We start from the raw sequence: 71,206 nt of genomic DNA, 5'->3' as shown, positions 1-71,206 counted from the left end.
CAGGAAAATAAAGATTTTTATTGACACTTTTAGCAGCACACACTTTGTGCTATTTTATATTTATAAAATGTTATCATTCTCAAAAAAAAAAGAAGATTTTTATTGTAAAAGATAGAAATTTGCATTATGCTGCTTCTAGGATCCTCCCCCTCCTTCTCGTTATTGCATTTCCTTGAAAACTTGCATCTTTATGAGCTTCCTTCTTTAATCCCTCTATTAAAGCTGTTCATGAAAGTGTAATGAAAATTTATATCCAAGTGAGTGGGTACTTACTTTTGAATACATGTTCGAGCAGATACCTTGAAGGATGTGTAAGAATATAGTTTTGTTAATCCGAATATTTTGGGACACGAAAGCATAAAAACTAGCTTGAAATTTTGGTCATATTAGAGAAGGAATTGTTAAGTTTTTTTTTCTCCTTTTGAATTTATAAAACAAAAAAAAGAGTATCATTATGTTAAATAGTTATAATGTGACAAATTGAGAAAGTTTATACGTAAATTTTGTTCTGCAGCCGGTAAGGAATTCGTGTCTATTAACTTTGAAACAAGAAAAGTATTGTGTAATTATTGGTATTCTTGTCATGATATCCCTTTATGCGCAATTTTTTTGTGTGATTATTAACAAAATTATTTACTAACTCAAAAAAAGTGCACCATGTAAAGTAGGTCAGGTGTTTGGTTTATACTATAGGAAATATCACCGAAAAAAATAGAGATATGCCAATGCCTGATATATTCTCATATTTTAGAATTTGCCTAATGTGAAGTTGCAGAAAGAATCATTTATTCTCTATATCAAAAGTTAAATTTTATAGTATAAGATCATGCTATTACCTTTTGATAAAGAGCAATCTTGGTGCATAATCTCCAGCTATGCGTAGGGTTCGGGGAACCATTGGGTTTTATGCATGCAAAGTTATCTTGCATTTCTACAAGAGGATGTTTCCTCTACAGGCACTTATTTAAACCTTCTAAAACTAAAGATTGACAAACTCTTCTATTCTACTCTCTCTGGGAATATGGCTTGAATCCGTGATCTCTGGCCACATGGCAACAATTTTAGCCATTACACTGAGGTTCGCCTTCTCTATCTTCCATTAATAAAAGGGCAGCCGCTATGCGCGGGGTCTGGGAAGGGCTGGACCACAAGGGTCTATTGTACACAGCCTTACCCGGCATTTCTGCAACAAGCTATTTCCACGGCTTGAACCCATGACCTCCTGGTCACATGGCAACAATTTTACCAGTTACGCCAAGACTCCCCTTCTCTATCTTCCATTAATGCAACTAAAAAATTGTCAATGTCATACTGCATTAGATCTAGTAGGACACATGTGGGTATATGTTCCATATAGGTGATTCTAAGACAAATCTTTGAGTCTTGCAATAAAAAACGGGTCCAACGGAGCATAATGGATGTTAGGGATTTATATAGCAGACCCTTGTTTGGGATGGAGACATAGCTGTTGATGTATACTACCTTAGGTCTATTGTGGATGGGTGCTTTTGAATTTAAAAGCAATTTTGACCTTGTCTTTCGACCCACTTATCTGTGTAAATTCTTTATTCTTCTTGCCAAATCATCTTGCCTGGTCAAATTACCCAAGGAAGCCTAGACAGGGAGTGAGTGAGGAACCAATACGCTGATAATTGTTCGTGCTATTTTATTTATTTTTTTTGCATTTTTTTCTCAGGTGTTTTTTTTTCTTGCAATCAAATGTATTAAGCAAGAGTATTTGGCTGTTACAGGGTACCGAATGCCAAAGCCGGCAGAGAGTCAACAGATATTGAAGTATATGGAATGCAAGGAATCCCACCTGATGTCTTAGCAGCTCACTATGGAGAGGAAGGTATGAGCATCATAGTGATGTGCTTGAATTTGGCATTTGAGTGACACGGAGGAGTCTTATGGTTTGCTGAATTGTGACAAGTAGAGAAGTTACTTTTGCGGTCTTGTCTTGCTTGCTATACCATTGTATTGTTACTATTGAATAGCAACTAATGTGGCAAGAATGTTCCCTTAACTTGGTTTTAGGAACTTAAATTCAGGGTGTTGAAAACTTGAAATAGTGCTACTGAAGTTCAGGGCATTAGTTTGAATATGGTTAAAGAAGTAGCTATCTGGAGCTTGTATCATATTAATGTCTTATTTCTATTGGGTGTTAAGTCTGTGTTTCAGTATGGGCTCCTGACTAGTTCTACTTCTGTATAAGCGTGGAACTTGCAGAAATCGGAAGCTTGTTTTTAAGTTTCCAACCTTGCATCTATTAAACTAAAAGCAGTTGATGTTCCGATTTCTCTACTTGCTGTCCTCTGGTTTTTATGTGTTTAAGCTTTTAGTACCTTTGTGTTTGAGCTTTTATTGACTTCCGTTATCTCATCTTTGAGTTAATATGAGCGTATTACCTTGTCAGCTTTCTGCAGATCTTTCCCATAGATTCTGCTAGAGTTGTCTGTTCTAGCTTCTCTACTTACATGACTACATAAACCCAAGTTTGTTCTCTCAATGGCTTTTATTTTCCTGCAGATGATGAGGCCCCAGCAAAAACTGCCAAAGTGGACATTCCATCATCCCAGTATGTTGGTGGTGCAATTCCAGGATACCCTCCCCGGGCACCTTTTGGTGCAATGCCACCACTGTATGTTAGTCGTGGAAATGCTTTTTTTATGCGTTCAGATTTCCTTGTGCTTGAATAAATTAGGATACTTACTTTTTCATTTTACTTATCACAAAGAAAAAACTTCCGATATTTGGGATTTGAGAGAAAATATACCCCCATAAGTTGCGAGACACGATCTCTTCATTTTGTTCTTGAAGTCCGGAGTCAATTCATTTTTATCTTTTCTATCAAAGCATATGTTCTCCTTGAATAAGTTTTGTTTAAGATGGAATCTGTCATTCGTGTCGGTTTATCAGTATCAAGGAGTATATTCCTTGAATAAGTTTGTGTGTAAGAGAGAATAAATGCAAAGAAAAATTCGTACTTCTTGAAAAAGAAAAACTTTTACAATTTTGACTAGTAACACAGCTATCAATTTTAGCAGAAGTCTCTTGTACTAAAGTTTAGTTCTTTTATAGTTGATTCTGGTCTTTTTGAGGACTACAAACTGCTTTTACATCTGACCATTACCTAATGTTTCTTGATTTCTTCTGAAAGATTCCTATGTTAGGATCTGTATTACTTGGTCAAACGAGCAGAATAATGAATATATGAGATTAGGAATCTAGCTCTTTAATATAGTATATCCCAGATCTGACTTTGTTATAGTTATGACTGATGGTGTGGCATACCTAAATAAATTTTGTCAACAATTGGTCTGTAAAGAATTCTAGCGCTAGTTTTTCAGGTGTCCAGCAGCTTGGGTTTCAGTATTGAAGTTGACCCATTTCTTCCTTGTTATAGTTAGCCTTCTGGCATATAGATAAAATAGAATTATGTCTCCAAGGGAGGGCTGAGTAGTTGAGGGATAGCAGTAACAATCTTGAAATTCCATGTTTGAATCCCAACTACAACACTGATATGAACTGGCACGGCAGCACTTATGCTTGTGGGCTCTAACTGGCTACTCGGTGGACTAGTCGAGGAGACCATCGTCACAAAATAAAAAAGATAATAGGGGAAATTTTATCCTTGGCATTTTTATCTTTTTGTTAACCTTTTCTTCTACATTCTGTTGTTTATTGGCATGCTTTGAATTTATTAACTTTGAATCAGCACCTCCAATAGGTATATAAATTCTTACATGGATCAGATTTTTTTTTTAAAAAAAATCTTACATGGATCTGGCCTGTTTGTGCAGCTATAATCCTGCTGTGCCAATGCCTCCCGCTGGTTGGCCAGTCCCCCCTCGGCCCCAACCTTGGTATCCGCAATATCCTGCTGTCTCGGTTCCACCTCCTGCACCAATGGGTCTGCCGCAACAACCATTATTTCCTGTGCAAAATGTGAGGCCTCCAATGCCAGCTATTGCACCACCAACGCTTGTCGGTCCTCCAGGCCTCCCAGCATCTAACACACCTGTTCCCGTGTCTCAGCCCTTGTTTCCTGTTGTTCCTAATAACAACAACCTTGCCCAAAGTTCACCATTTTCAGCGCCAATGCTGTCAACAAGTGTGCCATTGAGCTCTGCAGCTGATGCAAAGAGCTTAATTGACCCAAACATGGGCAACAACACTCCTGCCACCATTGGTTATCAGATTTCAGGTATTCAAGGTCTTCTGTTGTAATATCTTATCCATTCTGTTAAAGGGCTGACACTTTCGACATGGTTCTTGTTGGGGATTTACTTATTGCCAATTTACTGTTGTGACACCAGGTAGGATAAGCAACTCTGTTCTGATCCATTAGTAAGAAGTAGTATTCCTTGATTGTTTTTGGAATTGAAATGCAAAGCCTGTTTGTTGTCCTTGATTCTATCAAAACTCTGTAGCACTGTGCCATTGTTACTGCTTATTGTTATTGCTTTTCCTTCTGCTTTCTGGTTATCACGTTGTTGGTGTTATCTATCTGACTTCCTTTGATGTTACTGCTCTACTGTCCTTTACCATTGTCGTGAGCCGAGAGTCTATCGGAAACAACATTTTTAGTCCTCCGGAGTAGAGGTAAGGTCTGCGTACACACTACCCTCCCCAAACCCCACTTGTGGGATTCAACTGGGTCGTCGTCGTTGTTGTTGTTGTTGTTGTTCTTAGATGAGGTGATAGTGTGAATTTTATTTGATGCACATGCACGTATATTTCGGTGAGAAATCAGAATATAGTGGAAAGTCCATGGTGTCAGATTATTTTGTTGGTTTTAACCTTGTAATACAATATTTAGTATTGATAGTGGGAATTAATTTAGGTGTCATAAAACACTACTATGGATCCATGGGTGAAAAAATGGGACAAAAGGGTTCTTAGGTGCAATTTTTTTTATATTGATGAATTTTGACTTTTGAAGCTGTTGGCCTTACAGTATTTGTACAGCATGCATTTTTCTCTTATTTCTGACTTGAATCCTTGTGTAAGACTAGAAAAGAACATCCTATTTCTTCCTCAGATAATATTTTCCGTTAAATATTATGCAAGTTATCTTGCCTGAATCTCTGCTCTGATAGAGTTTTTGTTGGGTGGTAGAGTTTGATTTATGCTTTTTATCGGTCAATTTTGGCTATATGAGTTATACTTTTGTAAGAATGAAGGCTCATATAGAACGTGGAAAAGCTCTCTTCTTCATTTCTCATTTCATTCTCTCTTTTCTGCAGCCCCAGCACCAATTAATTCACATTCTTATGCCTCTGGCCCAAATACCGGTGGGCCCTCATATGGTCCACCACCTGTTATTGCAAACAAAGTTCCAGCTAATCAACCAGCAACAAATGAGGTCTATTTAGTTTGGGATGATGAGGCCATGTCCATGGTCAGTAGTCTTTCCGTTTTAATTAATATACTAGTTAATATCTTACAGTTAATTTGTCATACTAAGTGTTGATGTGAAATATTTGCAGGAGGAAAGAAGAATGTCCTTACCAAAGTATCAGGTGCATGATGAGACTAGCCAGGTAAGTTATAATTACCTAATACTTGTATTCCTTCCTATGGCTATGGATATGGCCTTGAGTTATACATGTCCAGATGGTTGGTGTTAGTTTCATTTCTCAGATTCAGTTGTTTACTATTGTTTCATATTCGTAAAGCAAATTTGTAAGTCTTTCCTTTCTCCTTCATCTTGTTGAGAATAGCTAGTACTCTTGCATGAGTATCTGATAATCCATTAATTATACTGTGTGTTTCAACCCCATTAATTGATGGGCTTCTTTATCTTCTCTTGGCCATTCTCCGGTTGGCAAGCAATCCCAACAGTTTTATGGTCATCAAAGATTCAAGTATGTATCTTCATCATCTTTTGCTGGTAGTTAAAGTAATGACATTTCTGACTACTATGCTGCCACCCACTCAAGGAATCTCCAACTAGCATCACACAAGAATAAGAACAGCGTGTATGTGTTAGTTCTTGGAAATTTCCTTTTCTGCTGTAGTTACATGTTCTCCTTGAGCTTTACTTTGACCTTAAAATGAGTTGGGTTTGGGGTGAGCAAGCATAGACTCTACAGATATTTGCAAATTACTTTGATTATTTTATAGATATTTATGGTCGAACAGTGGTTCAAATTTGGCCCAGGTCAGATTCTTTTGCCAAATTCAGAAAAAGCAGGCTATGTTTTTGACTCATACATCGTCTTAATAACCTTTGAGTTTCTATCCTAAAATCTCATGTCTGTGGTTCCTTCTTTCAGATGACTTCAATAGATGCGGCAATAGACAGAAGAATATCAGAAAGCAGACTTGCAGGGCGCATGGCTTTTTAGACCTGGTCATTTTGCTCTGGTTGACTGGGTGCTCGTGCAACTGTAGGAAAATGTTCTAACTTTAAAGAAGTTTTAATTTGAGAAGATTTGCCTTTCGTCTGTATTCATAGGATGGTTTAGATGTTGTATTTTTTGTGGAAAAAACATATTGACAAGAGCATTCAATTTTACATGAGTTGGAAAGGAATTCGAAATGGAGCACACATATGGCAGAGTGGTTTATCTGGGATATATAACCTGTACTGCATTTGGCTTTCAAGACATGTTAATTGCCTTTTTCAATTCATTTGTGTAATATCATTTTTAAAAAGTAGTAAATAACATGAACAAAGTTCCTCATGCATGCTCGATTTTCTAAAGGTTTAGTGCCCAAAGGGAAGTGACCCATCCAACCACTTTTTCATGAATTTGTCGGAACACAATTTGTTTCGATGTGGAAACCTGTATAAATGTACGAAAAATAATTCATAACCTTTAAACCTGTATTTGACACTGTCAGACGGTTAGATTCTTGCCACTGCAATCAACTATCTGATATTTTCTTGCTGCATTTGGCATGTTAATGGTGTTAATTTATTACTGGATTTGCTTCCCTTTTTGCTTGCTTGTCAGATATCTTCTTTATACCAAGACTCTACTAAAGATTCACAATAATGGTAGTGGGGTAGATGATTTATTGAATAGTAATTCTGCAATGGTGTAAAATATCATTATTAGGTGTCAGAAATTTTTGCAAGTTCTGATGGTCTTTACACAGAGAATGCAATAGAAGAGTTCTATTACATTCTCGAAATTAAGTAAATTGCCTTTTTCATGTGTATGAGTCTCAAAATTTGTTCTTTCCTTCTAATCCCTCAAATACATGAGACGACACATTTTTTTGAGGTCTTGAAGCTAAATTTTGTATCTTTTCTTCCAATCTAATGTATAAAATATAAACACATCTCTAATTTCATGAAGGTCTAACAAGGCACATTTTGTAGATAAATGGGTATACAAAAACAAATATTACTACTATATTGACAATGCCTCAATACCTAGCAATTTGATTGTATATAGGAATCTTTAATGTCCATGTGGCACAAAAAGGTACATAGCAAAATAAATAAATAAACAAAAGAGCACAAAAATGAAAAAGTATATTCCTAGTATAGTCGAATTTTTTTCACATTAATAAATTTATTTAACTTAACAAAAGAAATAAGTTATACAGTATCTACAAGTCTTCTCTTTTATCTTAGACCGCATTTTTTTAGTTCTTCACTCGTTGTTCGTTAATCGGTTTGGGTTTAACTAATTCGAATTTGCGCCGAAAAGTCCTACTTTGGGGGTAAATCGCTTTACCAAAAATGAAATACTATACTTATGGCTCAAACTCAAGACATCTGGCTAATGATGGATACCACTCCACCACAACCTTTTAATTGTAAGGCCGTATTAAAATAACCACTCCATGACTTGTTTGGTTTGAATTATTATTTTTATATTAAAGTAGTAATTGGTCTATTGTATTTGATTAATTTTAAATTAAAAGATCATCTCTTTTTCTTTTATCATATTGTTAATTCGTTATTATTTATCATTGGAAAAAAATAATTCAACTATCACACACTTCTCCAACTAAAGTAAAAAAATCTGATTGATAATTTGTAATTACTAAATAATCAAATTCAAATCTTATAACAAAATTATACCTGACAAGCAGAAATACATAATTGGAAAAAATAACTATTACACCTAAAAAGAAATATATAAAGAAGAAGGGAGAAGAAACAAATAAAGCATCAATCTAATTGTACAGTTCACCTTATTGGGTGCTATTTGGACATCATGTCCCTTTACAATTTATAATTTAAGAAAATAATTTTTTTTATTTTTTTAGATCTTTTATGTGTAACAACTTGTTTGGATGATTGTTTTCAATTGTATTGTATCGTATTGTTACTTTAAATGCAATGTATGTTTTGATTGTTACTATTACACCCCATGTTTTCGTACGTAAGCGTACGTCGTAAGTTAATTGATGTAAGCTCAGAAATGAGATTATATTTGAAAGTACATAAACTAAGTTAATCATGTTACCTTGGAGGTTATAAATATTTAAGAACATGAATAACAAGTACCAACAGGGCTAGAAAGCTTAGAAGCTGAACGAATTGACGAAAAATAAGTTTCGTCGAAAGTCGACAAGTTTGAAATGTTATAACATGTACTTTTGAGGTGAAACTAGGGTCCTAAATATGATAAGGAGGTTATGTTATGAGTTATTTTAGTCGTATGATAGTTGTGTGTTACATTTTGAAGTCAAGCGAGTTGTGGAACAAAAGTTGGCAAAGGTATCACAAGTTACATTCGTAATGTGCCGAATATTAGGTCAAATGTAGCTGAGCTTTTCTCCCAATATACTTGGAATTAAGGGATGATCCGCCTACCAAATTAAAGGTATACGAGTCTAGTTTCTAATGCATTAAACCGTTCATCGATACGACATCGAAGTAGAAAGATATTTCTATTTTTGCGAGACTGCGCAAGCAGCTCCCATGGGACTCACTTAGGCGGTGGGTGATTCTCCAACCTTTAAAGATCGGGTCAAGGCTCATTTGGGGTTATTTTTCAACCCAACCAGACCCTATATTCTCACAAAATACTCTCAAAGCAGTCTCCATAATTCTAGAGTAAAAATCAAAGATAAAAACATGAATCCAACTCTAGAAATCTCGCGGTGCTTCCTAGATCGTAGTTCTTCATCTTGTGGCTATTCTAGAGGATCCTTCAAAGTGATGTAGCCTCAAATTTTGTGTTGTTCTTATTGATTAAGGTAAGAATCAGTCCCTCCCTCATATATATTATAGTTTGAAGGAGAAGTACAAGTGTTTACACACCAACTTGAACACAAAAGTTGATTCAAGAAGAGAATACAACTCCTATAGTGTTGTGGTGTGATTGAGGGTTGTTGTGAGCTATACTAGCTGGGGATTTCAAGTTTTATCTACTGCCTAAGGTAAGTAAATCATGTTCTTGGTTGTGCTTAAGGTTAATCATGTGTTAGTTGAGTTGTTTGAGTGAATATCTACAAGAAAGTAATTGACATGGCATAAGGAATCGTTATCTTTTTTTTTTGTGGGTTGTGTTGAAGCTATATAAATAGTTTGTTGTGGCTGAAAATTGTTATAAATAATTTAATTATATTATGGATGATATTGTTAAGATTATCCATGTGCTAATTCAGTTGATTGAAGAAGATAATATGAAAAACAAGAGGTTGACGATAAAGGTTAAGGTGTTAGGCGTGTGGACTATTTCTGAAGATTATTCTTATGATATTTTGAGCTGAAAATGATATGGCAAGCATAATTATGATGCTATAGATATTGTAGGAAGATTCATGGAAAATTAATTGGATTAAATTATATTTTGTTAATTGTAAATCGAGTTTGCCGCTCAAAATGGTTGTTGAAGTAATCAGAGAGCTTATTGTGAATTATATTATTGTTGTTTGGGCTCTTTGATGACTTTTAGTCATTTATATGATGTAGTAAAAAACAGGGGAGGTGTTGTCCATTTTCTTGTAGAATATTGGTTTTGAAATATGAGAGTTACAACGCTTATATGATGACGACGAAGTCGGTTTACTCATTGTAGACGTAAGAAGATCATATTGAGCTTGGTTGACGATTGGAGAGAAGATTGCAAAGGTATGTTAAGTCACTTCCTTCTTTCTTTTGGTATGATCTAAAGTGAAATGAACATAGACGATACGATATTTCATAACGGTTCTACTCCTAGCACTAAGGTTGTCCATGTTGTTCTTTCCTTATAAAGTTATTATAAGCAAGTATGTATGATCCTTGAATCCTATTGAGGTTCATATTGATGGTATGGATGTCAATAATGTTAATCGAGGGTGCGACGACCTTACGTCACTCCGAAAGGTTTAGAACGTGATTCCATGAGTCCAGCATGCATTATATATACGTATATCTATTTTACTCTACCGAGTCGTGCTATAGTCGGCCGGGTATGACACATATTGTGCAAACACTGATCACTTAGATTTTACCAAGCTCCACGTGGCCGGGTACGATTCTACCGAACCTTATGATGGCTGGGTACTTTTTTATCGAGTCCTCTTCGAGGCCGGGTACGATATGATGATGATGATGCCCACAGAGGCGTATGTTTTTAAAAGTATATGTATATATTTATGTATCATGCATTTCATGTCAATCGCCTTCAGAAGCACTCAGATGTTACAGGTTGTATCTTCTCTACCTCTCTTTACATTAATGTTCTTATTTATCCTTTCCTGCCTTACATACTCGGTACTTTATTCGTGCTGACGTCCCTTTTTCCTAGGGACGTTGTGTTTCATGCCCGCATGTCCCGATAGATAGGTTGACAATCCTATTAGTAGGCTATCAGCTCAGCGGAAGGTGTTGGTGCACTCCACTTGCTACAGAGTTGCCTATCTGGTACTACCGAGCTTTATGATGGCCGGGTACATTTTTATCGAGTTCTCTTTGAGGCCGGGTACACTTTGATGATGATGATGCACATAGAGGCGTATGTTTTTAAAAGTATATGTATATATTTATGTATCATGCATTTCATATCAGTCGCCCTCAGAGGCACTCAGATGTTACAGGTTATATCTTCTCTCCCTCTTTTTACATTACTGTTCTTATTTATGATTTCATACCTTACATACTCGGTACTTTATTCGTACTGACGTCCCTTTTGTCTGGGGACGTTGTGTTTCATCCCCGCATGTCCCGATAGATAGATTGGCAGTCCTTCTAGTAGGCTATCAGCTCAGCGGAAAGTGTTGGTGCACTCCACTTGCTCTGGAGTTGCCTATTTTGGTCAGTATGCTTTGGACATGTATTGATTGGTATGGCGGGGCTATGTCATGACCTTTATGACGTTTACGTACTCTTAGAGGCTTGTAGACAGATATCATATATATGAATACTTATATGGCCTTGTCGGCCTATGTTTTGAGTGTCCAAATGATGCCGGCCTTATAGGCCCGTATGTCACATGTATAAGTTTATACACCATATTAGGTCGTCATATGTCGAGTATTCCCTTATGTTTTATTCTAATTATCTCGTGACGGCCTTTCTGGCTCATTTACCCATGATAGTATGATAAGAAAGATATGTTACATTGGTACTCGATTGAGTAAGGCACCGGGTGCCCGTCGCGGCCCTTCGGTTTGGGTCGTGACAAACTTGGTATCAGAGTAGTTCTATCCTAGGGAGTCTACTAGCTGTGTCTAGAAGAGTCTTGTTTATGGGTGTGTTGTGCATCACACTTATAAGCAGGAGGCTATAGGGCATTTAGGAATGTCACTATGTCTTCTTATTCTAGATCGTGTGGTAGAGCTCGGTTGTAAGAATTCAAACTCTTTAATTCTACTTTATTCGTAATACAACGATACCTACATCCAGAAATACAGTTGGTAAGAAATTGAATGTGGTTGTGGAAGAGTTGAGTTAGAGGGACTCGATTTTGCATCATGCTTATGATGAGTAAATATAAGGTCTTCAGTAGATTATGTAGGTACTAAGACGTGTAAGCTTCTTGATAAGGAGCCCTAAGACATGAATATCTATCCACCCATATGATTTAAAAAGCAACGAGAGAATGAGAAGGTAGATACAAGTTTCAACAAGTAAAAGAATTAAGGTGAAGAAGGGTACGAGGTACCCAGTTAGTGAAGATTATCAGTTTTTATAATTCAGGCAGAGAAATATAAGTATTCTGAGTTACCTTCAACGGTAACAGAGGTATGTACAATTGGCCACACCCATCTCAATTATGCCTTATGAGAGCTAACAGATATAGTTTAAGAGAAGGATGGGATATCAGGATTCGGCTGGGGTTAGAGTAACCCAAAATGGTGGATGGATTGTTAGCATTAGCTGACATTTTTTGAAGGATATTGCAAATGTGATAGTAGTTCTCCTTGTGAGACACCAGATGGTGCACTTTAGAATAGTACAGTTAGGTATAAATACTAAGCATGTTCATAAAATTCAGAAGATAGGCACTGGAATCCTGGAATGGATAAATATCTACCTTAGTATGGCTCACATCCCTAGTAAAGAGAGAATGTTAGGCGACCCAAAGAGCCAGTGGATGGAGCAAGGGGAGCTAAAAGAGAAAGAATATTTTGTTGAAATTTTCAGAATAAGGTAATAGACGAAAATATTAGCAGGAGAATAAGAAAAGATTAAATGAAGTATTATGAGTAAGATGTAATAAATGGGTGATGACGGTACATCAAAATATGACTGAATGATAGAGTCTATAGTCAAGTGAAGGAAAAGACAAGAGGTGAATGGCCTTGAGACAATAAAGAGTATAATCCATAAAGTCACATCCGCATTTCGAGAAATGAGTTGGTGACTCCAACGTGATTACCATAAGGAAAAGTCAGACCCCCGAAGTAATAAAAATCAGCGCGGGCTAGTGAACAAGATATGCTGAACATGAATTAGGGATCGAAAGATATGATAATAGTCGACATCGTGAGAATTTCAAAGATCGCGTTCCGGCAATAATAGAATGGACAATAGAAGAATGACCTTTAAAGAAGACGCTCCCCTAAAGCAAGCACTGTGAGCAGAGTTAAGCTTAAGAGACTAAGTGTGCCAGTTACACTAGGTGCCACCCTCGTGCATAAAAAAATTCAGTTATCCTTGGTACAGAAGGGTTACCGCAAGGTGAGTAAGATGTCAGTGAAGATGTGAAAAGACGCCAAAGATGATGAGGTAAATATGGAATAGTAAAAGAAGAATGCGGTAAAAAGGCGAAAGGAATGAGATTGCATTTATTCAAATCCCACATATATGTTACGACTCCATAACATTATGCAAGCATGACCCTGGGGAGAGAAAGTAAGGGTTCCCGCCCGGGATGTTATTGATAAATAAGTGCGAATAAACACTTGATACATAAGGAGCCATTGCGAGAGGTAAGTTAAGATAAAGGAAATAACCCAAGAGAGATTACGCGAAATATAGATATAAGGATGGACCAACGAGTAGTTAGTAGGTAATTCAGGAAGAGTCTAGTTATGGCTAGACAAGAGGACACATATAAATCAACAGATCGTGTAAGATAAATGTAGTGAACCCTAACATAGGGAATTCAGTCTCGCATATATGACATCGTGATCCTTGAGAAATATTCAGATAGAAGTTGAGGTATTTAAAGGTATTGTATTAGTGTTACGAAAATAAAAGAAAGTCCCACTGGGGAGACAATCAAAATTTCAGTTCAGAAACAACCCTACAACACAAGGGTGCGGAGGTAAGTAATTAAGGATAATTATAAGCGAGTAAGAACATCAAAAAGTTCTTCGGGTATACGATGTAATAAGCTCGCAGCTTTACAGGAGTCAGAGGGTCTCCACTATGTACTACCCTGAATGACTAACTAAGGAAATAAGGAATAAGGTTTCAACCTAAGCATAGTGACCTAAAGAATAAATGGTTTTGTAACAACAGTCTCATGACAACACTGTATGCATTCCATACGAAAGTGGCACCTATCATAGCTAATGAACGGGAAGGAAAAAAAAAGTTCAAATGTAATATTCGAGATTATATGGGTTCCATGGAATTCCAATATGTGAAAGACTAAGATATTCCAAGTATTCATGCAACAAGTGGCAGAACGGCCATGGAAAGTAATTACTTACATTTAAAGACAAATGATAAGGCACGAAAGGAAATATATTGTGCTAACAAGTTAATGGAAGGTTGTGAGTAGTATAAATAGATATGTATAGGTCGCAAGCTAAAGTATGGTAGAGCGATAAGGTTTTAGGTAGATAGGAGTAAGGATAAGAAAAGGTAGGTGAGAAGGTATCAATAATAGGTAAGGCCTCGGAATTAAGCCCATCAAAACAATAGAGCTGATGGTTTATGTAAGTTATAGAAAGATCAGTATAGCCTGAATGAACTCAAAGGAGTCTAAGACTAGGAGCATTGGAAGAGATGGAATGTTGCCCAGGTAGTAGAATAAGAGGATGATGTTTAGGCCTTTGATTGAGTAGCGATTTAAAGAAAAGGGATCTCATGAATTGCACGGGATTAGAATACTCCCATAAGATGAATCACATTGGTATATTATAAAATACGGTTATTGAAGTATAGTATCGTCCTTAGGTGGATCAAGCAAATCACTTCAAATGTTCCCCGATGCGACGCGAGCCCTAGTGACAATGTATTATGTAAGAAGTTTCAAGTTATCAATGGTAAATTATAGGTCAACATTAAGGTGAGTCAGAAATAGATAGATAAAAGTTACAAAGTATAAGATATGATTAGGCTGTCATTCTTAAGATGAACAGTAATGAGGAAGCATTAAAGAACTTAGATTTATACATATAGGATAAGTGGCAAGAGAGTAACCTGGAGTTGGGTAGCAGACCTCGATAATAATAAATCAAAGTAAGTGTCATGGTATAGTATGGACTACCTAGATGCAGTAAATGCATAAGGATAGATAACTGGGGCTATGAAACAAAATATAGTAATAGTCGTAAGTTCGACAAAGTACCGAGCGAAGAACTTCAGTACACCTACAGATGCATAGAGGGACAATTTGTCATAGTTCAGTATATGTTCACAAAGTGAAAGCCTGGAGATAGGCTAAAAGCTAGAGGACAAAGGAGAGAAGAGTCACATAAGCGCACATACAAGGACAGAGTCATGCATGCTGCATGACATAAGGTAGCAACAGTTACGAGATTGGAAGAATTCCGACCACAAGTCGTAGTGTGAGAAAGAGGCCTAAAAAGGGGAATTCCCTGGCCATTGGATTTATTCACAGAACAATTACCTAGATGGAAAGGACAGTAGTAAAGTATTCATAAGAGTTATAGGTTATGATCCTGATAAGCACATCAGTTAACATTCGACGACGAATGTTCCAAAAGGGGGGAATGATGTTACACCCCATGTTTTTGTATGTGAGAGTGTGTCGTAAGTTAATTGACATAAGTTCAAAAATGAGACTATATTTGAAAGTACATAAAGTAAGTTAATCATGTTACCTCGGATGTTACAAATATTTAAGACCATGAATAACAAGTACCAAGAGGACTGAAAATCTTAGAAGCTAAACGAATTGACGAAAAATAAGTTTCGTCGAAAGTCGACAAGTTTGGAATGTTATAACATGTACTTTTGAGGTAAGACTAGGGTCCTTGATATGATAATGAGGTTGTGTTATGAGTTATTTTAGTCGTATGATAGTTGTGTGTTACATTTTGAAGTCAAGCGAGTTTTGAAACAAAAGTTGGCAAAGGTATCACAAGTTACATTCATAATGTGCTGAAAATTAGGTCAAATGTAGCTGAGCTTTTCTCCCAATATACTTGTAACTAAGGGATGATCCACCTACAAAACGGAAGGTCTATGAGTCTAGTTTCCAACTCATTAAACCGTTTGTCGATACGATATCGAAGTAGAAAGATATTCCCGTTTTTGCAAGATTGCGCAAGCAGCTCCAATGGGACTCACTTATGCGGTGGGTGATTCTCCAACCTTTAAAGATCGGGTCAAGGCTCATTTGGGGTAATTTGTAGACCCAACCAGACCCTGTACTCTCCCAAAATACTCTCAAAGCAGTCTCCATGATTCTAGAGTGAAAACCAAAGATAAAAACATGAATCAAACGCTAGAAATCCCGTGGTGCTTCCTAGATCGTAGTTCTTCATCTTGTGGCTATTTTGGAAGATCCTTCAAAGTGATGTAACCTCAAATCTCGTGTTATTATTATTGATTAAGGTAAGAGTCAGTCCCTCCCTCGTATATATTAGAATTTCAAGGATAAATACAAGTGTTTACACACCAACTTGAACACAAAAGTTGATTCAAGAAAAAATACAACTCTTATAATATTGTGGTGTGATTGAGGGTTGTTGTGAGCTACACCATCTGGGAATTTTAAGTTGTATCCAGTGACTAAGGTAAGTTAATCATGTTCTTGGTTGTGCTTAAGTTGTTTGAGTGAATATCTACAAGATAGTAATTGACTTGGCATAAGGAATCATTATCTTATTTTTATGGGCTGTGTTGAGGCTATATAAATAGTTTGTTGTGGCTGAAAACTGTCATAAATAGTTTGATTATGTTGAGGATGCTGTTGTGAATCTTATCCATGTGCTAATTCAGTTGATTGAAGAAGATAACATGAAAAATGAGAGGTTGGCGATAAAGGTTAATGTGCTAGGCGTGTGAACTATTTTTGAAGATTATTCTTATGATGGTTTAGGCTGAAAATGATATAGTAAGAATAAGTATGATGTTATAGATGATGTAGGAAGATTCATAGAAAAGAAATTGGATTAAATTATATTTTGTTAATTATAAATCAAGTTTGACGCTCAAAATGGTTGTTGAAGTAATTAGAGAGCTTATTGTGAATTATATTGTTGTTGTTTGGGCTGTTTGGTGACTTTTAGTAATTTATGGGATGCAGTAAAAATAGGGAGGTGCTGTCCGTTTTCTTATAGAATATTGGTTTTGAAATATGAGAGTTACAACGCTTATATGATGACGACGAAGTCGATTTACTCATTGTAGACGTAAGAAGATCATATTGAGTTTGGTTCACGATTGGAGAGAAGATTGCAAAGGTACGTTAAGGCACTTCCTTCTTTCTTTTGGCATGATCTGAAGTGAAATGAACATAAACAATACGCTATTTCATAACGAATCAACTCCTAGCAATTAAGGATGCCAATGTTATTCTTTCCTTATAAAGTTATTCTACGTAAGTATGTATAATCCTTGAATCCCATTGAGGTTAATATTGATGGTATGGATGTCACTAATGTTAATCGAGGGTGCAATGACCTTACGTCACTCCGAAAGGTTTAGAACGTGATTCCATGAGTCCAACATGCATTATATATACATGTATCTATTTTACTTTACCGAGTCGCGCTCTAGTCGGCCGGGTACGACACATATTGTGCAACCACTGATCAGTTAGATTTTATCGAGCTCCACGTGGCTGGATACGATTCTACCGAGCTTTATGATGGCCGGGTACATTTTTATCGAGTTCTCTTTGAGGCCGGGTACACTTTGATGATGATGATGCACACAGAGGCGTATGTTTTTAAAAGTATATGTATATATTTATGTATCATGCATTTCATGTCAGTCGCCCTCAGAGGCACTCAGATGTTACAGGTTGTATCTTCTCTCCCTCTCTTTACATTACTGTTCTTTTTTATGATTTCATACCTTACATACTCGGTACTTTATTCGTACTGACGTCCCTTTTGTCTGGGGACGTTGTGTTTCATCCCCGCATGTCCCGATAGACAGATTGGCAGTCCTTCTAGTAGGCTATCAGCTCAGCGGAAAGTGTTGGTGCACTCCACTTGCTCTGGAGTTGCCTATTTTGGTCAGTATGCTTTGGACATGTATTGATTGGTATGGCGGGGCTATGTCACGACCTTTATGACGTTTACACACTCTTAGAGGCTTGTAGAGAGATATCATGTATATGGATACTTGTATAGCCTTGTTGGCCTATATTTTGAGTGTCCAAACGATCATGTCGGCCTTATAGGCTCGCATGTCACATGTATAAGTTTGTACATCATGTTAGGTCGTCATATGTCGAGTATTCCCTTATGTTTTATTCTGGTTATCTCATGACGACCTTTCTCGCTCATTTACCCATGATAATATGATAAGAAAGATATGTTACATTGGTGCTCGGTTGAGTAAGGCATCGGGTTCCCGTCGCGGCTCTTCGGTTTGGGTCGTGATAGTTACTTAAATTTTTTTGTTTCGTATTGTTAAATCCATTATTACGTAACGACGAAAATGCCACCTTATGAAATGACCGATTTGGTGTGGTAACATTGTTACCTTGCTTTTCTCTCTCATATTGTCCTTCTTTATTATTAAATAATCATATTTTATTCTTTACCCTATTTTTTTATATAATAATTCTACTCATATTCTATTTTTTTAGTAATATTATAAGTTTATTCTTCATATTGTTGGTGGTGACATCATGAAATGACGGCAAACGATACAATCTATCTAAATATTTTATTCAGCAAACGATACAATACAATGCAGTACAAATACAATACGATACATTATGAAACGATATGTAACAACAATCCAAACATGCTATAAAAGACAATTTCTTTACATGTAAAATAAAATTTACCATATATATATACTATATTAAAAGCACTAAGACCCTTAGCGAAATATAGTTTGCCTTTTTTACTCTTTAAAAATAAAGTTCACATTAGACAAAACTGTAATTTGATAATTTTTTCTAAATTTAGGAGTTAAAAATCAACTAAAATTTTAATTATTAAATCTTTTTTTATTTGAATTATGCAGAAGGATCTAAAATTAGGACCTTAAAGTTTGTTAAAGATTTTAACTTACGTGTATCCTTTCCTTATTTGAACCCTTCCACGTTAAATTATTTAGTATTATAGCTTTAGAATTAACGTATTTCATTTATTAAAAGATGAAATTAGTTGAATTAGCAGAAAATCAACAAATAGATGATATTAGTTAGGAACTACGGGAAGGAATAAAAAGCACACGAACATATTATGGAGTAAGATAATATGAGAAGAAACATATGATAACAGTTCATTTTGGAACAAAGTCTATTTCACGGTTCAACGTTCTCTTTAATTATAAATTGAATACTTAACACAATCACGTCGATCAAATTATTTTCCCATTCAAAAGGAAGTTTTTATTCATTGGTTTTTGAAAGATATTATTTTAAAACTACATTGAATAATTAGAACAAATAAAAATATTTAAGAATATAAAAAAGATTTTTTTTGGGTAAGAGTCAATAAAAATAAAGATATAAAAAAATGTCAAATCAGTTTTTTTTATTCTTTGAGAGTAGAATGCTTAGTAGAAAAAATTATAATTGCAGTTAAAATTATAAATTTTTTGATTAGCTAATATTTAAATTTGAATAATGAAAAATAAGCTATTACATTTAATGTTGAGGAAAAAACAATCAAGTGTTTAAATTAAGTTACCTTTAATGTTGAAAAGAAATAACTATATCTTTTCATTAACTAATTAGCAAAACATTTAAATTTAGTTCTTTTTCAAATAAAATTATTTTTCAATTAACTAAACTCTTAGCATATGAGAACTTTTGTGGTGCAAGATTTTTTTTTTTTTTTTTTTAAGATCAAATATATTATTTAATACTCTATTCATTCCAAAAAGAATTACACTATTTTTTTTCCGTTAGTTTAAAAAATTAATAATACTTTTAAATTTCAAAATAATTAAACATAAATATTTTATCTTATCTTTAATGATAAATTTTTATAGTCACTCAAATATTATGGTATGTACAAGATTACAAGTTTCAAAAGTCTTCATTTACTACTTTTTAAAATTAATCTAATTCTTTAAAGTTTTATATTTATTGATAAGGTTATACGCGCTAAGACTAGTAGAGGTAAATAGCTACAAACTGCCCCTATATTTTTTCTTTTTTTCGGGGTTAAGTAAAAAAGAAAAAAAACAAGTCTCGCGCCAGTCGCCACCCCCTCCCCAAATAATAGAAAAGCCACCTTAGTTTTCACAATTCCCTCTCGTCCGGGCGATTTCAGGTTCATCGCTGCCCCTCTCTCTCTCTCTCTCTCTCTCTCTCTAACGCATATTAGTTGTCGTGTATTTATTACTGTAGTATTATCTTTGAAAAGAACCAATCCGTCAAGGAGATTAACAGTAATGTTTCAAGTTCTTATCCTGTGATGTTAAATTTAAGGCTAAATATTGTGTTTGTATGGGATGTCGATGAAACCCATTTTAGATTTAGTAAAAATTGATTTTTGTAGAACATTAATTTTTCTTGTCCTCTTATTATCTAGTTTGTTTCAGTATCGAAAAGCCTATTCACAGACCATTTATTGTTTATATGAAACTCCTCTAGTAACACCTTATTATTCTGGGTTTAGATGAATCCTATCTAGTTTTATTTGTCATTATTGAATTTTACCAAAGTTCTGAATTAATTATGAAGATATTTCCCTTTATTTTTTCTATTGAACTTTTACCTTTTTTTTTTTTTTTTTTTAAACCTCTATGTATGGTTCTGTCTGTCTTGAAAAGCTTATCCACTAGACCATTTAAGGTGTAGGTGAAACTGCTTTAGTTGTAAGTCTCAAATTGAATTATAAACAAAATATCAAATCACATTCTTTAAGATTTTTTTCCAACTTATTTAATTAGTGGTTACATTTTGTCTTATCAGTTATTGTTCTGTTTCAGTGTTGAAAGTGCATCCATGGACCTTTTAGATGATATTTTGGCTGATGGTGCTTCAAAGACCGGTAAGTGGAGTGAAAGGATTTTTTTTTTAGTTTGTGATGTAATATATTCTCATTCTTTCAAGTTTATATTGTTATTTGATGCAGTCAAGGCTGGAGGCAAGTTTCAACCCAGGGCAAAGCCTCGTCTGGTGAAAAAAGGTCCAGCTGTTGCATCCTCAACAGTTTCTTTGACGTCAAAACCCACTGGTGATACTGTAGCAACTGATTCTTTTGAGGCTCTTAAGAAGGATGGAAAGAATTCCCAAAATTGTTAGCTTTCTTGCCTTTATTTTGTTCTTACTATTATTACTTTTTCTGGAACATTTTGTTGCTGCAATTTGATCATATATTGATTGTTGAGGTCATAAAAGCGTTGATTTCTTGTGTGCGTAATAGAATTTTCCTTCGAGATAAAGTTGGTTTTAGCACTTGAAATGTCATACTATAAAATATGCTCTTAATAGCCTATATTTTAATGTTCTTCATTGATACTTTAAGGCCTCTTCAAGAATGATTGTCTTTTGTTAAATATAAGCAGACGATAAACAAAGCTCTGTGTTAGCGGAACCTTCCTTGGAGCATCCTCTTGCTGCAGAAACTTTGGGTCCATCAGTTGGTTCATATCTAGATACAAGTACGGTAGTGCCTGATAACAGTGAAGATTCGAAAACTTGTCTTGAGAAATCCGAGGGAGAGGTGATATTTTCTTATCCATATTTTGATCATGTTAACAGACCTTTTATATCCTAATTAAAGTTCTTCAATTTTCAGTATGCAGACATATATATAGGTTTGGATTCGTTTGATGATTTACTTCCTATCTCAAGCGCCATAGGTAATGGCCTATCTTCTTCTGTTCTCTTATTACTAATTTTTCCTGCATATTACCTTTAAACTTGGAACTTGATAATGGATGCTGCAAAGGAGTTACCTTATTTTGGATAATTGGCCAATTATTAAAGATTAAATTAGTAAAATGTGGTGCTGCTTATAATAATGCAGAAAATTCTAGTCCCGCTACAGATCCATCTGCTGTTCATGTTGCTGGTGCAGACAAGGGACAAGAACAACTTTCAATTCCAGTTTCTTCAGTTGATGATTCAGCTCCTAGCACTTCTAATCTTCAACCTGATGAAGTGGCAGCATGCCAAGATCCATTGACTTGTCAAGGAAGTGTTGTTCCTGTTAGTGGAAGTTGTCAGATGGTCAAATTCATGCCCTTCCCCACTTTTTACTGAGCAGCAAAACATTTGTCATTTAGTTTCCTTTGCGTACTTACAAATACTCCAGTTTGTCGGTTGCAGGAGATGGACAGCTATCCTTCCTTGGAAGCAGATATCCTTGGGGTAACTACTACGTCTGGTATGGGAGAATTTTCAGGTTCCTGCACCTGTACTTTATCATGTGCTGCACTCATTTTTAATTTCGAACATTTATTCAGGGCAGAGTACCAGAAGGTTTCAACCCAAGTCCAAGCTACAAGTATACAGAGAGAGATACGACACAAGCATCCCTGATTCAGATGCAGTAGAGTCAGTTTCATGTCAGCCAAATTCACACTCAGTTCATTCTGAAATGGATTTTGTGGATAGAGAGAAGGAACATGGATTCCCTGCTGATGATGTCCTTGATTTCTCAGCCAGAGGATTTGATAATAATATTATTACAGAATCTACTCATGAATTTCCAGTTCATGAAGAATATGTTATCGAGGCTTCGCATTCAGATGTTGGCATCCCAGCAGAACTCCCTGAATCTACTTCTCAGATGCCTGAGGAACCTGTAAATCAATAAACTGTTTTTCAAATTGTTTTAGTTACTTCTCAATTTTTGGAATAGTTTGCCTTGCTGGTGGAGCCCTTTATTTCTCTTCTTAACCCACTTGCAACTATGTCTGTTTAGGTACATCAGAGGCCAAAGACTAAAAAGCAAAAATTGCCTGCATCTGATCTTTCTGCAATTACTGAAGAGAACGGAGCGGGTAGATCATTAAGGAGTAGAAGAAAGTCCGTAAATGCAAATAGACTAGTAGATGAGTCTGAAGTAGTAGCGGATGATGGGGAATATGTGCCTGAACAACCTAATGATTCTGTTACAAATGGTAATGATGAGGATCTTCTGGTGGAAAATGAATCACAAGGGAAAAAAGTACAGAAAAAGTCAAAGAGAACAGTTGCTGAGGATGGAAAGCAAGTTAGGAAGAGTAAAAAGACCACTGAAGCTTCAGACCAGGCAGCCAACAAGAAACCTAAGAAGTTTTCTCACTCCACTCGTCAAAAGAGGAGACAAGGTAAGCCTAGTGGGTGTTGCTGACATTTGGCATAGTGTATTTATCTTTTCTTGACCAGGCACTTCCTCGTTTACAGTGAACAAGGCTTTGCTTGAGGCTCCCGAGTATGAGATTGACTACCAAAAGGTACCTATTAAGGATCTAATTATATTAGGAGAGCACAGAGAGCGGCTGGCGGTACGTTTCCTCTTGCATTCTCTTGTTTGCACCCCAACCTCCTAGAAAGAGGAGAAATTAAAAATGACACAGTCATCCTTGATTCTCTTGTTTGCCTTCTTGCCATCCTTGCAGAAAAAAGATGCTGCAGCGTCACAAATACCTACTACAGATCAGAGGTATCAGAAGCTTTTTCACAATTAAATATACTAATCTACAGTTATCTTTTGCTTTATTTGCGAAAAAGATACTAACCTGCATTTAACCTTTCGATTGGGTTTTCTTATATTGTTGTTGATAGTGAAAATGGTAGACGATCTGTGGTAGAGACTTCATTCATTAGGTCTGTTTTTCTCATTTCAGATCCATCTTCTAACTCGTCGAGCACCATAAGTCTCTTTTGTATCGTCTACAGCTTCATTATTTTCTCTACTTTTAGATTACGCTTCTAACCAACCTGTCCAACCATTTTTTCCAGAATTATATGAAGACTCCTCCCTTATTGCCCTTTTCTCAGCTCTTCCTCTTTTTTCTAAGCTACGTTGACCAGCCAAGAGAACCATCTTCCCCAAAGCTAGCATCAATACTGTTCCAGAAATGGTCAAGTCGTATTTGCTTGTATAGTTAATTAAGAAGTAAAGGACAGAACAAGCTCTGTTCAATCTGCGCCTGAAACAAGGCAGTACAAACTCTCTGTACCTAGCCTTCCACTTAAACCGGCAGAGACTGAGAGGTATACTAAATATATCAAGTTCAAGTCTTACAGTAGCTGGATTCATAGAAGGTGAATTAGCACAGTGGTAAAATTGTATCCAATGCAGATATCTCCATCAGCAAATGGAAGCGTATTGGAAAAACTTAACATGAATTTATTTATTACTTGCACCAAAGCATTTTCACATACATAATAACATGACAGAATAAAATGATTTATTTTCAAGGATTGCTTCCTTGTAATTTCATCTGAAATTTGCAAATAGCTCTGAGAATTTTTACCAAGTATAACATGACGGAAACTTACAGTAGTTGATGCTCTTAAGATATCAATGCAAAATGTCTTTTAAACAAGGTAGTGCTGCGTGTATGGTAAAGTTCTCTTTCAGTTGTTATGAATCCAGTAATCTGGTTATACTTGGGGACTAACATGTAGCTTAGGTAGCTTCTTATTTGGAAATCTTTCACTAAAGACCTACTTCAGCAACCAGATATTAGGGAATTTCTAGGAAATGCATGCATGCATATTTATTGGGCTAGTCCTCCTGCGAAGTGCATCCTAACAAGCTACTACTTGCTATCTAGAAATCCTTCCCGAACGACTGCCTCAAAAATCCTTGCACACTGCACTATCCCGATTAACTACCTATAGTTTCAAGAATCCATGCCCAACACAAGTCCTTTCAAGATTCCTTGCCCAACACAAGGTTTTCACTACCCAACTCCACAACTATCTTACTGTAAATGATACTACTTCTGTATTGGCCTAGAAGGGCTCGATTAGTACAGTGCAGAAGGAGAGAAGGAATTTCTGAATCCGCACAAGCACTATCAAGTATCAACAGGCACAATGACCAAATTTTCTGAACAGGAACGGAACTGACAATCTGTACGTTCAAAATCTGAAGTATCTTATGCACAGAAAGAAAGCATGATATGTCATAGGTGAGAACCTGCCTCTGCTGCTTAGTCCACCCACCAGATAAAGCTTGGATTCCATGTGCATACATTTTTTTCATCTCAGAAACCTCATATCTTGAAAATCCGCTGCAAGATTCTCTCTGGTGGGCAACTACCTGAGTTTTGTAGAAGAATCTTCTCCCTTGACCAATCAAGACAATATTCCATACTATCTCTGCACCTATAAGCATTCATAAGAGAGAAGCAAGTGCTCATATTGTCTAGAGCAGCATTTGCTAACTCGTATATAGAAGAAAAAAGATCAATAAAATTCCTTCCCTTCTCTTTTGAGGAGATGGCAAAATTATGCGTCAAGAACTCTATCCTTTAGTATTAGCTTGTAAATTTTTGCATTTTCTTATAATTGAGAAATACCCTGGGTATTTGATGTAAGTTTTACATTTCTCCGTCACTTATCTTGTCACTTATCTTCTTACTCCATGCTCGTTCTGGAGGTAATTCCTCTATTCTCTATACAATGAACTTTTATATGGAAAAGAAAACCTATTTTATCCTCCAAGATGGTGAGCATTAGCAAGGGAGGATATCTCCTCAAATCCCAAAAATTTGGAATTTACTCCAAAATAGACGCCCTTTGATTTATATGCTGGTATGCTATAGTTAGTATTATCCTATCCTACATAAATGTTGGATACTTTTATCCTGAAATATTCTTGTGATTTGCTCAAGCTGAACTATAAGCTAACTTTAGGGCATCAATTACGCTAATTCCAAGTTCCTAAAAATGGCCTTAGGATTTAATGGTTATGATGTCAATTCTCAATAGTATTGCTCTGTCCAATTTCTAATGGTTCCTTTGGAGGCTGTTATGTGCTAGGATCAGGAAGCTGGAAGGTAGCCGTCATGTGAAAAACTGTTTTCACTAGTCATAGGAAAATGAAAAAGAGATGCCATTGGTAAACACTTAGAAGTTTACATGTGTTATAAATTTATGCTCCTTGAACCTAATATGGTTCTTAGTAAGTATATTAGGTGATCTTTGACCATGGTTTAAAATGTATAATTTCGTCATATCTAATATGAGAGAAGTTATGCCATACAGTACATTATATTTACTCTCGGGTACCTAAATATATTCAAAAGAGGTAACTTAATAAGGAAAAGAGATTTTAGAAGTTCAATGCGTTTTGCAATCAGTGGCTTTTGTTGTGTCATAGTTTTCTTTTTTATTTATCTTGGAGGCGTTACATGTTTTTTCCCTTAGTCCTCTCTTCTCCAAGTTACAATTTCTCTATGATTTGTGCTTGTGCAGTGCTGGTGCTTCTGTTTCTAATTATAATGAGGATGAGACCTATCCTTCAGATGACGGTGCAGAAGATAATGATCATCAAATAGGTTCTCGGGCTCAAGATTCTTCTGCCTACTTCAATTATCAAACTTATATGGACAAAACACCCAGCACAAGGTGGTCAAAACAGGAAACAGAACTGTTCTATGAGGTACATCCCTCTCATTTGTAGCTACTGAAAGATACAGGTGTAAATGGGGGAATAATTAAAATTTGAATTGGAAACTTCAATCTTAAATAGCGAATTCTAGAATTGCAACTTATAAAATGCTCAAGTTATTAGTTGATGCACCTAGGCGTTCCCAGTCTGGAAGATCAAGTTTGTAGGTTCCTTTCTGTATTTCCTTTTTATAAAACTGTCAAACATGTTATCAATTTGCTTCAATTTGTTGAGACCTTCCTATGAGGTAGTAGCAAAAGACTCATGTAGGACATCTTTGCTGCTAGCTATCTAAATGTTACTTGTTTTCTCTATTTGAAATAAGCGTACTTGTCAAATATTACATAGAAATATTTGTCCCAACCAAGCGAGAACTGTGGAATGCGATGGCATCTACAATTGTGGGTAGATGAGTTTTAAAGCAAAAAGAAAATAAGTATTTCTATATAAGGGATGCTTGATAGACTAGATTAAGGCTAGTCGTTGTCTATGTTACATGAACTCATTCACAGGTGTATATCTGACCTAGGTGTAAGTGAGAGCCGGTTAATGCTATGTAGCTTTTTGTCCATTTTAGTGTATTTTGAAGAATTAGCACGAAATCTCCGTTCCTGTGTCATTCAACATGGATACTTCAAAGGAAGACGAACAATTCATGTGATATAGTTTTTGTAGAACATAGTTACCTTTTCAGGAATATAGTTGTTGGAAAGTGAGAAGCTGGTCTAACTAAAGTTACAGAAAAAAGAAATTGGGAAGCTGGCACCAACATTAACTTCTTTGGCATCTTTATATCCTCAGCATGTAAATTAGTAGAGAAAGGGGATCTTAGATAAACTTGAGAAATCGTGGAAATCTGATTTTTATTATATTTTTATTAATATATTTTGTTTAAAAATGGCGTTTGTTGATACTGAATGCACGAAGACCATGCAGTATATACAGCAGTTTACAAAAAATCAGCTGTTTACTCTAAGAGACTAATGAAGTCCACAATGCTTTCCACATCATTCACATTGCACATTTTGCACCAAAAAGCCAAAAAGGCATACATCTAAACTTAAGTCTAAAATTATTGTCAGTCTTGCTTTCAAAAACTCTCTGGTTCCGTTCCTCCACAGTACCCACCATATGCATGCTGGAGTAGTGTCTCATATCTTCCTCTTCTCTGCCTAGACCAATAATGTCCCTTCCCAGCATCAAGACCTTTACAGACCTTGGCATTGCCCAGTTGGGCATTGAATATCCGGTCAGAGAGAGAGAGTTATAACTGTCCTTGGATCCTGGAGATTCTGAAGTCTCCTTTTATATGCTCAATGTGATGTCAGAATTCAGAACTTGCTCCGTCGCTTTACCAGGACTGTCAAGATTCTATGGTAAAGAAAACCGTGTATCAAATTATGTGCACATAGAATTGCAATTTCTTATGCTCTGGTAAAGAATAATGAAGAAATGAATAAATTTGATAAATGGGGTGTGGAGGAGATAGTATGGGGAACTGCATTATATGGTTTGGACTTGTGCAAAGATAGTTTGAGCCCTTTCATAAGATAATTCTTTTTGATAAATTCCCTTTTGTAAGGTAATTAGTTGTTAACTTCTATTTTAAGAGCAGTGGAGCAGAATCCCAATGTTACAAGAAATCAAGCAGTTGAAAAAATGGTACAACTTTTGACTTATAGGTGTCATGGCACCAATTAGAGCTATATGGACGGACTTCATGTGATTGAGCACAAATAGTACTGTTATGCACTCCCTTCCTCTTTTGTTTGTCCTTGGTTTACTCTTATTAGACATTTAGAACAAAACTTGTCTTCAGGCTGTGCAGCAGTTTGGGACTGACTTATCCCTGATACAACAACTTTTTCCTGGCCGGACACGTAGACAGCTAAAGCTAAAATACAAGAAAGAAGAGCGGCAACATCCATTTAGGCTTCATGATGCTCTAACCAATCGTTCCAAAGGTAAATTTTCTTCAACTCTCTCTACTGCACTCACATCTATTTATTTTTCCAAGACTCATTTATCATTTCATAGCATTTCGTTTAAATGGGCATAAAATACAATTTGAAGATACATGGGACAAATAAATATCATTTATTCAGAGAAATTTTCCATTAAGAGTAAGGTTTCATCAGCATGGAAAACATGACTTGGGTGTGGCTGAAAGTATACATGCATAGTCTGTTGTTATGGCTGATCCAAGTCCAGAAATGAATTGGAGCCTGACTTATCAAAAAAAAAAAAGGAGAAGAAAAAGGAATTGCAGCCTGGATTCATATTCCATAATTCTTTTCTTTTTTCCTCTTTTCATGTTTTTGTCTTGTGATCCTCTGATCTCAGTCCACTGTATCTGTATGTTGAATTCTCCTCTCAAATGATATATGCATGATCTGACGTTTCGATATCTTTTATTATTTTTCAACTTGGTTTATGCATTTTAGTCTCCAGAATTGAAATTCTAGATCTCTTCATGATGCAGCTTTTTTCTTCTGCTCTATTTTCGTTGATATTAGTCTTGTATTTCATCTTGTTTGACCACAAATCAGTACTAAAGAACTGAAATTTGGATATTCTGAAAATTCTATCTTTATTTCATTTTGCGAATTGCTACTTTATGGTTCCAAAAAATGTAAACAAGGCCAGGTTCCGTCCTACGTTGACTGCAGGAACATACAGGTTTTATCATAGTTTCCACAATTGAGCTAGTATTACGCTTGTTTACTTATGGACATGCTATGCATGTATTTTTTCAATTGAATCTCATAATCTGAGTTTTAGTTTAGAAGAAAATGGTCTTGATATCCTGATGATTCAGTTTCAGGAAATTGTGTATTTAATGTAACGATGATCTCATTATTTATTTTTTTACTTGCGTGTTTCTCGCTTGACCAGACCACCATTAATGGGGTTCAGAAGCACAATAACTACTCCCCTAAACTTTGCTTTCTGTTTTATTTGGAAAACATATTGATATCTTATCTTGATTTGACTTTTACCGTAGCCCATAATCATTAGTATACTTGTAAAATGTCTAAAGGCTGGAGTTATTTAACCGCCATGCACCACGTAAGTTATCCGTGTCATCAGACCATCATAGAAGGAAAAAGAACCATTGGCCTGAAGAAGAGAAAGCCTTTGCCACTAAAATGTGTCATGTTTTCTAATTGTTCTGCAGAGTTTTACATGATAATATACTTGTTGCAGATCATTCCCACTTTGAACGAGTAATTGAGCGTTTAAAACAAATTGAAGCCGAGGAATTGCAGAAAGCCGATAAAGATGAGTCAACTGACTTGACAGGGGAGGAGGAAGTGGAGGAGGGAACTCAGGAGATCAATGTATGAATCTTCTCTTGCTTGTCATCTTTTTTTGTTTTGTTTTTTGTTTTTGAAACTGGTAAAGTATTATATATATTAATAACAGAATCTTGGTACTAAGTTGGTACCAGAGAATTACAATGATTGGAACCTTCTACACCAAAACAAAAAGAAATGGTTCCATCTATACAAAAAGTTCTAATCCTGCAGTGAATCTAAGAAATCAAGCATGCTATTCTCATCTCTAACATCCTCTAGGTTGCACCAAAAAGCCATACACATGAGTATTTAATTTTCTGTACAACTTCTATTTTCCTTTCCAAGCACCTTGCATTCTTCTCTTTCCATATTGCCCAACACACACAACCTGGGATGTTGTTCCATATCTTTCTTACTGATTGACACATCCCTCCAACTCCCCAGATGTTCAATAGATCCTTCACTGGATCTGCCTTGCCACTGTGCAATGTGAAAAAAGGTAACTAGTGCTGTTCTCCTCCTTGTTACACATGAAACATCTGATATCAGTCGACACCCCTCTTTGAGTTACTTTGAGTGAGGCTCGCGTTGTGTGTAACTATCCTCATGAAACATCTGAACTCATAGGGGGCTTCGGACTTCCATATCCTCTTCCAAGGCCAGCCTGTAGAGCTGCCACCATCACTGTTGATAGTTTTATAGCAAGAAGTTACGAGAAAACACCATCTATCTGCTTTGTCCATATGATTCTATCAGGAACATCATCATACATGACCACCTTCTCTAAATCCGTTAGCATTAGAGCCATTCTAGGGACTTCCCAATCAAAACAGTATCTACAAAAATCAAGGCACCAGTTGCTTCCGTTCCAACATTCCGAAACCAGAGAGCCAGTACTATAAGAGAAATCATAGAGATCATGATATTGAGACGTTAGAGGGGCATGTCCTACCCAAGCATCTTGCCAGAACCTCGTCTGCCTGCCATTTCCAACTTTGATCCTTGTTGACAACAAAAGTAGGCCATAGGCTGCAGATGTGTTTCTATAGTCCCAATCCATGAGATGAATTAACAGGGCTGGTAAACATTAGCTATGTTGCCGGGACTCTCCGAAACAGCTGTCGCACCCGTGTCGGATCCTCAAAAAATGCACTACTTTTGGAGGATCCAACACGCACCCATCGATATTTTCGGAGAGTCCGAGCAACATAGAACCAGAGAACCAGAGATTTTGTATACCATATTTGTCTGGTATAAGCCTTCTCCATAAGTTGCCCCTCTTCTTTTCCGTATCTCCACAACCACTTCGTTAATAAGCTATCATTTCGAATTTTCAAGTTTTTAGTACCCAGTCTTCTTCTTTTGCTAAGCTTCACCTTTTCCCACCCAAGTGAAAGGACCTCTTTTCTTTGTTACCTCCCGACAAAAAGTTCCTCCAAATTCTATCAAGATTCTTTTTAACACTTACTGGCAAGGGAAACAAAGACATAGGGTATGTAGGAAGAGAGTCAAGAACACTGTTAATGAGAGCCACCCTTCCTCCAAGAGACAAGTATGATCTTTTCTACGTAGCAAGTCTCTTTTCACACTGATTGTCAATTATTTGCCACACCTGTTTCGCCTTGTACCTAGCCTCCAATGGCATACCCAGATATTCTGTAGGAAGCTCTCCAATTTGACAGCCCAAGACATCTCCAAGTAGGGTATGTTATGTACCTCATTAACTGCAAACATGGAACTTTTTCCCATGTTTATTTTCAAGCCAGAAATCATTTCAAATAATAGAAGAATCACCCTGAGATACCTTAATTGAGAGATTTCCACTCCATCGTGACCCACAGCCCCAGCACCAAAACCCTTGATCCACTGACACCTCATTGCCTTTCGCATCGTTGAATTGAACTCCATTGCCTTAAGCCTCTCGGCAATGGAGGAAAAAGCCTTTGGGAGAACCTTTTATAATCACTGAGAACCTAACATTTGCGATGCAACACTTTATCCATCCAATCCACTTGTCCCTGAACCCCATATCTTTCAGCAAGCCTAATAAATGCGCCCAATTAACACGATCAAATGCTTTTTCATGTCCAGCTTGCACATTAAGCTCGCTTCCCCTTGCCTCCTACTGTCAAGACATTTATTTACTATAAGCACCTCCTGTAATTTGTCTCCCCTTAACAAAGGTCATCTGAGAGTTTGCAACCAGAATGTTCATAACTTTCTTCATTCTCTGTGCCAGCATTTTTTATGAGATCTTGCAGAAGCTTCAATTTAAACTTATAGGCCTGAAATCTTTCATCTCCTCTGGTCATACCTTCTTGGGGATAAGAGCAATGACATAAGCATTATATGTTTTTCCCCCCAATTTCCTAATTCATACATTGAAGCATTATTGATTTTGCACAGGAGGAAGAAGCGAATTCTGAACATGTTGAGGAAAAAGAAGTTGAAGCTGTGGAGCAACAAGATGTTCCAGAAATGGAGAGTCCAGTTGAGGACTATGATAGTGAAGATGATTCTTGGAGATGGAGTCAGTATAAGAGTGAAGTGTGAATATTCAGAGAGAAGGATGCCAAAAAGAATTAAGATATATACACTGGTGGTGATAAAGAATTTTGCCATTTTGGTATTACTCTATTTTCTAGGTTGGATAAGTTATTTCTTGTTGTAGGTTAACTTAACCTTCTTTATATTGTCACTGCGCATAATTTAAACTCATATATTAACTTTAATGGGTAAAGCTAAAATCCCCTCATATCCTGTGACCGTTGCTGAAGATTGAAACGGGATTAAAATAATGGGGGTTTTATGAGATTAAAAAGGGGAAAGAATGAAATGTTCCTCTTATAGAATTCTCTGTTGTCCTCACTTGTTTGATATAACGAACTTCTCTATTTCTTTGTTAACTAGTTCGCCAAAATTGGTTTAAAGTGTTCTTAAGTTATACCCAAACAACAAACTTCTTTGCTATTTTCTGACTTTCACTTCTAGGGTTTTTTTCATCATCAATGTTAACACCTCTGTTTTAAAAAGCTTTTTTGGTCTCGCTCAGGGCTTGCCCTGGCAGGCACTATCTAAACGCCTTGAGGCTCATACACAGGGTTTAGTTTCATGAGGCTTACGACCAAGCGCCTTGAGCACTTCTAACGCTTGGGCTTGCCCGATAGTTCTTACGCAAATCATGTGTTGAATTACCTAATTAGCTTTGTTGGCCCTCCTAATTCTACAACAAATGAACGATAAAAGTTCTATTCATCAGGATTCAGGAATATAAAAATTGAGAGTAACTCAAATAATGAGCCACAATATTGCATATTAATTAAACGAACATCGTGAGAGTGAATTTCATTTGAACATTTCTTTGGAATATAGATAGCCAAAATTTGTATCTTCACTTGCCATTAGTCTTCATGTCTTAGTTCTACGTCTTTCAAATTTGAAAGTAATTTTGTATTTAATCGTGAAGGAATAATATTTTAAATTACAGTAATGATGAAGTTTATTAATTATTTTACTTTTGGGGAGGTAAAATGTGTAGTTTGATAATAGTTTTTAAGAAATTATATTATTTGAAAGTTAAGTATAGTTGATTTGTATCATATTACTTTTAACATTATTGGATTATTTATATTAGTAAAAATATTCTAGATACTTTATTTTTAATGAGTTTCTTTAATCCATTTAAATTTTATTAATTTTAATCAACCTTTTATACTTTTTAATATTATTTTATTAATTTATAAATTAAAAATTTAAAGATCCATGAGGCTTATGTCCCGTACCTCGGGACTTTTGTCTCGCCCCATATTAAGTAAAATGCCTCGCCTCGCGCCCCCACTCTTTAAAAAACTGGTTAACACTAATTTTGGACAATTACAATTTTTTCAAGAGTAAGAATCTATTATTGGTTCTTTCACACCAACCTTGCGGCAAAACGAAGTGAAGGTGATTTATGCTGTACCCTAATCGTTTCCTCCAATAAGAATTCCCAACTTTTTTCTAATCAAATAGTTAAGAATCAATTTATCAATTAATAAAAAATGTGTTGTTCTCTCATGATGATAAGTGAGGCCGGGATTGAATTGAGAAATTATGTTCCACAAATAATTTCAATATACTTTTATCTCTACGAAATATCAACTACGGTCAAGACGACATTATGTCATTATAAATTACAAACTTTAGAAAAAGTTAATTATTTCCTATCTTTTGATTAGTAAAGAAACAAATCATCATACTATATTATATCATATCATATATCATATACTATATTATAAGCATGAAGACTTTTAGGTGAAGTTATTTTACTAAAGTAACCTTTAAAAACTAAATGACCTTTATACCCTTTAAGCAAATACTATACCAATAACATTTTTGGACAAATCTACATACATCTCTCTTCATTACTATCGATGTTATTGAACTCCTTGAAGTGACATGAATTTTCACGCTAAGTTTGGTTAATTTTCAAATAAAAAGGCAATTATCACTAATCTATATCTTTATTCGATAATTATATATAATTGTGGTATTAATTAAGGTGACGTGGCATCATTAACCTTTAGAAGCCACCTTTAACTCTTACTAAAATCTCAAAGATGCTAAGTAATGGATAAGTTCGTAAGATAAAACCGTTTTTATTTTTCAACTAAGTAATAATAATGTTTGTTAACTTGGAAGCTCAAAAGCTACAGCAGTTTGCTTATCGTCTAAATATATAAAAACAGAGAGGCAAGTAACTCTATGCTTTAAATAGATGAAATATAAGATGGGTTGGAGCCTCGGAGAGCTGGGAGTGGAAGACGTAAAAAAGGACAGTGAAAAGAAGATTAGGTTGATCATGAACCAAAATTATAGGAATGAAGTTTTAAACTTCTTTAAGATTTGCAAGTGTCCATGATCATTACAGTTTAACAAAATTGGTTCCATAATCATCTTTTAAAAGGTTATAAATTGGGCGTTTTAATTCTTGTCTTGATATTATCCCATCTAACCTTTTCTCATCCTTAGTAGCCATATTCAAAAAGCGAACGAGTTCTTCTTTAAAGCAAGTATTTATCTATCATTTTACTATTTTCAAATTCATTTTTTTAAAAGATGTAATCATTATTTTTGCCTTACATTCTTTTATTTAATTTAGTGTGCAAATAATTGATTTATCATTCTGTGTTTTCTTTTTTTCTTAGGGTGTAACAATAATTTATTTTTCATACTGTGAAATGTGAGTTAATAACTTGCATACAAGAGGTCGATCATCTAAATAGAATATATTCTGTCACTCAAGTTATACTATGTATTTTCATGCACATTATATAAAAAATTTAATTCAAATTTCATTTTCTAAGGTTTCTAGAATATTTTAATCATTTTGAATGCGATAATTTGACCATCTAAATAGCACATATTCTCTCACCAAAATAATCTTTAACTCTTTATATGTACTTTCACTTATATTATATAACTAATTTGATTTAAATTTCATTATTTCAAATTTTTTAGGATATTTTAATTATTTTGAATGCGAGAATCTAATCATCTAAGTAGCATATGTACTCTCACTTGAATGAGTTTTAACTTTTTATATGTACTTTCACTAATGTTGTATAACAAGAAAGTGGATAAATATTCATCAGTTAGCGATATTTATATTTTTATAATAATATTTGTAATTTTTAAAAGTTTATAATTAACTGATATGGAGTATACGCGCAAAGCGCGTGCCCATAGACTAGTAAGTAAAAAAGGTGGCAAAATATCATTCAATCTTTTTACAACTTTTGTTGAAAAACATTCAAGTCACCAATAAATTTTTAAAGTACAATATTTTTACATAAAAATATTTCCACTAAAAAGAAAAAAAACAGGTCCAACTTAAACTAGAATTCAAACAATTACTCTCATTGGTTGATTCATACAATAATTGTAACTTAGGACCAGCCACATGAACGCATACATTTATGACCGAAACTATACGGGTCCGGAGTTAACCCGAACAACTCCCAAATTCCCTCTCTTCTCAAAACCCCCCATTCAAATTGCCCTAATTAAGCCCCCGGAATTAACTAATTCTCCATTCTTCTCCGGCAATTCACTGGTACAAAAACCCTCTGCCACCCACGCCGGAAAACCATTCGCATCTCTTTCCAAACGAAAATCCTTCACCCTGTGGAGAACCAACAGGTAAAGAAAAAATCGACCGTTATTGTTGTCAATCGAAACGGTCACTGAGTCGACTCGGATAACTCGGACGAGTCGTACTCTGCTGAATTACTGAAACCTTAAACTGAACTCATAGTGTTTTATTTTGTTCAATATTGATTAGTTTGTAGCTTACTTTGTTTTGCTTCTTTTAAAGGTTGGAAGCTGAGCTGAAACTTGATAAAGAGTAGAAAAAGAGAGAATTCTTGTGTGGAGAATGAGCTGAGTTGAGAATGAGTAGACTCTCATTTAGGCCGCGTCCACTTGACATTCACAAGAAGTTGCCAATTTTAAAATCTATCAAGGATTTTGAGGATGATGATGGCCAGACTAATACGCGAAACCTTATTCTTCGTCTCGCTGCTGAAGCCACAGAAAATGAGGTTTTTGAGCTTAATTCTTGTAGTTTTATGCTTCATTGCCTGAATGTTTGATTGGATGGATTATATGTATTGTAAATTTGCATGCATGAATTGTTCATAATTAAGTGTTCGGTTTAACTAACTCTTACTAACATTTTATATTTTAAGAGCTTTAAGTTTTACTTGGGCAATCAGGTGACTTAAAAAGTAATTGGAGGTAATTGTATTTAATAGCATTGATTGGTAACCTTTTGGTAAATGACCTATTAAACAGGTTAAATTATACTGATTGTGTACAAAATTATTTCATTTTCAGGCGTATAACTTCAATCCATATTTTAAACCCCTTGTTTCATATTAACTGTCCTAAGTTGTCTTTGAAGGTTAGACCATCGAAATTTTCATAATTTACTTGGTCTTAATCATGGCGCACAGTAAGTATGAGAATTTGGGTATTGCTGTGCTGGTGAATTGTGTCTGTAATTAAGCTTATTATGTTGGAAATAATTTATTGTTTAGGTACCACAAACTTCTAGCAAGAAGTTGGCTCCTGAAATACCTACTCCTGAGTCTGTGATTGTGGATACATATGAAAGAGATTATTCGCCCACTTTTGCTCAGCCAACGTCATATATACATGCTAGAGGAGGTACGTGTGAAGTGTACTGGAGGGTACACTCGTATTATCATCTGAGTTGCTAGTAAATTGTGATACTTTGTTAAATTTTCTGTAGTTCGGGCTGAGATTGGAGAATTTGTTGAGTATGATCTTGACAATGAGGATGAAGATTGGCTTCAAGAGCTCAACAGAGAAAGAAAGGTTCTTGCAGCTGAAAAGTAAAGATTTTAAACCATGCTTCTGCGTACCTATTCTATTACATTTATACACACAGCATGTAAATAGCTTTCTTCAAGACATGTGCCATCTGTTTCTTCCTTATGGTTGGTTCATCCTTTATTTTTTGTTTCAATTGAGTGCGAATTCTGCTCTGTTTAATCTAGTCATGCCTCCTGCCACCGCAAGTTGGATATGTTTTCATTCACGGACAGTAATTAAAAATGGTACTTGTGAGCATTCGTTGGAAGATCAAAAGTAAGACATGCTAAAATCTACCTCAAGATAATGGATGCTTTCTTTGGAATATACATCATAGCTGTAATTCATAAGCACGCATCAGACGATGGCCAATGCACCAGAGAGCTTAGCTAATCTAATGCTCCAGGTATAAGGAAGAGAGAATAAGGCGGGCAGAAGCCATTTTGTAGTCATAGCACAGTGCCTTAAGCTATACACTTAGCTAATTAGCTAAACCATAAAGGGACTAGGACCCATGCTTATAGTGAAAGAAAACCACCACGTGAAGGATAAGCTCAAATTATGGCGTTTCACAAAGAGGGTCTTTTTGTTTTAGAAATAAAATTCATTTTCGTTATTATATCAACTGTGTGAACATGATTTGACTGTGCAAACTGACATTACCTTTGAAGTGCTCCAAGCAAATCTTGTGGCATCTTGACAAGGCTCTGGAGAGACAAAGCCAGCAAGGCCATTTATGACATTGGGGCTGTGATGGTGGATTTGATGTTAAAGTTAAAACTTATAAACCTGGGGCTCTTCTCAGACCTTCCTTGACCTTCCATTGATATCATGAGTCGGATTTCATTTTTTTGTCTGTTAGTCCTATTGTGACATGTTGGTTGCCACATGGAAGACACTACTTCCTTTTGTGCTGAAGTTGCAAGAGTTGTATGGCATTACCTTTCATCCTAGACGCATCAAACATATACACTTACTTTCCTTCTAGTAATATCCTTCCCGTACCATAAGCTAAGTACTGGACCCAAATTTTCTTCTTAGAGCTAGCATGTCTGTTGCTCTCCGGCTCACGGACACTTCCTTTTCCTTCTTCCTCAAGTTGCTTTCAGTCCGTTTAATCATTCTCATCTTTATTCTGTATTTAGCTTCAGGTTTCTGATGCTTTCATCCCTGGAAAGATTGTAAATTGTCTATGCTCTATGCATTTCATTCAGTTCTTTTCCCTTTCAATATTATATGCCTTATTCATGACTTGAATTTTGTTTATTGATCATAGTCAATGAATCACTTTGTTTCCTGATACAGGTTGGAGACAATCCTGTACAAACTAGAAGTTTTAGATCACAAGGCTCGAGAAAGAGCAGGAGTTATAGCAACTACTCTTGGCTCTCCAGTTCCTGTGCTTCTAAGTTTTGATGCTGCTGTTGAGGTGAAAACTAACTCTTCTTGTGAGTCCATTAATTTTGCAGGTTTGACTTTGGCGTGTTGCTTTGTTTTTTAAAGAGTCTACTTTGGAGTTACTGATATTGTTTGCTCTAATAAGAACTTCATATGTTTGTAGTTATGTGTGGACCTACTGGGGAATTCATGTTCATTGTTTTAGCTAACTCCTATACTAATTTGCATGACTGTTGCAAGCTACTTAAAAGTTAAAAAATCTTCCATCATTATACGAACAACTAGAGCCGTTTCCTGCTATTTTAAATCCGTTTAGCTTTTGCATTCTCTTCTTGAATAAGTGATTTGAAAAAATACATGGGGGTGTTTTTCAATGGTCCTCATGATTAATGTATTTCTAATGTGTAATAACACCTCCCTCTGCCTGTTCTTTATTTCTTTTTATTTACATCCTTTTAAAGAAAGTTTTACGAAAGTTGATGGCCTTAGGATGCACTGAGATTATTAGACATGTAGCAGGATCAACTGGCGAATGAGAAGTTTTGTGTAGCTTTTGTCTTTGACAAGAGTGGGTTGCTCTAGTGGTGAGCACCCTCCACTTCCAACCAAGAGGTTGTGAGTTCGAGTCACCCCAAGAGCAAGGTGGGGAGTTCTTGGAGGGAGGGAGCCTAGGGTCTATCGGAAACAACCTCTACCCCAGGGTAGGGGTAAGGTCTGCGTACACTACTCTCCCCAGACCCCACTAGTGGGATTATACTGGGTTGTTGTTGTTGTTGTTGTTGTTTGTCTTTGACATCAAAGGAGGATTTCAATTAGCTCAAAGAGTTTCATTTCTTAAATGTAAGAGTAACATGGACTCTTTTCTCTATTTGTTGTATTTATTTCTTGTTAAATTTATAAATTTATGAGAAAATGAATATTTGTTGCCCAGAAGGTAGCTACAGCCTACATTTCAAAGTCTGCATTAATGATCTGTGCATATTAACATCTATTAGTGTCAACTTAAGAAAGCTGGGAATATTTTTGTTTTAATGAATAAGAAAGCTGGGATCATTCATCATTGTGGATTTAAGCTTTAGCTTTTGATTGCATTTAGATCATTATAGTTGGACAATGCTGGTTAGTCTCCTCCATTGTGATTAAAAATGCTGTCTCCTATTTGTCAAAACTTTTTGGTACTGGAGATCTAGTGAGTGGTGACCAATGATATTGACATGTTAAGTAAAATACTTGGTGATATATTTATCTGTTCAAGATAATGTTCAAGTAAAATACTTGGTGTTTAAGATCAGATATCATGTTCTAGTATATATTTATCTGTTCGGCAGAAACAGGTGAAACTTCTTAGATATTCATTAATTGATATTTCACTGAAAATGCGCAAGTTCTGCAATTTATGTTGATTTATAACATATGTGGATTCTGTATATTCGTTGCTGATCTTGGAAAATATGTTTGTTTCTTCAGTATCACAACATAACTTGTACATGATTTTTCTGCTTTTGGATCTTAGCTGTTATGAATTGTTTCCTTTGTGAGATTATTTTGCTTCTCTGATCTACTGCAGTCTAGTTTTCTTACTTATTCATCTTTTGTCTCCTTTTTCTTTTCTTTTGAGAAATTCAGGCCTTGCAATCTTTATCCATTAAATATGGAGTATTCCAGTCTATTTATAATTACTGGAAGGATAAGGTATGCATTTCTCACCACTTTACAGTTGTAAATTTTGGTGAACACAATGTTCATCAAAAGAAAAATCTGTTTTATATGCACAAGGTCTGATATATGCAAAAAGTTCATATTCTAATTACTAAGCATGTTTTCCTGTTACTCTCTGACAGATTATTTTTCTTGTAAGATCTGAGGTCATTTCTTAATATTAGCTGCTTCAGTCTATAGGTGCTAAATCCTAAATGTGCCCTTTTATGGGGCAAAAGTTTGAATGATGGGTGGGATGCCTGCAACTATTTTCTTTGATGTTTGTTAGCAGATGTCATGCGACTTCTGATGAGGAACTTGTTGAAGGTTGTGGAATTGCTGGTTTTGACAGAAGACTGTTGCTGGATTTGTAGTCATAGAGAATCTGAGTCTTTCATTTACACCTTGTGACCTTGTTCTTTTGTCCTGTATTCTGAATAAGTTTGTGTTTTTCTTAATTGGAAAATAGTTTGAGGATGTATTATGAGCATCCCATCGTATGCGTTCCATAGGTTTGATAGGTTTGTGTTTTCCAGGATAAAGAGATTAAATGGAAATGGATTTGAGAATGGGTTAAAAGCATCCTGTTGCATGTCAGCAAATGTTTATGCGGAGTAAAACATGAAAATTTGTCCTCCAACTTGTATGTTCTAGTCTTTAATCAGAAATTCTGGATCACACTGATTGATTTTGATGTATCCTATTCAATATGAAAGCTCCAAATGCTTGACTACTACTGCCTTTGGTGTTTGCTTTTTATCAGCATTAATGGTGTCCATTTATATGTGGTTTTAAAGATGAATCCTCATGCATCCCTCTCTTTTTATTGGGAATCTCTGTTTCTTTTCTATCAGCGGGAGCGGTGGCAGAAGCCTGTTCTTCGGCGTTTGCAGGTCAGTTCAACTTTCTGAATTTGTGAACCACATATAGGCGACTTTAAATTAATGTTGCACTTGTTACTATATAGTACTTGGCACAATTTATTTGCTTTTGTTAACCACATCTATGTGGAAGATTGTACAGTGAACCTCTTGTCTGTTTCTTTATTCTATTTTTTGAAATATTTCTGCCTCCACAGCCCTGTTTGACTGTTACTTTCAGCAACAATTCTTAAATTCTGCCTCGGGCGAACAATGATTACTAGTTTTGCCCATACAATGAAAAATTGTGCAGTTATCTTTATTATAGCATAGTGAAGTTTTGAACTTGTTCGAAGAAAAAGCAAAATGAATATTTGAACTTATTGAAAGAAACAGTATTATGACGATTTGATATTCTTTTATGTGACTTCATTTGCTGCTGTTGATTATCTACTGACTACTGTTGATTGCTGTCATGATTTCAGCCTCCTCCACCAGTTAACGACACGAATCCATATAATGTATTTAGGCCAAGGGAGAAGGCCCACAGACTTCATACAAGGAGGGTATGCCATTCTATGACTATGTCCCAATCTTATTGTGTCAAATTTTCGACGTTGACAATTTGATTCTCATGGCAGTTTGTTTGTGTTAATGGAGAATTTGTGGCTTCCTTTTTTCCTTAACAGATGCAAAGGAGGGAAAACAACGCGCAGTCATTTGAAAAGCTTCGCCAGGTGAACTCTTTTTTTTCTTCTTGTATGTGACCTCTTAATTGAACTACAGGGGTTCTACCAATTGTTGTCTACCGTGTCAGTTCCCAGTGTATTGGCCATGGCGATCCTCTCATGTCATATCTTGCTTATCAACATCTCCAGCCCACCCTCATTTCCTTCATTCTGATCTAACATCGCATTAGGTTTGGCATGAATTGCTGAAACCATGCCAATTTATTGCAGTTTTTATATCTCTGTTTGCCCATTAATGAATCTAGACATCTTGTCTAAGATGATGGTGACTGTTCAATTGCATACTACCATTTGTTCTTGCCAACAGTCTAGTGCTCACATCATTTCTTACTGAAGGAGTATTGTATCACCCTTTCTTGTTCGCTTAATAGAACCTTTTCTTATGTAGAATTACATTGTGATAGTTTAGTACCTAATAATAAAAGAAACTAACAGCTGTTCCGTAACATGATTATTTTGTGTGGAGGATAATGTACTTGTTTTTTTTGGGGGGGGTGGGGGGGAGGTTAAGGTAAACTGCATTATGAAAGCTTAACTGACTATAGACGAATTGATGCTATATGTGATTTGGTCTTTTCCAATAAAATGTCCCATAGGATATCCATTATATCGTCTCACATTGTCCAGGTTAGGCGCAATCTTGACCAAGCAAAGTTCATCCTTGAGGCTCTCATCAAGGTTTGTCTTTCTTAACAATTGCTAGTGTAAACTTCACGAACAAGTTACTGACCCATGTAAATTGATTCCTTATGATCTGCATAGTAAGCAGCATTCATATTCCTTGATGTTATTGTGTGCAGAGAGAGGAGAAGAAGCGAGAGGTTATTGAGAGTGAGATTAGTCTCCAGAGACTTCAAATGAAACACAAGGTATGCAGGGATGGTTACTATTTTCTTTATTTGTCATGATTTTTAACCTAATATACTTACCAGCAGTAATGAGAGCATCATTTAATAATTTTGTATTTTATTTCTTATTATGTCTAAACTGGAAACAGATTGAACGTATCTGCTCTATGCTTTATTATGATTGCATTTTAAGTTTGATGAATTGAGGCTTTATTAGAATCTTACATGTAGCTGTGGATAAATCTGTAACTGCTGTTCTGAAAAGAAATTCAGCTGCCTATCAAAAGTTGGTTTTGCTGAATGGAGTGGCACTAGTTTCTTTTTTTGAAAAAAAAAAGAGAAGGAAAAACTGATATGTTGGAGTGGAAATAGCTCTTTACTGCAGTAGATCACTTAAATTTGGAGGCAGATTTTCCTTATCTGTGTCTCGTTTAGTCATATTACGATATCATTAGACCTTTTCCAGTACCAAATGTAACTGGTTATCCTCCTCAGGCTTTATGGTTTGAGGTTATTCATGTTGAATGTTACTTTGAATTAATAAACGTAACTTTCTTGAATTTCAGAATGAAAGTGATCTTTTCGGGGATACCTTGGCTCTACCTGAATTTCCTTCCTTCCCAAGTAAGGTTGTTTCAAGTGAGGACGAATTTGTCGACTCTGATGATCCTGCTATTAGTCGTCCGCATGGTCGTCATATAGCACAAAATATAACCTTCCCCGACTCCAAGGCGGTGATAGCTTCTCCTGGAATCATGAGGCGAGAGTTCAAGCGAAGGCACGTGCCGGTTGGATGGCTGCATAAATTGGTGGTTACCTGCGTTCCTAAGTTGCTTCCTTTAGTACTTTGTCTTACTCTATAGTAACACGTGTTTTCATATGTTACGTTTATATTACTTTGCATGTGAGTTGAAATGTATTTAAACTGAATCCACTCGTTAACAGTAATCTTGTGACTAAACTTCTGCATTAATTGGGTTATTGTAGGATCCGAACGAGCCACCTTTGCTATTCACAAAACCTCTGGACCCAGACAAATTGTCAGCTGCAGGTATTATACCTCCAGGTTCTCCAACACCAAATGGCCTACATGCACGCACATTTAACTTTCGTGGAAGGATGGGGCGAGGTGGCCGTATCGTGTTTGATAGATGGAATCCACTTAGTCATACACCAATTGAGTGCGGTGATACACTATATGTTCCACCAAAGGCCCGGCATTCTGCACATCAGTGATGTAATCAGCCTTCATGAGCTTATGTCTCAATCCCCTTAAAACTTATATATGCGTATGATATTTGCAAAGATGATGCTAAAGATAGAAAGGGAAATTTTGAGCCAGTGATAATCAAAGAACCGAGACCTGTTTATGGACTTTGAAGAGGCAAGAAAATATTTACAGATGTGCTGGAGGCAAATGCCATAGAATGCTTAGAGCAACGTTTGCTGTGGTGGTTTGCCTGCTTGATTTTGCAGCTGCAGGGTGTACCATTTTTTTTTGTTTCTTACATAGTTTAGAAATGAAAGCATCTCTCTGCTCAATTGTACAAATATTTCCAATTTAGGACAAGGGAAGAAAAGAGGAAAAAGAATCATCCTTCCCGTCTTTGTAGAATGTTCTTTAAATATCGATGACGATTATTTTAAGTACATGCCCACGTGGATAATGTATGCTTTGTTGTAAATGAAGGATGAATTCAGTCAGGTTTAGCCATTCATTGTTAAATTTGGTCAGTTTATTTGATGTTATAATAGTTTATCGTGAAAAATGATGGTATCTATCTTTGTGGGGTTGTTGGAAAAGTAATATTCCAAAATGCAGGACTCTGTAAAGCGCTAATGAATCTTGCGAATATTTGTGTTTATAGCTTTGACCATATTTACTAGAAATAGCTTTGACCATGATAATGGATTTTCGAAAAAAAAAAAGAAGAAGAAGAAGAAAGAACAAGAAGATAATGGATTTTCGTGGTCTGGTCATGCAATCTAGTGATAACATGCTCCATATAAAATGATGGTTGTGCAAACCGAAATTTGATTTTTGTAAATGAACTTTAGCAGTGGGAGTTAAAATATATATACCCGTAATAGTTAGAGGAGCAAGGTAGCAACCAAAATGACAATTTTGAAATTAACAAACGTATTTTGCAACACTCTTATCCCATAAGAGTATGAATTCATATATTAGCCAACATAGTGATTTTCTTTGGAATCATTTTAGGGAGAGCTAGTGCATAGAGAAAGTAGATCGGGAACCAAAGTTATCCCTTCCGGGTGTGTTTAATACGATAAAAGTCATTTTTCGAGAGAATATTTTTTATGAAAAAGTCATTTTCTGGTGTTTGGTTAACAGAATTTTCATAATAACTTACTTTTCTCATGGACGAAAGTCATTTTCCTTCGTACTATCTAGACTTTAAGCTTCATATTACTTGTTTCAACTAACATTTAGATATTTTTATTAATCTTTAGTACTAAAAACTTTCATAAATAATTAAGAACATGCCATTGAGCCATTGCAAATATGTTGGAAATCAACGGACAGAAATCTAACCAAAGTCCAGTATTGGGCTTATACTATAAACCACATGTATATACTGGCCCAAATACAAATTCAATGCTCATAAGCCCAAATTCGAACAATTTCATAATGACAAACAAATCCCCATTTATCCCTTCTCTTCCATTTCTAAAACCCTCAAAACCTCCTTGGCTCCATTTCACAGTTCAACACCCTTTGCAACCCCCCCCCCCCCCCCCCCAACCCCCACCCCCCGCACCATCTCCTTCTCTACACCAATACAAAGCAAAAACAAAATCTGGCTGCATGCTTTTTCCGAATTGGTTTGCATTAGGATTTTGCATAAGCTCAAGTTGAAGTTCTTGACATGAAAGCCTTAAGATTTTTTAGGACATTGAACTCTTCAAATCCAAGCAAAACCCGTTTCAATTCAACCATTTTTCGTCGCCTTTACTCAGCCCAACCTCAAGAAGACCACCCAACAAGCACTGGTCTTTCTTCCCCTGAAGAAGATGACACGTCATCATCCTCAGTCTTTGACAGTTCTCAATACGATGTGGGTGTTGGATTAAACAATGATGTTAATTCAGAAAACAGTGTAAGCAGCAGCTCCACTTGGGACGAGAAGTATAGGGAAAGAGTGAAAGATAAAGTCTTTGGTGAAAAAGACCCATCAGCGATTAAGAGTACAAGAATCTTGATTAAAGAAGAGGAGAAGAGAAGAAGAGCTGCTTTATTGGCTAGGAGTCTTCTAGAAGCTGCACTTGATGAAAAGGGAGATGAAGAAGATAAAGGGGATGATGAGGTGGTGAAGGAGGAAGATCAAATGTCATTGAGTGTTGGAATTATTGGAGCTCCTAATGTTGGCAAATCTTCATTGACCAATTACATGGTTCGACGTCTTTTCTGTATAAATTCCTGTGCTTTATAATTATTGGTGTTGTTGGTTATACGAGTATAGTGATGACTAATTTGCCAATGTTAGCTAAAATGTTAGATATATGAAGATGCAGGCTTAGAGTTTTCATTCTGCTTTCCTTATTTCAATGGAGATCCAAGCTAATTCAAAGAAGAAAGAAACCTATTGAAAGCTAGAAAAAGCACAAGGCTTTCCTGCTGAATGATATATTGGTGGTTAATGCTGATTAGGGCAAATGACGTGCTTTGGTACTTTTAGATTATTTTGTCTTCCTAAGTATATAAAATTTTGTACATACAATGAGGTTTTTCAAGCACGTGGTTCGATGACTCTTCTTGATAAATTTCCATGCTTTATTGTTGCTGTCGGTTATACGAGTATAGTGATGACTAATTTGCGAGTATTAGTGGTAATTGCTGATTAGGGCAATCATATGCTTAACAACTTTTTGCTTGTTCTGTTGCTGAAAATATATAAATTTGTTTATCATACAATTAGGATTTTCAAGTGCATAGTTCGGCGACTCATCTTGATAAATTTCCATGCTTTATCTTCGTTGTTGGTTATATGAGTATAGTGATGACTAATTTGCGAATATTGGTGGTCAATGCTGATTAGGACAATCATATGCTTAAGTACTTTTACCTTGTTCTGTTGCTGAACATATAATTTTTGAATAAAAACCTCAACTAGTATGAGATTGAGGCTTTGTTGCTGTTGTGTTCGCGATAGAGTATGCCCTATGAAACTGTTATAGCTCTTATTTTACCCCAAACAGAATGTTATTATGTTCTTATTGGCAACTAATCCCTGCAGTAGTCTTTTTGCTATATGGTTGTTGTCTGTCTTACCTCTTTTTCTTTCTGTAGGTTGGGACCAAAGTTTCTGCTGTATCACGGAAGACGAATACCACTATTCATGAAGTCTTAGGTGTGATGACTAAAGGAAAGACACAAATCGTAAGTGTACTTAGAATTACTAGGTTTCAGTTTCTCTCTTTTTCTCTGGTTGTTGACCTTCGTTCTTTTACTTAGCTTGAGATGCGTCTATTTGCCAAAATGAACTTTAGTCTCCAACATGACCATATATAAAGTTGTTAAACCATTTTTTGTCACATTTTGGTGACTAAATTTTACCCCCCTATGACACTGAAGTCACATAACTATTCTTTGTCACATTAAAGTAACTGAACCGTGTGTGAATCTCTCAGAAATACTAATGACCGGAAAGTCAAATTTTCGGCTCACAAATACAAATGACCGAAAGGTCAAATTTTCGACTTAGAAAATGCAATGACTGAAGAAAAAAACTCACCTTGTAAAAGTTTGACTACCCATATTTAAAACAAAAGACAAGTAATCAAATATTTAAAAAGAAATGATTACTTGGTTTTGGAAATTTAACGTTCCATTCATTTGTATTTTCTAAGCAATTCACACATAATTCACTAGAAACAGTTTTGAGATTTTATTGTTATAGTGAGTAAAGTTTAGTTACTTTGATGTGACAAAAAGATAATGTGACTTTACGAGGGTAAAGTTCAGTAACCACACGTGAAATTAACTCACTAATTGAACGAAAAAGTATTTTTCTTGGAGTAAGATTACAATCACAGTTTCTTAGGATTAATAAATGTCAATAATTTGATTAAGCTGACACAAGCTTGATTCGGCCATCATTCTTTTTGAAAAGGGAATATTTACTCTTACAGTTACATCGAACGTCCTTTTTTTTTGGGAGAAATGATTGTACATCAAATGTCTTATTTACAGAACTTTTTATTTATTTTTCCTTTTTGAACAACTTTTATTTATTTAAAGAGAAGCCTTGCACAAAAGAGGAAAGAAGCAAACTGCAAAGTATGACTAATGGTGAAAAATGTCGGACCTCATGTGCTAATCTTGCAGGTTGAAGTATATTTTGTGCATCTAAAATATTGAGAAAAAAAGGAGTTATATTTTCTGGAGTAATCCTTTTCTTAGATGTCAAGGCCTTTTTAGGGATTGCTACATATTTGATGGATTCTTTTACAGTGTTTCTTTGATACTCCTGGGCTTATGCTAAAGAAAAGTGGATTTCCCTACAAGGACATGAAAGCACGTATTGAAAGTGCATGGAGGTCTATTAATCTATATGATGTACTGATTGTCATATTTGATGCTCATAGGCATCTTACCAAGTTAGTTTTTCTTCTTTACTTGACCCCAAAACTCCATCTTCTATATTTATTGTAATAACTATATGCTCCATCTCAAGATATTTTATATGCATATCTTTTATCAATAATTACCTGTGAGAAATAAGTTACTAATGGAAGGAAAAAAATTATGGCAAAATGTGCTTTACTTGTTTAGTATTGATATGTTTATTTCTAATCTTCAGATTTTCATTCGTTAGCCCGAGTTCGAAGAAAAAGGTAGATTTGGTTTTCCATTTCTTTAATGAAATGGAGATCTTGTTCCATACTGGCAGTCCTTACCCTAAAGATGCACACTTATTGGCTTGTATCTTTGGTCTAGATACCTCTCTGATTGGTGCATTAGCCCATATAAATTTTCAATCACTTTTTTGACCAGTAATAAAGCAAACAGTTCCCTGCATAATGTTGCATTCACCAATACCAATATAAGGTGCAAGTCAATTGACATTTTAAATTTGGTGCAGAGCTAAATGTTGTCACATAATATAGGGTGGAGAGAGTAGAATTTCTTTTTTTTTTTTGATAACCGTGGTGTCCGGGCCAGCTTGCGCGCACCTCGACTAATTTCACGGGATACCTGCCACCTCCCACCAGCAACAGGCACCAGGTAACTCTATCCACCAAGGCTTGGATAGATGGGAAGAAATCACCTAGTATTTGCCTCCGCTGGGATTTGAACCTGAGACCTCATGGTTCTCACCCACTTCATTGACCACTAGGCCACACCCTTGGATGCAGAGAGAGTAGAATTTCTTGATGATGATGCACATCATCTGACATGCTCCAACAAATGGGGCTTTTTTCCTCGCATATTTTTTCCCTCTGTAAATAAGATTTTTATTAATGAAACAGAAGTCATTTAGGAGTTGCATGCAAAGATTTGTCATTGCAGATTTCCATTTAAAAGCATTTCTTAAATCATTCAGAAGGATTTACCAATATGAAAGTAAACATATATGTTATTGGATTATAGCTTCTGAAAGAAGATTCTCATTGAGACATGAAATTTCAAGGGATAGATCTCCAATAATAATGAACCACTGAAATTATAGTTTAGGTTTACTAAAATCATTGGTGTTTAACAGATAGTTTGTTTAACAAAATTGTAACACTGTAAATCCTTGACTAAGGCTGGAGATTTATGTCCTGATAAGTTAAACTGCTTGAACAACTCTACATGCACTCTGGCATAGTGGTCAATAAAGTGGCAAAGGCTCTGGTAGACAAGGGTTCAAATCCCAAAAAAGACAAATAATAACTCTAGGTGATTTCTTAGTGGGCAGAGCTACCAGTGCAATTACTGGTGGAAGGTAGCAGGTACCGGGTGGATTAGTCAAGGTGTGCACAAGTTGGGCCGCAGACTACAATAAAAATTATTCAATAAAACAAACTAAGTGGAACAAATGTACTTGTGATTGTTGAGGTGAAAAGGTGATGGCACGGATAATTTTGCTTTGGAAATTTTGAGAGGTAGAAGGCTGTATAATTGCTTCATAGAGGTGAGATCCGAGTTCCAGAAATGAAAATCAGATTGAAATACATCAATGATGTGATACCATTGTTTTCCACAGCTGATGGAAGGAAACTACGTTCCCATTCCAAATGTTTCAGCACTTTAAGTTTTTTGAGGGTCAGTGAACCAATTTCGGTGAATTTTGTTACTTTAAGTTTTTTAACGGTCTTTGAGCAACTCTGAAGTGAAATTTGACTCGGATAAAGTTCTTATATGCTGGTCAAGGTTTTTATATCCAAAAATCATGTTTAGGATCAAGATGATTGTTGAAGTAATCTTATGGTCCAAGTAAAAGTCTTGTCAAATTTGACTTCTGGGCCCATTTTGACCAAAGTTATTTTGGTTTTTGTTCAAGGGGAAGCTTGTCTCCCTATGCAAAAACATGGGTTCAAGTCGCGTGTTATAAACCTAGATAAACTTCTCGCTTTTAAAGAGCAGGCTGCCACTTGAGATAGAAATGTGAGACCTTCCAAGATTGTTGCTGAGATAGAAATGTGAGAACTTCCATTTTGGTTATTTGTAGAATATGTGACAGATAGAGTGGGTTTCCTTTCTTCTGTGTAGTCAAAGACGATGTGTTATTTTCCAAATGTCTCTCTAATTTCTCAAGTTGGGGTGGCATTTATGTCTATGTAATCTTTCTTTCCCTTTTGTATTTGGAAATATAATTTTTAACTTGCAAACACCAATCTAGAGTTATGAAATTATTCTCTATAGCTTTGTGCTTGGGAAGTGTCAGGTTTTCCTATCTTCGTATATGTATATATGCTAACAGAGCTCCAAATATTGAGATTGTGGTGTGAACTGTAAATTTCTGGATCCTTTAACCCAAATGAGAGGCTTTGGAATTTCTTGTGCCTGGATCACCTTAAGTAGCTTTGTGCAGTAAATGTAGGTATAGGTTTCCATGTTAAAGTGAACTTATCGAGGAAAAAAAATGTTTAGAGTGGAGTGAACGGTGTATATATGAATGTATCTATAGCACTGAGTAGATTCATCAGAACTTTGCATGAATGATTTCTTTAGTCTAATTCGTTGAAATAGATGTTTCCGTAACATTTTACTATACAAATGTATAGGCCTGATTCCAGAGTTGTGAGGTTGATTGAGAGAATGGGTTCTGAGGTTAACCCAAACCAGAAACGTTTACTGTGTATCAATAAAGTTGACCTTATCGAGAAGAAGAAAGATATATTGAAAGTTGCTGAGGAATTCAAAGACCTTCCTGGATATGAGAGGTAACCTTTTACTTCTCATACTGTGGTATTTCACTATCCCTTATTCAATTTAATTGAGATTAAAGCTCAATATGGTGTGTGCTTTCTTGATCTCCCATTTGTAGGTGTTTTACGATATCGGGACTAAAGGGAGCTGGAGTGAAAGATCTAACACAATACTTGACGGAGCAGGCATGTTTTATGTATGAGGCTGCGTGTGTGTTGGGGGGGGGGGGGGGGGTTACCTTTCTGTATGTTAGTAAATGGTGCATTCTAGGCATTTGAGCTGGTTAAGTATACAAGTCTATTGTGGTTGTGGCTTTTGCTTCCTTGTGATTTGATTTTAGAAGTTTTCTTTATCTACGTCTTGATTAAAGAGAATGCAACATGAAAAATTTCAAATGATGAACTTCCATAACATTTAATACCCTACCCTCCCACCCCAAAATCTCTCTCTCTCTCTCTCTCTCTCTTCCTCTCTCTCTTTTCAATGAGATATCCCCTGTTCAAATATTGGAAAATTAATATGTTCAGAAAAATGTTTCTTGAGATGCCAATCTTCCCTCCCAGCCCTCCAGCTCCCAAAGAGATGCTGATGATTAATTATTTTATTGAAGGTGATCCTTTTGCTTTTAATGGTGGAATTTGGGTAATGTTGTCGTTTTGGGAGGTCTTGTGTGCATGGCATGTACTGGAGCCTCTATGAGCGCTGAAAGGCTGCATACCTTGTAAGGCGTGAACGCCTTGACATGAGCAAGGAGTTCAATATCTCTAATCTCTTGGGGAAAAAAGAGATTAGAAATTCCCAGATTATATGGTTATATACTTCCATTAAACCTGAACCTAATACATCATATTCTACTTTTTTGACGAGTGTGGATGCCATTATGTTGTGGCATCTGTAGCGTGATCAAGTTTTTTCTACTTTGAGCTTGTGAGTTTAGATGCCTACTTTGGTTTTGTGCAGGGCAGTACACGTCTTGCTATATATTAAAGCGCATTGCATTAGTGAACTCCAGTTGGTTTACTTGTCAGCCTCATCATCATGTCGATCCCCCCCAAAAAAACACACACACTCTTTTCTCCCCTCTTTACTGCAGGCACTATTCTGTAAAGAGGGTGCATAGCTAGGGTTGCTTTGTTGTTTCTCATATATGTTATTGTACATGTGTGAAGTTAAGAGGTTCTTTTCTTTGCTCTATTGTTTGCTTTGACCTCTCTGTTAATGCATTCATCTCCTTTCAGTGATGAAACTGGATGCGTAGTCTCATAATCTGTCTTCTTAGTGCCTAATTCGTATTCCGTGTTGTTTGTTATGATTAGGCAGTGAAAAGACCATGGGATGAAGATCCACTTGTCATGAGTGAAGAAGTTATGAAGAATATTTCAATGGAAGTTGTCAGGGAAAAGTTGCTACATTACATACATCAGGTATTCCATTGTCTTGTTTGTACACTTAACAGGATGTGCTTTCTTTGACCAGCAGGGAGACAAAGATAAGCATGAAAATGACCTGCTAATTTGTTTATATAGGAAATTCCGTATGGCATTGAACATCGCCTGATGGACTGGAAGGAGTTACGTGATGGTTCCCTAAGAATTGAACAGCATTTGATCACACACAAGATAAGCCAACGCAAGATTCTCGTAGGAAAGAATGGTTCCAAAATAGGGTAATGTTCTTTCAGAGAAAGTTTCCCAACTATTTCATTAATACTAAAAACATGAAGTAGCTGTGGATGACTTCTCTGCTTAATATCTGGGCCAAAAATAGAGAACATGATTGGCTGCACAATGTCTTATTGCTTATAGAAAGCATAGCTTTTATTTTTGTTTTGGCAAAGTGCCGTTTAACATGAATGATCTCGCTTGGGCAAAGTTGTATTGCTATAACGTTGTATATCTGTTAATTTTGTGCAGGAGAATAGGTATCGAGGCAAATGAAGAGTTAAGATCGATATTCAAGAGAAACGTCCATCTAGTTCTTATGGTTAGAGTGAAATCATGAGATCAAAGGCCATGTCCTTGTTTTGCATGTATATATAGAGGTCTCCAGTTTTTTGTCCTTTTACCAAAGCAATTGCGAGTTGACACAACAATCTACCAAAGCATATCAGTAAATCTAAAATTATGTTTTTCTGATACAAAATATGGAGAAGTTCAATTTCCTTTTATTTGAATACATTCATATTCTTTTGCCATAGATTTAAGGACAAAATTTAGGCATTGTATTCGTGTTGGATTTAGGGTACAATACTCTTTCCACTAGAGTAAGATTGGGTGTCCTGTTAGTTCAATTGCATTAATAAATTTGAGCCTTAAAGTTCTATTTCCTTAGCTGAGCTATGTACTTTCTGTTCAAAATTCTTACAATATATTTGAAATCCTTCAATTGTTTCATATTCACCTCTGTACTTTCTGTTCTTACCCCAATTATTTATAGCCTGTTTGGCCAAGTTTTTTTGGGCCAAAAGTGTTTTTTTCCAAAAAATTGAGGTGTTTGGCCAAGCTTTTAGAAGGAAAAAAAGTACCATTGAGAAGAAGCAGAAAAAAGTATCTCTCCAAAAGCACTTTTGAGAATAATATATTTAGAAGTAGTTTTTAAAAGCTTGGTCAAACACTAATTATTTTTCAAAAGTGCTTTTTAAATTAATTAGTCAAACACAAACTGCTTACGGCAAAGGGCCAAATATACCCCTGTACTTTTGAAAATGGTCTAAAAATATCTTTCGTTATACTATTAGGCTATATATACCCTTCCCGTCATACTTTGGAATAAATATACCCTTATTTTGGATGGAGTGCCACGTGTCATCACCAGATGAAAATGACCCATTTCTTTTTGTTTATCCGATCCTTTTTAAAAAACTCACCACCCGACCCGTTTTAAAATTTAATTTTTTTAAAGCATATATTTTGTAAAAACTGATTTTTTTTTTTGTTGTAAAAACTGAAAAAAAGGAATTTGCAAAATATATATTTTTAAGTCTTTTCAGTTTTTTTAAAGTATTCTTTTTGTAAAAACTGAAAAAAATAATTTTTTTTTAAAAAATGCTTTAAAAACTGAAAAATATATATTATGTAAAAACTGAAAAAAAAAAAATTTTCAAAATATATATTTTTCAGTTTTTTAAAGTATTTTTTTTGTAAAAACTGAAAGAAAAAGTATTTTTTTTGTAAAAACTGAAAGAAAAAGATTTTGAAAAAGATTTTTATTTTTTTATTAATGCATATGTTGTCCACTGCTTTAGGAGAGTCTTTTTTTTCCAGTTTTTTTAAATATTTTTTTTTCAGTTTTTACAAAAAGAATACTTTAAAAAAATTGAAAAGACTTAAAAATATATATTTTGCAAATTCCTTTTTTTTCAGTTTTACAGAATATATATTTTTCAGTTTTTAAAGCATTTTTTTTCTTCAGTTTTTACTTTAAAAAAATTAAAAAGACTTAAAAATATATATTTTGCATTTTTTTTTTCCAGTTTTTACAAAAAAAAATTTTAATTTACAAAATATATGCTTTAAAAAAACTGAATTTTAAAACGGGTCGGGTGGTGGGTTTTTAAAAACGGATCGGGTAAAAAAAGAAATGAGTCGTTTTCATCTGGTGCTGACACGTGACACTCCATCCAAAATAAGGGTATATTTGTTCCAAAGTATGACGGGAATGGTATATATAGCCCAATAGTATAACGAGAGGTATTTTTAGACCATTTTCGAAAGTACAGGGGTAATCACCAAAAATACTTTTTTGAAAAGTACTTCTCAAAATAAGTTAATTTTAGAAGTTTGTCCAACAAGCTATTAGACTTTACCTAATCGAAATTAGTTACGATACCTTTTGTTACTAGGCAAACATGGTGATGCTTACATGGTAATGGTGAAAATAGCCATATTTACATTTGTACTGGTATTTCTTCCATATAGTGTAGGATTGATTGAGGGGCGACAACTTTGGGACCAAAAAGAAGAAAAGTTTATTCTTTTATGAGATATTATTACTTATATTGTAATGGAAAAAAAAGTTTTTATCATTTTGACTTAATAAATACTCCCTCCGGTCCTTCTTATCTGTCACTTAATAAAATAAATTGATCCACAAAATATTTGTTACTTTAGAGAATCAAGTAGACATAATTATTTTATTATATTTCTCCAAGAAGGTATATAATCTTGACTTACTGATTTAAGGAATAGATGTAGGTAATTTAGTGAAATATAACGTTATTACATGATTTTTGTAATGGATATGCTAACACTTTTTATAAAAAGGAGGGATTATTGTCTTAGCAGATCGGTAGACTCATTTGAGGCTTTTTTTCCTTAGCATTATTCCATGTCCCACACAATTGTTTTGGTAAAAAAACTCCCAATATTTTCATGAATTGTGTCGTGTTCGCAGCAAATCTAATCCTTCTAAAAAAGAACCTGAATCACAGAGCATAGTAAACTGCTAAACCATGTGCACGTGATTTCTTGCCTATCATGAGTTTGACCTCATTGCGCACTTAATAATCGTATTTTTGTTAAGGGGGAATGCTCCACTTGAATTAAAAACTATAAATATAATTGTATACTTCTTAAAATCAATAATAAAATGTCTTTTAGCCAAATTAGAAATATAGTGAAGGTAGTTGCAGTTTCATATTTTGGAAAGAAAATGTCTTATTAGCTAGCCTCTATTTCCAACGTAGATTCTTCAGCCTACTTTAGTGTTGTAATGAAATTATTTGTCGTCCTACAAATACAGTATTACTACCAATTTCCAAGATTTATATGGACCAACCTAGGAATGATCGAAACTAGTTAGGTGAAGAGATAAATAAATGTCAGAACAAAAGATATACTTTTGGAGCATTAGGGTATTCAGTAAACGAGTATGAATTCCGTTTTTTACATTTAGCAAGCAATCATAGTAATTAGCAGTCCTCAGCACTTATGATATCATTTATATGAAGAACTAATCAATCAGAAGCTTATTTTCATGTAATTAATTTGTTTCAGTTATAAGATTGAAATTATTTATCGTATAGCGAAGAGGTTAGTGTGGGCAAGAAAAAAAGAAATACGTCTCTGCAGAAGATTCTTCTACGACGTGGTATGAGATTTTCTAAACCTTATTATTGTTCTTATATACTATTTACTACTATTACATACATGAAAAATTGCGAGTGCACTTTTTAAGTTATTTCAAAGATGATTAAATAAAACCACTGTAATTAGAAAAATGATGAGAGATCCTTGTCGAAGTCGTCCTTAGGCAGCTAGTTTATCTTCTATACATTGTTGATTTAATTATCTCATTATTAAGTAGTTTGTATTTACTATAAAAAGGAATTATGAAAAAAAGGGTTCAAGAAAAAAGAAATACCTAAGTGAGTAGATGAGTTTGTTAGTGTTGCTGAACTCTTATAGCTAAGTAAACTCACTCTTTTACTAGAGAAAGGAACAAATTATCTTTTTATAAGTTGTAATTAAAAATCAAAATCTACTGGCCTGTTAGCTTAAATGGAAAATTATTACTATCATTTAGAAGATAATTTGAAATCATGCAAGAAAACTCTTGGATTAATAACAACCACCACATACACACAAAAAATATTAAAGGTCGACCTCAAAGTTAAACTTGTCAGTTGAGAAGAAAACAACTAATCAATCCAAAAACTCATAATAAGCCAAGAGTAATTAAGAGTACAAACTTCTTAGTTATATATAACAGAAGGAGTAGTTACTAAAATTAAAACACAAAATAAAATAACCAAAAAACATACTACTATTCATAGTACTAATACTGCTACTCCACTTGAAACAGTTTAACAATCAGTTGAAAGACTGAAAGGGCAATGTCAACTGATCAAGAAGTGCACTAATAGGAGCAGCAAGTCTAGGATCATAACCAAATCCCTGCAATTCCCCTCCAAATTCTGATCTATAATTACTAGCACCATAATCCAAATTATTATTTCCCACAAATGGACAAGGAGGAATCCAAAGCCACCTCTTCTTGCAAAAATCAAACAGCAATGCCTTATCTGAATTCTTTATAATTATGACCACAAATTGTCCATGTCCAACACAGTTAAACCCTTGACCATTTTCCACTTCTGCAAATTGAACATAGAGTTGTTGTGGCATTCTCTCAATTTCAACCCACATTGTCCCACAATCTTGCAATGCCCATAGCCTTAAACTTCTTGGCACATTCAGTTTGCTTTTCTCAACAGCTGCAACTAAAACAAGCCTCCCATTTCCCTCTACTAAGCAAGGCGAACGTAGAAATCGTCGCATGGGCGCTTGAATTTTGCACCAATTGTTTGTAGCAACGTCATAGGAAAGTACACTAAAAGGGCTGAAATTCATGCAATAAAATCTGCCCTCAACATGCACCATTTTCCCTGATTCAAAGCTACATAATCTTGGAAGTGAAGAAGTTGTACCCCATATTGAATAAAATCCATTCCCATCAATGTGAAATGATTCAGTGGTTAAATTCTTAACAGCATAAGGAGATATTAAATCATCTCCAGCCACAGCTAAATCAATTGATGAGTTAGTTATAGTTAAACCAATAGAAGGGAATAACCTAGGCCTTAAAGTTGGTGGCAATGGAATCATAGATCCCACAAGAGGATTACACAAAAGGATATTTTTGGATCCAGCTTCATCAGAAACAAAGCAAATTAGTCCACCAGAAGAGGAAACAGGAGAAAAACCTTGTGGGATTAAAGCAAAAGAAAGCCTAAACCAAGAAAGATTATCAGGATCAAAGAGGTAACCTTCAACTCTATGATCAGAGGTACCAGAAGCATTACTATTGTTCTTGTAAATATTGTTTCTTGGGATTTTTTGCCTGAAGAATATGAACCAATGGCGCCGAGGAGAAACTTGGAGGTACAATTCAAGAAAAGTGCTAGAATAGAGAAGGGCATAAAATCTTTTACAAACAGCTCTAGCTCTAAAGAAAGCAGGTGGTGGAAGAAAAGCAATGATCCTATCAATTAGCCTATGTGGAAGTCTGCTCCAAATTCTAGTATCCATCCAAGGGCTACCATTAATTGATGGATTTGGTGTAGTTCCAAGAAAATTTGTTGTTGGTGTTGGGATAGGAAAAGCATAGGGAAAGTGAAAGCTAATAGGGGCATGAAAAGCTTCCATTTTTTTTCTTTTGTACTGTAGGAAAAAAGTTGACTATAATTGAAGCTAATGTACTAAAAGAGATTCTGAATTTTGCCTTCAAGTTTGGTGCTAAGAGAGACTATAGTGTAAAGGGAAAGTTAAGGTTAGAATTTTAGCTAACAATCAAGAACTAGGGGTTTGTTTTTCTTTCTCAAATTCAGTGGATGTTATAATAAGGAGATAGAGTTTCACTAAAGAGGAAGAAAATGAGGAAAGAGATATGAGATCTTGGCAGAAAACTAAACAAAACTAGAAGAGTAGTCTCTTTTTGGCTTCTCTGTTTGTCTTTCGGGTTCTTGGTTTGTTTTGGGAGAGGGAAACAAGTGTTTATATAGGAAAGTTGCAGCCTTTTTTCCATTGTATCATTATTTTATTTATTTTGTAAAATAAAAATTGCAGAGAGAAAAGGAGAAGTGGAAGTCATGTTTTGATGGATACATCTATCATTTCAGTGCTTTCTTGTCAATTGGCCGAGGAAGGAAGGACAATCAGCAGACTGCAGTTCAACAGACAACCAGACAACACACACACACAAATAAAGAGACAAGATATTGTGATTTTATCTTCTTTTATAGGGAATTTGATCTTCCTTTATCTGGTTCTTTAGCCTTCTTATTAATTTCCCCGTGGATTTAAGTTATATTTTTGAATAGTGTAAACAAAAAATAACAAACTCAATAAATTTTCACAAGTGGAGTATGAGGAGGATAAAATATATACAACCTTACCCCTATCCTGGAAGGGCAGATCGGTTATTAACGGTGCAAGTTAACCTTTGTAGCATATTAATTATTACTACGGTTTTTATCAAGTTATCGATTGTTTAATATTTATTATAGCTATTATATATGTAATTTAAATATTTAATTATTTTTTATATTGTCTATACATACAAGTCTAATTTTGTTTTTGTTTAATACCTCAACCGTGTTTAGTGGTTGAAAATTATCAAGAGGAAGACTAATTAAGTTGTAATAATTGTATAGCCATAAACAAAGAAAAGACAAACTACGAAAAGTTCTGTTACATGAGGGGTTGGTCTAGACCACAAGGAAGAAAGAAGACAGTATTCGAGCTAGATCTTTTTTTTATTATTAACAAATACGGACATACTAATATACTAACTAAAAGCTAGTTTGGACGAGCAATCTCAATTATCTGAGTGATAAGGTTATAATAAGAAGCTAAGTTATAAGTTTTTAATTAATTAGTTCAAACTAAAAATACAAAGGTGCGATGGATTTCGTTCTTAACTAGAAGATTCAGCTTTGAGTTATCGAAATAGAGAAATTCTGGAGTGTTTCCCTTTAAATAAGCCCTATATGATGTGAATATGCATTAATTAGTTGGACTAGTGAATTCTGAATACCAAATAGTTAAAGAAAACTAAAAGTACTCAAGAGAGTTTACGATACAAATAACAACTATATCCTTAACAATCTCTGTTCTTAACGTGAACAGACACTTTGTTGGAGTTGAGTAAGTACACAACCTTAAAAACCAAAAATTTCGTAGTTATATCCATGTGGATTTAAGTTATATATATTAATAGTGTAATTGTTTTTAATCTATCAGTGTACTATAACTTTAAAATAACAGATTATTTACTTTTTTTTACTAGGTTATCGATTAATGATTATTATAATTATTTATTTTTAATTATCCTATAAGTGACCTAATTGTGTTAATAGTACATTTACACCGTGCATATATAGCTTAAACTCTCTTTTAGTTCCGTTCTTCTCTTTAGTGTTTGTGCTTTAGTTAGCATTGTATTTTCTGTTTTACTAAAGACATATTTTTGGCCAAATAAAATGTTTCACAGTGGTGCAATATAATTATGTTGGCGATATAAATCTTATTAATTGGTAATTTTATCTTTTGCACATAGTATTTGCTTTATCGTTTCGTCTTGGCTGGTCTTTAGGCTCGTCGTATTATTTCTCCTTTTTGGAGGTGGAGGTGTCCAAGGAACTTCCAGCTTCCTTATAATAGAGTCAAGACAAAGATATTAAATTTGCATACAGACCAATAAATGAAGAGAAGCTAAACTACAAGAAGAGCTGTTACTTAGACATGGACTTTATTATTATAGTTTGTCCAAGGTTTCCAAAAATTTGAGTCTAAATGAATTGGGTACATACAGACTTTCAACCTAATCAAAAGTTTTCTAGGCAAAATACAAAATCGGTAGATGGATTGAAATTAATTATATTTGCTTGTCAAAAAATATATAATATATGTATATTATATGTGTATAGAATATATATAAATAATATATATGTTTCTCAAACTTTTTTTTAAAAAAAAGGCTTGGGATGCTTTTATACGCAGTACAAATATTTTGTCAAACAAGATTTTTTTTATTACTATAATTTTTTCAAAGAATTTTAAAATATCTTAAATCATTAATTATTGTGACTTATAATAATTTGTATGTAATTTTTAAATATGTCAATTTTATTTCAAAAAACTTAAAGAATTTATGTCTGAATTCACACCGGAAATTAGCAAATTTAATTCTTTTACTCTGAAGAAGTTCAAACAAAATGAACATAGGGGTTTTATTTTATAGACTAGAACTAATTTAAGAACGTTACAATCTTTGTCAAGCTTTTTGAGATCTTTACATCATCTATAGGATATTAAATAAGAAAATGTTGTCGTAAGTTTCTCATTTCTCATATAAAACCACAAGAAAATAGAATATAACATCGAAGCTATAGATAAGACTTTACAAGATCACTTCGGAGTAGTGCAGAATTCAAAACATAAAGAATCATCTACTACTATTTATTATTATCCTGTCAAATATTTGAATTTGTTTCCATTAATGTAAAATAAATGCTAGTTTCCAGTTGTTAATAAGTTGCAGATAAACTTCCTTTACTCTACTACTCAACATCTTAAAATAGAAGAAACGAAAGAAACTCAGTGCAAAAGCTATTATCAACATTGTAAGTTCACAGCAACTATATTCTTTTGTATTCTTATTAACCATTTTACCCGATTTGTCTAAAATTCCAAGTGTCACCTGGTCTAACGTACTTCTTTAATTAAACATCAGAGAAATAATAAAACGTCTTTTTAATAATATTATCATTGTTATAGTACTATTAAGTGGTAGTCGTATCAGTAATTAATTGTTTGAGGGGTTTAACTTCGTATCCCAATGCAAAGTGTTTGATCTGTTTTGTACAGTTTAGCGTGAAATACCAAAAGCAATGAAATCTATGAGTATGAGATCTTTGATGGATTTTGAAAAAGAGAAATTAGAGCTTCAGCTTTCCCTTTTCAATGAGTAATAATATATGCTCTTTCTTCAACTGTCTTGGCTTTTGTTTGGTTTTGTTAAGGGATGCAAAATCTAAGTCAGACTTACTAGTCAGTCATACACCCCTCCCCTAACCCCACCCCCAAAAAACCCTACCCCACCACCCCATTGTCTTGTTACTGTCAATTTAGTACGTATTTATTATGATTGCCCTACCAAGCCTGTGTATTTTTTTTCAAGACTACAAAAATAGAAAAAGTTGTGTTGATCAGATTTGGAAATTGTGTTTCCATTCAAGAAACCTCCTTTTAAGGAAAAAAGTTAAGTCGCCAGATTTGGAATTTGTGCATTCCTTCAAGAAACCTATGTTTCCAAGTTGTACAGTCTCAGTACTCATAAAACCTACCTACCTATGTAAATACTTTGCGCATTTAATTTGTTTTTTAGGGGGTAATCATGATTAATGAAGACATTCTTGTAACTTACTCTAATTAATTTCTGAATCTCCTGAACCCAAAATCCTCCAACTTTTTCTTTATTGCCCATCATTCTGCTTTGAATATTCATAAACTGATTTTTGGTGAGTACTACTTACTTACAGTTTACACCATTAATACAATAGTGCAAATTATACTTAATTTTCTGGCAATGGCAAAAATATGACGTTAATACTATATACTTGCCATCTTTTAGACAAGACTTCTAATTGAGTTGAAGAAAAATAGCACGAAATGGGGTGGTAGAGGGACATCTTCGTGGGCGTTTGGACATAGGAATTGTGAAATTCCAAAAAAAGTGAAATTTTTTTTTAAATAAAAATCGTATTTGAAAATTAGAGTTGTGTTTGGACATGAATACAATTTGGAGGTGTTTTTGATTTTTTGTGAGTGATTTGAAGTGAAAATTTTGAAAAACAGCTTTTTGGAGTTTTCAAATTTCCGATAAATTCAGAAATTCAACTTCAAGCGAAATTTGAAAATTTCATGGCCAAACACTAATTCCGAAAAAAGTAAAAAAATTTCGAAAATATAGAGGGGTTTTAGGGAAATGCAACTTGCTTATTCTTCCATTAATGCTTGAAATTTCTAAAATATATAATTGTAACATATTTGGTTTTAAGATGATGAATTAACATTTCATTACATTTTTTCTTGTGAATGAATTGATGGAGAAAAATCCCTTGGCTAGTTACATCAGAAGTTTGACTTGTTTCTGATTTAGTGCTTAGATTGATGGAAAGGCTACTGTTTCAAAGTTTTGACTTTTAAAATTTGCCTTCAATAAACTCTTGGTTAAAATAGTGGAATACCTCAAGCTTACTCTTAGATTCATGGGAGTCACTAGGGTTTTAAAGGTGTTACGTTGTTTACTTGAGTTGCAACTGCCCAATCAATCTTAGCACGTGCTTTCTTTTCCATTCAGTCATCTTAACTTAGAATTTCGAGATATGTAGTACTTAAGATGTAGCATTCATTTTCCTTTGTTTTTTTCCAAAGGGGAAGTTAATTTCACTTGTGATCTTATCCTTGTCTATTAATTAATTGTAGTTTAGTTTTTGTTTTTGTTCAGATTTCGATAGTTTTTGATTGCTTCAAAATGAGTTAAACTGGTCCGTCCCTTCGAGGGAGTCCGATAAAATTGGAACGATACAAAAAAATTAGCATGACTCCTGCGTAAGGATGACACGCACAAATCGAGAAATGGTCTTTTTTTTTTTTTTTTTTTTAAGAAGTTAAACTGGTCCTTGCAAATCAAGAGAAATTTCGATAGGAAATTCAGCATGTTACTAACTTGTTCTGCCCTACACTCTTTAATTTGAAGTCTTCATCATGTAGTATGCGAACACTGGGTGTCGCACGGTGGTGAAGTTAGAAATTCTGATAAGTGGATTAAACAAAAAAGGTAAAGCATATCACATTTGAAATTTGAACCTGCAAGCTAAAATATTTTTTAAACAACCTTTACTGCTACATAAGATGGTTCCTTAATTTATGTCAATGATTCAACAATTATATGTATAAACAAATACTTTTACCTTATTTGCATAGTGTAATTTTCAACGGAAGTAATTCAATCGAACATCCTTCCCATTGTGAGGTTAAAAGAGATTGCGAGGTTTAATCATTCATAGTACGGGAGGTTGCCAGAAAAAACAAAAGTTCAACCCAAACTAAACCAATTGCAATATCTAACATGTAGGGGTGGCAAACAGGCAGGGTGGGTTGGATATGGGGGTCGAAAATAAGTAATACAAAAATTGGATAAAATATTCTATCCGAACCATATTTAATACGGATAAAAAATGGGTTAACCGACGAATAATATGGATATTCATATTATCCATGACTTCTTGAATATTATTACTTTTAGCCAAATACATACGCAAGGACGGCTTAATACATTGGGGGGCCTAATGCCAAACATTATTTAGAGTCTTTAAGTCTTTTCTTACATTTAAGAATCATATATATTTTTATGTAAAGTCTATTTTTCTAACTTGTTTGAGATGCAAAGTGATAAATAATTTTTTTATAATCAATTTTTTCTAATAATTCTTTATCAATTGACTATACAATCAATCTATTAAATCTTTTATTTTTGAAACATTAATTTAAAGAGCTCCATGTTGAGGTTGTATTAACGTTTTAATAAGAGCCGGAGCCAAAATTTGAAGTTTATGGGTTCGGTGGGTTCTAAGTTATATATTTATACATATTCAATAGATTTTTTAAGAAAAACATAAGGTATGAATAAAAGTTACTGGGTTCGGCAGAACCCGCATCGGGTAATGTAGCTCCGTCACTAGTTTCAATCCATCTTTCTCTTCTTTTTTTTTAATTGTGTGATTAAGTAATTTTATTGATACTGTATTTTCTAGTTGACAAATTTAAATTTTGAAGTAATGTATAATATAAAAACAATAACTATATTAGGTAAAAACAACAAATGTCAAATAAAAAAAAAAGATAATAGATATTGAAACAATAAAGTATGATTCTAGAAGTTGAATTACTTAATATTAAAATATAATTCATTGATCTGACACTTAAAAACTTGAGAAAGAATAAAAAGTATGTGCAATTTAATCCATTCAATCTTCTTTGTGTTATTATTGAGAGAATATACAGTTTAATATGAAAAAGAAAAGAGGGTACAAAATATAAACTTTAATACTCCATTAGACTAGAGAACAAAGAAAAAGTATAGTGATGAAAAAATATAAATTACTAAATGATCACTATTTAACAACTTTTTACATAAAGATCATATATTTTTATTTTTAAAACATTCATAACTTTTTTAAAAATTAAATATAAAATTCACTATTAAAAAAAACGAGGCCTCACTAATTTGGGGGCCTAAAGCCATTCCCTTAGTGGCTTAGGCCTCGGAACCGGCCTTGTACATACACAGCCTATTAAACTTGTCTGACATTTTCGCTTAGACACTTGAACTTGGGTAAGTACCTATTGAATACCTAAACTCCTTTAAAGGTATACCAATTATACATATTTAGCTGACATGGTAAAATGTATGTCATCCGTCTCAGTCGAACCAAACTCTCATACTCGTCCAGAAGTTGAGGATGCGGCTTATGATTTAATCGGTTAAAAAAAAGGTTTAGACATAAAGATTTCGATTTTTTTTTCACAGCGCGTTCACTATTCAAAAAAAAATTAATTCAATTTTTTCTTTCACTTTTTTTTTTTTTTTAAATTTTGTTTTGCTTGAAGACGACTACCTTGCAGGAAACTTTTGGGAAAATGACATTGTATAGCCTCTCTCAAAATAATAGTCGAGAAAATATATATTGTTTTGTATATCTATACATTCTATATGTTATATACAAAAATTATATAAATTTTATATATTTTTTCGACTTACGAATGTAAATAGTTTCTGACGCGGACTAAAAGTGAAAAAGCCCTTGGTGAGATATTTAACATAACAGCAGAATAGGAAATAATTATTTGAAAATTAGGACAGTTATGTTATAGAGAATTGCTAGCGGGTGCAATCGAAGGGCCATCAAAATTTTTAACCGGTAACAAACAACATACGAGCTTGGCTAGCCAAAAGTTTTATTAAGGGGTATCAAAATATATAAAGTGTCAAAATATATGAAAGTAAACATACCAAAAAATTAAGGAAAGTCAATACATAATATACATATATATAATTTTTTTTTACCTACCTTTTTTCGCGATGACATCCCTTCCTATAAGTAGGCTCCACCACTTATGCAAGTCTTTAACTTCAGTTCATGGAGAAATTTTTCTTATGTCTCTATCCTCTTCACCAGATTTTGTACGCATTATTTTTTCTCCATTGATGGAGTTTCCATCTGGGTCAGCGGTGATTGTATCAAAATCTTTTTTATATCGATTCTACTCCTCAATTTCTGCTCAAGAGTCCCTTTTTGATGCCACAACTGCAGCACCACTACAACTCCTTGATTATTAATTGATAACAAGCGCTCAACATTGTATAAGGATGAGTAGGAAGGAAATGAAGACATAAGCTTCGATGAAATCAAATCGCATGACGAGGAATCAAGAAGGGAAGTTCTCCTAACGGCCTAGTAACATCTCGAAGATAAGTACATACGCCTCCGTACCAATCCGCAAGACTCTACTAGACTTGCTCATGACTCGTGAGACCTAAGTGAACCTAGCGCTTTGATACCAAGCTGTCACGATCCAATTCACAATATAGGTCATGATGGCAGCCAACATCGGCTTTAGACAAGTCAACGGTGAACTATCAACTTAATTAATCATTTTATTACTTTTAAAGCATGAGTTTTATTAATTAAAGAAAATCAATACGGAGAAAATCATGGCGATACAAAATATTAATTAAACATGAAAAGGGAGTGGTGACAAAATTAAGCAAAACCATAATATCAACTAGAAACTTTCAAAACCCGGTGTCACAAGTGCATGTGCATATAGTAGGAAGTACAATACTAATACAATATATGTCTGGAATATCAAAAAATAGATATGAGAACATAAATGAACATGATGGAGACTTTGTGTACTGCGTATCATAACATGGAATGCAGCTCACCGTAAAGTCCCCTCAACAGTTGCGCTCATATGCCAAATGACCATCCAAGAATACCTGCACAATCAGTGCATAAGTGTTGCATGAGTACGTGAATCAACGCGTACCCAGTAAGTATCTAACCTAACCTCGGAGAAGTAGTGACGAGGGGTCGACATCTACACTTACTAGTGGTCCTATAAATCATGTATACTAAAAATAGGCATGGATGAAGCATAGCAAGTAAAATAGTGAGAGCAGATATAGATACATAACACGATCCCAATTGGATGGTAAATACAAAGTCCACAAATACTAGGTACTTATTAGAATAAAATAAATAATAGCCAACACCAAATAGATAGTCACATCTCAAGTCAGGAAAACTCACAGGTACACTGACTTCATATCAAATATTATACATGATTCTACCAAGGTGAGCGGCCCGATCTTTTAAGACTAATGGCACGAGTTCCTGCCGTGGCGTACGGTCCGATCCCTGCTGAGGTCGTTCAGCCCTATCCATAATTGTGTACACTATCGAGGGTCGACCGACGCAAACCAAAGATGCATCTCATAATACTATCAAGGTCGTACGACCCGATACATAATGGTACAACTGAGGCGTTCAGACCGATCTCATAAGAATATGAAAACTTGACGGGTCACTAACCGTGATGACCCAAAATGTTATCTTTAAATTTAATGATTAATTATGTGATCTAAGCACTATTTACTATTACTCGACTTGAGTGTGCAGTTTGTAAAAAAAATTTCGGAAAAGTTTTCAGGTGAAAAATGGATTAAAATATGAATTAGAGCTTTAAAACTCAACTGAGTTGACTTTGCTCAATATTTTGAGCAAACAGACTCGGATCAGTATTTTGACAATTTTGGTAGGTCTATATCGTGATTTGGGACTTAGGTGTATGCCCAGAATCACAGAATCAAATTCCGAGGTCCCTAGCTAGAGATATGAAATTTTGATGAAAAATTAAAAGTTTAAGTTTAAATAGTGACCGGATGTCAAATTAGGTGCAAACGACCTCGGAATAGAATTTTGATGATTCCAACAGCTCCGTATGGTGATTTTGGACTTAAGAGCGTGATCGGAATTTTATTTAAAAGTCCGTAGTAGAATTAGGATTGAAATGCCGAAAGTTGAATTTTTGGGAAGTTTGACCGGGGGGTTGACTTTTTGATATCGGGGTCAAAATCCGATTCTGAAATTTTTTATAAATCCATTATGTTATTTATGACTTGTGTGCAAAATTTGAGATCAATCGGAATTGATTTGATATGTTTCGGCGTAAAATATAGAAGTTGGAAGATTTGAAAACTCATAATTCGATTCGATGCGCGATTCGTAATTTCGGCGTTGTTTGGCATGGTTTGAAGCCTCAACTAAGTTCATATTGTATTTTGGGACATGTTGGTATATTTGATTAAGATACCGAGGGCCTCGGGTGGATTTCGGAAGGTTAACAGAATGAATTTCGGACAAAAAGGAGCTGCTGGAATTTTTCTGCTGCAGAAGCTGTTTTTGGACAGCAACCGGTGCAATCGCAGAGCTGACTTTGGAATCTTATATCTCGAAATCTATAAGGAATCTGAACATTTTCAAAACATAAAAGTTGTAGCCCTTTGATTCTAGTTTTCAGAATGATAAATCATTTATCATTCAGACATATATACAAAATGTTATGATCGATTGACTAAAGCTGCTACTACAGATTTTTGTTACAGCAGTGTGTATCGCCAGAAATTTCTGCTGCATAGGGCTGACTTTGGGAGCTTATATCTCGCAATCTATAAAGAGATGGGCGATGAGCAAAACATAAAAGTTGTAGTACTTTATATCTAGTTTGCAGAACTTTAAACCGTTTGGCAGTTCGAGTTGAGTACAAGAAGTTATGATTGATACACTATAGGCTGTCGAGGAAGAGTTTGATGTTTTCAACATAAGCATGTAATGATCCAAAAGTCCATTTTTAGTTCTAGAGTTCGAAATTCGATTTCGAGACTTTCGACATTTTGATAATGAATTATAGGAGTGATCTGGAAAGTTTGGTCTAATTTCATTAAGTCGCGATTGAGTTTTAAGCGCGAAATATGAGTTAATTATTTAACAAGCAAAATTGGTATCAAATTGAGCAAATGAGCTCCGAATTGAGTTTCGATTGAACGATGGGTTCGTATTTTATTTGTGACTCATAGGAACAAGAATCGTCGAATTCCGAGTTCGTATGATGGAGTTAGAGCCTTTTTAGTGAAATAAAACTGCTGGTGTAAATAGTCCTGGTGTGCACCTTTAGCGACCAGATGTGACACTTTTAGCGACGAGATTGGACTTTTAGCGATCGGAATAGTGTTTTTGGGGCAGAAACTTAAGGACCAAAAATGGTCATTTCCTTCATTTCGTTTTGGAGTTTTGGAGCACGGTTCTTGGGCGATTTTGAGGATTTCTTCAAGACTTCAACTTGGGTAAGTGTTCTATATCCAAATGTGACTATATTTCATAAATCCATGGTCATATTCATCATTTATTTCGGATTTAAATGGAAGAAATCAAGATTTTTGCAAAATCTTCCAAAAACAAAAATTTAAGATTTGGAGGTCGAGTTGTTATCGGATTTTGGTAAAATTGGTATGGGTGGACTCGTAATTGAATGGGTTATCGGATTTTATAAGTTTCGCCGAATTCCGAGATGTAGGTCCCACGGACAAATTTTGAGCTAATTTCGGATTTTAATAAAAATGTAATATTTTCTTATGAAAGTGATTACTATAATTTTTGTTGACTGTATCGAATTAGTTATGACTAGATACGAGTCGATCGGAGTTGAAAATTCGAGAAAAAAGCATAATACTTGGTTAAATTGGAGCAAGTCGAGGTAAGTGACTTGTCTAACCTTGTGTGGGGGAAATTTTTCCTAGGATTGGTATTGATGTGATTATTGAAATGTGTTGAAAGTCATGTGCACGAGGTGACGAGTGTGTACACGGGTTAAATTGCGAAAGATTATATTTTTAAATTATGTAGATCACTGTTGCGCATTTATTAAATTATTTTTTCTTGTTATATTCTTCATCATTGATGTGAGATATATACTTCAAATTTGTTTGATCTTTTCTTACTAATTATTTTACCTGTTTAGTTGAAACTTGGTTTCTTTTATTCTGTGCATTATTTGAAGGTTGATTTTCTTTAAATTAAATATTATTAATATGAAGTATTTGACATTTTTAAACTTGATATTGAAGCAACGTAGTAAAGATTTTGAAATATTATTTTCCTAAATTATTTACTCTTGAATATTTTTATACTCATTGTGAGGGAGCCGTGAGCTCTTTATTGTGGAAGAATATTATTGATGAATTATTTTGACATGAGCTGTGAGCTCTTTATTGTGAAAAACTATTATTGATGATTTATTTTGGCATGAGCCGTGAGCTCTTTATTGTGACAAACTATTATTGATGATTTATTTTGGCATGAGCCGTGAGCTCTTTATTGTGGCAAACTATTATTGATGATTTATTTTGGCATGAGCCGTGAGCTCTTTATTGTGGAAAAATATTGTTGTTGAATTATTTTGGCAAGTTAAATTATTTGAGCACTTGAGGTGCAAATTGTGATATATTGTGATATTGATACGCATGCGGTGGTATAAGGCCTGGGTGTTGAAACGCATGTGGTGAGATAAGGGTGACTTGATACGCGTGGCTAGTAGGGGAACTACTAGAAGTCATGCGGTGTGATAAGGGTGGCTAAAACGCGGGATGCTATTTCGGAAAAAATATTTTCTTTAAATAAATTGTGAAGGCTCCCGCGGTGATATAAGAAAATGAGATATTGTGAATTTATTTATGATTTGGGACTACGAGGCGGTACCTCGGGAGTGCCCTTGTTGATATTGATTTATGGCCGTAGTTGCCTTTGATTATTATTGTGATTTTCATAAAGTTGAAGGAAATTCTATTTTGATTTCCACGAGATATTATTTGCAATTATTTGGTGTCATTAAATGTGACATACTATTTGATTCATTTTCAATGTCATTTTATTTTACTACATTGATAAACATTTTACCATGCCATTATTATATTCCAGTAGGGTCTCACCTGACCTCGTCACTACTCTACCGAGGTTAGGCTTGGCACTTACTGAGTACTGCTGTGGTGTACTCATACTACGCTTCTGCACATCTTTTTGTGCATATCCAGGTACATTTTACCAGCCTAGACGTCATTGAGTTACCTGCGCATGGAGACTTCGAGGTATATCTGTCAGCGTCCGCAGACTCCGGAGTCCCCTTCTATTATTTTATGTTGCTTCCTTATATTTTATCTAGACCTTGACATATAGAGACATTGAGAATAAATTCTTAGAAGCTTGTGACTTATTTCTACCGGATTTTGGGAGTTGAAATTGTTTGAATTGTAATTTATTTATTTCAGATATTTATTATTATTCCGCATTGATAGGCTTACCTAGTCTTAGAGACTAGGTGCCATCACGACATCCTACAGAGGGAATTTGGGATCGTGGCAAGTTGGTATCAGAGCACTAGGTTCATAGGTATTATGAGTCACAAGCAGGTTTAGTAGAGTCTTGCGGATCGGTACGAAAATGTCTCTACTTATCTTCGGGAGGCTATGGAACTGTTAGAAAAATATTCACTTCCTTGATTCATTATCGTGCGGCATTGATTTAGCGTGAAACACATATCTCATATTCCTTTGTATCTACTCGTGTATGACATTGCGCACTCAATATCAGTTGTGTGTCGACGGTTCGTGATGC

General features: G+C 34.9%; 5 protein-coding genes and 1 non-coding gene across 10 annotated transcripts in view; 5 read left to right on the top strand and 1 right to left on the bottom strand.

Moving 5' to 3' along the window:
* The window catches only part of LOC107816661 (protein SUPPRESSOR OF FRI 4), a 9,916-nt gene extending 3,332 nt beyond the window's left edge, over positions 1-6,584 (top strand). The window contains exons 2-7 of the mRNA XM_075234482.1: positions 1,752-1,852; positions 2,530-2,641; positions 3,804-4,207; positions 5,250-5,404; positions 5,493-5,546; positions 6,282-6,584. Coding sequence (XP_075090583.1) covers positions 1,752-1,852; positions 2,530-2,641; positions 3,804-4,207; positions 5,250-5,404; positions 5,493-5,546; positions 6,282-6,353 — 898 coding nt within the window. The 3' untranslated portion in view covers positions 6,354-6,584. The remainder of the gene's footprint in view (positions 1-1,751; positions 1,853-2,529; positions 2,642-3,803; positions 4,208-5,249; positions 5,405-5,492; positions 5,547-6,281) is intronic.
* A 13,305-nt stretch (positions 6,585-19,889) lies between these two features.
* On the top strand, positions 19,890-32,357 carry LOC107815047 (uncharacterized). Of its 4 annotated transcripts, none has more exons than XM_016640559.2 (15): positions 19,890-20,013; positions 20,675-20,736; positions 20,821-20,985; positions 21,254-21,411; positions 21,487-21,550; positions 21,718-21,899; positions 22,020-22,077; positions 22,157-22,497; positions 22,618-23,005; positions 23,082-23,182; positions 23,297-23,340; positions 26,109-26,295; positions 28,124-28,268; positions 29,512-29,645; positions 32,010-32,357. In XM_016640559.2, the coding sequence occupies exons 2-15, from the start codon at positions 20,691-20,693 to the stop codon at positions 32,154-32,156; spliced, it is 2,160 nt and encodes a 719-aa protein (XP_016496045.2). In that variant the 5' UTR covers positions 19,890-20,013; positions 20,675-20,690; the 3' UTR covers positions 32,157-32,357. The 4 variants fall into 4 exon arrangements, with proteins under 4 accessions (XP_016496045.2, XP_075090580.1, XP_075090582.1 ...); XM_075234479.1 differs by having other exon boundaries at positions 21,718-21,920; XM_075234481.1 differs by lacking the exons at positions 29,512-29,645; positions 32,010-32,357 and adding an exon at positions 27,987-28,043 and having other exon boundaries at positions 21,718-21,920; positions 28,124-28,259.
* Positions 32,358-35,549: 3,192 nt separating this feature from the next.
* Positions 35,550-44,237, top strand: LOC107774443 (uncharacterized). 2 transcript variants are annotated; one of them, XM_075234478.1, is made up of 13 exons: positions 35,550-35,783; positions 35,959-36,184; positions 36,683-36,812; positions 36,898-37,000; positions 38,286-38,409; positions 40,005-40,070; positions 40,931-40,969; positions 41,422-41,502; positions 41,626-41,673; positions 42,313-42,363; positions 42,486-42,554; positions 43,100-43,342; positions 43,521-44,237. In XM_075234478.1, the coding sequence occupies exons 2-13, from the start codon at positions 36,035-36,037 to the stop codon at positions 43,767-43,769; spliced, it is 1,353 nt and encodes a 450-aa protein (XP_075090579.1). In that variant the 5' UTR covers positions 35,550-35,783; positions 35,959-36,034; the 3' UTR covers positions 43,770-44,237. The 2 variants fall into 2 exon arrangements, with proteins under 2 accessions (XP_075090579.1, XP_075090578.1); XM_075234477.1 differs by having other exon boundaries at positions 35,551-35,783; positions 40,874-40,969.
* Positions 44,238-45,297: 1,060 nt separating this feature from the next.
* On the top strand, positions 45,298-53,230 carry LOC107774442 (GTP-binding protein ERG-like). The gene is made up of 8 exons (XM_075234476.1): positions 45,298-45,946; positions 46,843-46,932; positions 48,007-48,152; positions 50,766-50,924; positions 51,029-51,099; positions 52,231-52,334; positions 52,437-52,576; positions 52,824-53,230. The coding sequence occupies exons 1-8, from the start codon at positions 45,422-45,424 to the stop codon at positions 52,909-52,911; spliced, it is 1,323 nt and encodes a 440-aa protein (XP_075090577.1). The 5' UTR covers positions 45,298-45,421; the 3' UTR covers positions 52,912-53,230.
* Positions 53,231-56,719: 3,489 nt separating this feature from the next.
* Positions 56,720-58,354, bottom strand: LOC107774444 (protein UNUSUAL FLORAL ORGANS-like). Its single transcript, XM_016593969.2, has one exon. The coding sequence runs from the start codon at positions 58,053-58,055 to the stop codon at positions 56,721-56,723; it is 1,335 nt and encodes a 444-aa protein (XP_016449455.1). The 5' UTR covers positions 58,056-58,354; the 3' UTR covers position 56,720.
* Positions 58,355-62,964: 4,610 nt separating this feature from the next.
* On the top strand, positions 62,965-63,065 carry LOC142172325 (U6 spliceosomal RNA). Its single transcript, XR_012701688.1, has one exon. It is a non-coding gene; the product is annotated as a U6 spliceosomal RNA (small nuclear RNA).
* The last annotated feature ends 8,141 nt before the right edge of the window (positions 63,066-71,206 follow it).

This window comes from Nicotiana tabacum, chromosome 17 (genome assembly GCF_000715075.1).
Source record: "Nicotiana tabacum cultivar K326 chromosome 17, ASM71507v2, whole genome shotgun sequence".
NCBI lineage: Eukaryota > Viridiplantae > Streptophyta > Magnoliopsida > Solanales > Solanaceae > Nicotiana > Nicotiana tabacum.
The sequence above is the reverse complement of the archived record's forward strand: the minus strand, read 5'-3'. Positions and strand labels throughout refer to the sequence as shown.

Bases quoted from the DNA above. Each gene is read 5' to 3' on its own strand.
- LOC107815047 (XM_075234479.1), top strand. From the start codon at position 20,691: ATGGACCTTTTAGATGATATTTTGGCTGATGGTGCTTCAAAGACCG. The intron at 21,551-21,717 runs GTAATGGCCTAT...ATAATAATGCAG, and splicing joins TCCTATCTCAAGCGCCATAG to AAAATTCTAGTCCCGCTACA. The intron at 29,646-32,009 runs GTATGAATCTTC...GATTTTGCACAG, and splicing joins AGGGAACTCAGGAGATCAAT to GAGGAAGAAGCGAATTCTGA.
- LOC107774443 (XM_075234477.1), top strand. From the start codon at position 36,035: ATGAGTAGACTCTCATTTAGGCCGCGTCCACTTGACATTCACAAGAAG. The intron at 36,813-36,897 runs GTACGTGTGAAG...AATTTTCTGTAG, and splicing joins ATATATACATGCTAGAGGAG to TTCGGGCTGAGATTGGAGAA. The intron at 37,001-38,285 runs GTAAAGATTTTA...TTCCTGATACAG, and splicing joins AAGGTTCTTGCAGCTGAAAA to GTTGGAGACAATCCTGTACA.
- LOC107774442 (XM_075234476.1), top strand. From the start codon at position 45,422: ATGAAAGCCTTAAGATTTTTTAGGACATTGAACTCTTCAAATCCAAGC. The intron at 50,925-51,028 runs GTAACCTTTTAC...TCCCATTTGTAG, and splicing joins GACCTTCCTGGATATGAGAG to GTGTTTTACGATATCGGGAC. The intron at 52,577-52,823 runs GTAATGTTCTTT...AATTTTGTGCAG, and splicing joins AAGAATGGTTCCAAAATAGG to GAGAATAGGTATCGAGGCAA.
- LOC107774444 (XM_016593969.2), bottom strand. From the start codon at position 58,055: ATGGAAGCTTTTCATGCCCCTATTAGCTTTCACTTTCCCTATGCTTTT.